This window comes from Acomys russatus, chromosome 19 (genome assembly GCF_903995435.1).
Source record: "Acomys russatus chromosome 19, mAcoRus1.1, whole genome shotgun sequence".
In the NCBI taxonomy this organism is placed as follows: domain Eukaryota; kingdom Metazoa; phylum Chordata; class Mammalia; order Rodentia; family Muridae; genus Acomys; species Acomys russatus.
The window spans coordinates 53649147-53710094 of NC_067155.1; the positions used below are offsets into that span (position 1 = coordinate 53649147).

At 48.2% G+C, this 60948-nt stretch overlaps 1 protein-coding gene across 2 annotated transcripts; it reads right to left on the bottom strand.

Moving 5' to 3' along the window:
• Window positions 1–16045: 16045 nt before the first annotated feature.
• Window positions 16046–55220, bottom strand: P2rx7 (purinergic receptor P2X 7). Of its 2 annotated transcripts, none has more exons than XM_051161545.1 (13): window positions 54883–55220; window positions 42068–42236; window positions 40679–40750; window positions 38852–38924; window positions 37631–37727; window positions 34316–34396; window positions 33520–33649; window positions 32010–32146; window positions 26996–27086; window positions 24676–24741; window positions 24313–24462; window positions 21630–21731; window positions 16046–17535 (listed from the first exon to the last, which is right to left on the bottom strand). In XM_051161545.1, exons 1-13 carry the CDS (start codon window positions 55005–55007, stop codon window positions 17038–17040), a joined length of 1791 nt encoding a protein of 596 aa, XP_051017502.1. In that variant the 5' UTR covers window positions 55008–55220; the 3' UTR covers window positions 16046–17037. The 2 variants fall into 2 exon arrangements, with proteins under 2 accessions (XP_051017502.1, XP_051017503.1); XM_051161546.1 differs by lacking the exon at window positions 54883–55220 and adding an exon at window positions 45448–45608.
• Window positions 55221–60948: the final 5728 nt, after the last annotated feature.

Sequence of the window (60948 nt, forward strand, 5' to 3'; positions counted from 1 at the left end):
TTGGTTTTTCGAGACAGAGTTTCTCTGTGTAGCTTTGGCTGTCCTGGACTCACTTTGTAGACCAGGCTGGCCTCGAACTCACAGCGATCCGCCTGCCTCTGCCTCCCAAGTGCTGAGATTAAAGGCATGCGCCACCACTACCCAGCCTGCACTTGACTTTTTATGTTGGATACTTAGGATCCAAACTCCGATCCTTCTGCTCATGGCAAGCACTTTACCAAATGAGATGCTCCTATTTGTTTAGTTTAAGACAAAAATCTCACTCAGTAGTCCACACTGTCTTAAAAATCACCATGCTGTTCCACGAAAGTCTTCACTTACCAGGAAACTGGGACAGAGGGGAGGATATCCTATTGGGACTCTTGATGAGAGAAGCATGGGAGAAGAGCAAAGTAGAAGGATCCAGAGGGTCCTAGAAACCTACAAGTAGAACATTATGATAGGCAGATTTGGGCCCAGGGGTCCCGCTCAAACTAAGGCACCAGCCAAGGACAATACAGGCGGTAAACTTTAAACCCCTACCCAGATCTAGCCAATGGTTAGAACATTCTCCACAGTTGAGTGGAGAGTGGGATATGACTTTCTCATGTACTCTGGTGCCTCACATTTGACCATGTCCCCTGGAGGGGGAGACCTGGTGGCACTCAGAGGAAGGACAGCAGGTTACCAAGAAGAGAATTGATACCCTATGAGCATATACAGGGGGAGGTACTCCCCCTCAGGAACAGTCATAGGGGAGGGGAATAAGGGGGAAATGGGAGGGAGGGAAGAATGGGAGGATACAAGGGATGGGATAACCATTGAGATATAACAAGAATAAATTAATAAAAAAAAAATTTTTTTTTTAAAGAAAGAAAAAAAATCACCATGCAAGGGCCTGGAGAGATGGCTCAGTGGTTAAGGAAACTGGCTGCTTTTCCAGAGGTCCTGAGTTCAATTCCCAGCAACCACATGGTGGCTCACAACCATCTATAAAGGGATCTGATGCCCTATTCTGGCATGTAGATGTACATGCAGACACAGCACTCCTACCTTAAAAAAGAAAGTACAAAAAACCAAATCAAACCAAAAAACCACCATGTAAGCCCAGCAGGGTGGCACATGCCTTTAATTGCAGTACTCAGGAAGCAGAAGCAAGCTGGTCTCTGGGAGTCTAAGGATGGCCTAAACTACATACAGAGTTCCAGGCCAGCCAGGGCTACATAGTGAGACCCTGTGTCCAAAAAAAAAAAATTTTTTTTTTCTTAATAAAACAAAAACTACTATGTGTCTCACGCTAACCTTGAATTCCCAACAGGCCTTCTATCTTAGCCTTTTGAGTGCTGGGATTTTAGGCACAAGCCCAGGTTTTCCCAACTCTTCCCCTCATAAGTGTAGTTGCTGAAAAGGCAGAGGATTCTCTGCACCTGAGTTTTGGTGTAAACTCTCTCATGTGTGGCGTGGACTGTACTGAGATACACAGAATGCGTGATGTTCAGCTATGGTGGTCCGTGGGAAGTGTTTGTGGACAGCGGCACTTTCCTTAGTTGGTTCCCTTTTCCTGGTTTTTCCATCCCATTCTTTCCATTCATTAGGAAGTGGGAAAGCTGTCGGCGACAGCGTACAGTAGTTTTCTCTGAGTCGGTGGAGGATTACCAGTCTTGCCCTCCTTCTCTCTGTGTCCTGCCTCTGGATTGGGATAGAGTACAGCTGGCCTCAGCCTTCCTCTTGGCCTGGCTGGCCATTTGACTTTAAAGATTTTGTCCTCAGGCTCCAGAGGCCAAGCAATCACAGGCCAACTTCAGCATGAGCTCTGGCACCTCTGACCTGCTGGCATCAGTGGTCCCAGCCCCACGTAAGCAGCCAGGGTGTGAGAGTCAGTGATCCGAAAGAGGCATGCTGCCAACATGTCACTGTTTGCTTTTGTGTGCAGGTGAACATTCTAGCTGGGACCCTAGTTCTAGACCCTAGATGCTTCTTTTTTTCTTTTTTTCTTTTCTTTTTTTTTTTTTTTTTTTTTTTTGGTATTTCGAGACAGGGTTTCTCTGTGTAGCCTTGGCTGTCCTGGCCTCACTTTGTAGACCAGGCTGGCCTTGAACTCACAGCGATCCACCTGCCTCTGCCTCCCGAGTGCTGGGATTAAAGGCATGTGCCACCATGCCCGGTGAGTGCTCTGTTTTCATGCACACTGGAAGAGGTAATCAGATTCCATTACAGATGATTGTGAGCCACCATGTGGTTGCCAGGAATTGAACTCAGGACCTCTGGAAGAACAGACAATGCTCTTAACCACTGAACCATCTCTCCAGCCCCAAAATTCTGCTCTTATAGAGACATAACAGTTTGATAATGGTAAACAAAGGCTAGTATTTTCCTTCTGTCCATTCCTCAGAATGTAAGTATTAAATTAGTCTATCTATCCATTTTTGGGGACAAGGTGACCCTGCGTGTCCCAGGATGGCCTTGAACTTGTAATCCTCCTGTCTTAGCCTCTTCCTGAATGCTGAAATTCTGAGCGTGCAACCATGCTAAGCCTCATTCTCATGAAGCAGTCGGTCCCCGTTTTCCCTTCCCCTGGGTTCTGGCAAGCCCCATTCTGCTTTCTCTGTATTTCCGTGGGTTTACCTAGTCTGGATATTTCCTATAAGTGGGTTCATGATGTGTGTCCTTGCTTGTTTCTCTTTTCATTCAACATTGTGTTTGGAGAGTTAGCCACAGTTCAGTATGAGTCAATATTCTGCCCTTTTCATGTCTGAATAAATTCCACTAGGTGGTTACATCACGTGTTGTTTATCAATTGATTCACTGATAGACACTGGCTTGCTTCCCTTTTGCCTAAGCTGGTGTGAACACAGCACACAGGATCCCTTGACTCCATTTCCTGTTCATTCCATATCTGCCTAGGCATAACTTTACTGGATTATATGGTAATTAAGTGTTTGAAATGTTCAGAAACCTTTTATTTTCCCTCTTTGCTTTTCAGGCCTATGATATGCACAGTTGTGGCTCTCTGAGCCAGGCATTGACAGTCCTTTGCGTGGCCCCAAGCAATAACCAAGGTTTGGTGACAATGAGCCATTGATAGGCTCTGAGCCCTTGACCTTTCCCAGGATCCACTTTCTGCTCTATCTGGGCAGAGCTGCCAGAGACAAACAAAAACATCTCCTTTAGGAAGAGCCTACAAGCCTCACTATGTCAGCTTAGTGGAGACGTGCATGCATGCATTCAGCAAATATTCAGCTGTGGCCTGTGCTAGCTGCTGCTGGAACTTGGTTTCTTTGTGAACCAAGGAGACAGAAATCATTTTCTTAGTGAGCGTTTATCCTAGTTCTAAGAGACAGACAGTGGACAGTGCAGATAAGCCAGGGCAGTCGGGAGAGACGTGCAGGTTCATTACCATGGGTGTTTGTAGTCGTCTCAGTACTTTAAAAATCTCTTCCATGCCTATATCTGTATTTTTTCCCTAGACACACCTCCCCCAAGCCTTCTGTCTTAATAATCTTTTTTAAAAAAAAAAATAAGACCAGCCTATAGTTTTGTTTTCTCAAATTTTCATCTCACTAACTTCTACCTTAGAATTTCCCTTTTATTTCTGTTATTTTTCAGTGTGCCAAGTTCAATGGTTAGCTTGCTTTTTCTCATCTTTCTAGATTCCTGATGAATTATATAGATCTGTGGGTTTCTTTCTGCTTGAAGTACCACTTTAGTTCTGTCTACTTGTTTTAACTTGAAGTGTTTTCATTATCTTTAGATCTATATATTTTCAGGAATCATTTAACAATAATTTATCTGGGGGGCGGTCCCAAGTATTTTCAAAACGTGTTTTTTAAAAATTCATTTTTAGCTGGGCAGTGGTGGCTCACGCCTTTAATCCCAATGGGAGGCAGAAGCAGGCGGATCACTGTGAGTTCGAGGCCAACCTGGTCTACAGAGCAAGTCCAGGACAGCCAAGGCTACACAGAGAAACCCTGTCTCAAAAAAAAAAAACCCCAAAAAATTCATTTTTAGTTTCATCGAGATGTGCTTGAAGAGCCTGTTCTGCACAATATTGAACACTGGGATGTGCATGGCCTGGCGCCTGTCTGTCTGTTTCTTTCTTTTTTTTTTTTTTAAGACTTATTTATTTATTATGTATACAGCATTCTGCACCAGATTTTGTTATAGATGGTTGTGAGCCACCATGTGGTTGCTGGGAATTGAACTCATGACCTTTGGAAGAGCAGTCAGTGCTCTTAACCTCTGAGCCATCTCTCCAGCCCCCACCTGTTTCTATAAATGTTCCATGTGCATCCTAGAAGAGAAAGGATGTTCAATTCTCTGTGTGTTTGAGATCTTGGAAGAAGCATGTTTGAGTCATCTATTCTGATAATTGTGTGTGGAGTGTGTGTGTGTGTGTGTGTGTGTGTGTGTGTGTGTGTGTGTGTGTGTGATGTTCTAGGTAAAAACAGCAGGAATGACGCCCTGAGGTAGGAAGAGCTTGGAATTCTCCACAGAGAGAGAATGAATGGAGCAGAATGGGCTAGGAAGGAAGTAGGGGAGCTCACTCCAAGGGCTCGTCAGCGGCCAGAGCAGGGGGGCCTTTGAAGCCATGGTGTGGACATTTGCTGGCACAGGCACGGTAGATCCTTGACAGTGCGCCTGGTGGTGTGCCAGGCACTCTGCATATGCTAATGTCAAGTGTAAACTGAACTCATTTTCTACAGTGGAGAGAGCATTTTTTAAATTAAGAGTACCCAAGAGATTGTATTCAGTCCAGGTCTTTCCTTTTGCATACAAGAAAACTAAGATGAATTCTAGACAGGTCTCTGTATCTCAGAGCAGAGCTCTGGGTAGCCCCTCTGCCTTGGAAGGAGCGTTGTGAGTTCCAGCCCAGCCTGGGTTACATGGTGTGGTGGTTTGAATAGGTTTGGCTCCCAGAGACTCATGCATTTGAATGCTTGGTCCACAGGGAGTGGACCCCACTGTCAGGAGGTGTGGCCTTGTTGGAGGAAGTTTGCCACTTTGAAGGCAGGCTTTGAAGTCTCATGTGCTCAAGCTAGGCCTAATGTGGCAGTCTCCCTCTGCTGCCTGCGGCTCAAGATGTAAAACTCTCAGCTCCATCTCCAGCGCATGTCTGCCTGCACGCCGCCATGTTTCCCACCATGATGATAATGGATTAAACTTCTGGAGCTATAAGCCAGCCCCAGTGAGATCTTTTCCTTTATAAGAGTTGCCATGGCCGGGCGTGGTGGCGCACGCCTTTAATCCCAGCACTCGGGAGGCAGAGGCAGGCGGATCGCTGTGAGTTCGAGGCCAGACTGGTCTACAAAGTGAGTCCAGGATGGCCAAGGCTACACAGAGAAACCCTGCCTCAAAAAACAAACAAAAAAACAAACAAACAAACAAAAAAGAGTTGCCATGGCCGTGGGGTCTGTCTCTAAGAAAAGAAAAGAAAAAAAGAAAAAGAAAAAAAGAGAGAGAGTCTGTTTTCATAATTTTATTTAGATGCTATTGAAAGGACTCTGTTTCATGAGTCCCACCACAAAACAAAACCCACTTTCCCATCCAGTTATTTATTTTGTAAGTATAGGTTTTTGCAGATCCAAGTTAGTTGAAGTCAGTTTCCCAAAGGACCCCCCCCCCTTCTTCTAAAATGTTCTGTTTGCTCTAATTTTGCCCCTTTCTGCTTCGCTTCCCTGTGTGGATCTGTTTCTGCAAGACAGCTGCACTCCCCAAGGCGCCACCTTCGTGTCCAGGACAGTCTATCCTAGCCCTTTTTTGATGGGGCCTCTGAGCCCCATTCAAATCTTCACATGGCAGGACACAGTAATAACCCTCTGCACTGACTCGTGTGGCAGCTCCCAACCTGCCAACCAAGCAAGACAGGCGCCATTAGGGGCAGCCTCTGGCGCTAATGTGCCTTCAGTGTAGCCAGAGAGATGGCTCAGCGGGTAAAGGCACGTGTCACCAAAGCTGGCCCCCGAGTTCTGCCCCTAGAGCCTTAGAGATAGAGAAGAGAGCTGACTCAATGTGTTCTCCTCTGACCTCCACGTGTATATCATGGTACATATGTGTCCAAGCACACACACACATGCACATACACATGCACATGCACAAGAGTAAATAAAACAACATTTAAAAGCAAACAAAATACCAAGGTGCTAGTGAGATGGCTCAGCAGTTAAAAGAACTCACTGCTCTTCCAGAGAGCCCAGGTTTGGTTCCAGCCACCACATGGAAGCTGACAACTGGCTGTAACTCCAGTTCCAGGAAATCCCCACGCTGTCTTCTGCGTGCCCATTCCACTGGCCCCGGGCATGCGCATGGTGCACAGACATACATGCAAGGCTAAATACACATGTACGTTTAAAAAATTAAATGAAAACAAAAGCAACAAGAAAAAATAAGGCTGGAGAGATGGCTAAATGGTTAGAACACTGCTTTTGCAGAGGACTGGTAGGATTCAGTTCCCAGAACCCACATAGTGGTTTACAACCATCTGTAACTCCAGTTCCAGGGGATCTGACCCCTCTTTCTGACATCTGATGGCACCAGGTGCACTTATATATATTCAGGCAAAACATTCATACATAAAAAAAAATAAACAAAAAGCTTAGTACTACAAAGGGACCATGGCCAGAGGCATATTTGTCTATCACTTAGATTTTTTTTTTTTTTGAGACAGGGTTTCTCTGTGTAGCCTTGACTGTCCTGGCTTTGTAGACCAAGCTGACCTCAAACTCACAGAGATCCGCCTGCCTCTGCCTCCCAGAGTGCTGAGATTACAGGTGTGTGCCACCACGCCCGGCTTCACTTCGGTCTTTTACATGGATTCGCTATGACTTTGAGATAAGCACACTCAAAATTTCTTCTACCGTCTTTTCCTTTTTAAATTATGACCGTAAACTGAGCATATTCAAGAATATACCCGTGCATTCAGCGTGCTCAGGACTGTACTCCTTAAGGGAGCATGCTTAGAAATAGGCCCAACCCTGTATGAATATGTTAGAGCTGTTGCTTGCTTTGTTCCACAAGGATGCCACTTTGGAAACAGCCCGTGGTCCCCTTGCCTGCTGTGGGCAATCACTTCTCCCATCATCTTTCATGTCTTATTTCGGCTTCGCACTCACCTAGATACGACTCCATTGTGTTTACTTACATAGTCGCTTTGCTTTTGCAGTGACACAGTAGCCAGTCCAGGTGAACCTGAGCAAGCAAAAACTCCTCCAAGTTAGGCTGGGCGTGGTGGCGCATGCCTTTAATCCCAGCACTTGGGGAGGCGGAGACAGGTGGATCTCTGAGTTTGAGGCCAGCCTGGTCTACAAAGTGAGTCTAGGACAGCCAAGGCTACACAGAGAAACTCTGTCTTGAAAAACCAAAAATTAAATAAATAAAAGAAATTTTAAAAACTGCTCCAGGTAATATGTAGGAGTCTAAGACTCCGAGGATGGGTCCAGGATACATCTGCCTGCCAGCCTGGCTCACATTCAGTACCTTATCTGAGGAGTTGCAGGATGAGGACCAAATGATGCCTCAGGCAAGGTCCAGCTCTCAATGCCATACCAATAACAAAGCCCAAAGTAAGATTTCTGTATTCCCCCACCCAGTGGTTTAGCCCATCTCTTTGAGTCTCTGCTCTGTCTTTCCTAAATTGTTCCATTCTTCCCTTTTCCTGGCTTCCTGACCAGGATGTAGTTTCCGGTAGACTATTTTCCAAAGGAAATATGTTAATGTGCAATATGTATAGCATTCAAACTGAGCCAAGCCCCGGCTTGAGACTTGAAGAAAGACAACAACATTCTGGAAAGAAAAAGAAAAAAGGAAAAGAAGAGGAAGGGAGTGGGAGGTGAGGAGGAGGCAGGGCAGGAGGAGGAAGCAGTAGTACTCTGTGAGTTTGAGGCCAGCCTGATCTACATAGTGAAATCTAGGCCAGCCTGGTCTACATAGTGAAGTCTAGGCCAGCCTGGTCTACATAGTGCTATCACATCTCAAAAAGAAAATCCCCTCATCACTTTGGTTGTTTTTACTTATTTTAATTTATTTTTTGAAGAACTTTATTCAGTATGTTTTCATCCTATCTTTCCCTTCCCTCAGCTCCTCCCAGATCCTGTTTGGTTTTACTCATTAGCTGTTATGGATATTATTACTTCACATAGTCACGAGTGACTGTCCTCAACCCTTAGGGTGTGTACCTAGAAGCAGAACTGATGACTCATATGGCAAGTCTATGCTCAGTTCTTTAAGGAACTATCAAACTCAAATATTAGACTTTGTATTTGGAATTATTTGTCATACCATAGGCCATGATGGCACATGTCTGTCATCCCAACATTCAGGAGCCTGAGTCACGAGGAGTCTGAGTTCAGGTCTAGCCTGTACTATATGACAAAACCTTGTCTCAAAAACCAAAGTGGAGAGAAGGGGAGTGCTGGAGAGATGGCTCAGCAGGTCTGGGCTTCTGCTGAGCAAGTGTGTGGACCTGAGCTCAAATCCCCAAAAGCCATGTAAAAAGCCAGATTTAGCTGTACTTGTGTCTATAAACCGAGTGCTATTGTTTTTCACAAGATCGCTAATGTTCAATTTTACCAGTAAAGACTCAGGAGCCAGATGCTGTGGTGAAAGCCTGCTAGCTCAGAGAAGCAGAGGAAGCGCCCAGCTGACCTTCCTCCTCAGCCAAAGTCCCAAAAGAAGGAAGCGTCCTTCCTCACACCACCTCAAAAACCCTCAAACTGAAGGTCCCTCCCTTCTGCTTCCTGTGTGTTTCTCTGTCTTCCTGACTTCCTCTTACTCTCTGTAGTTGTTTTCCTATGTTCACTTCCTGTCAACTGCTTGCTTGCTCTGCCTCTTGACCTATGGTTGACTTTATTTAAGTCGCAGCATCAACCCTTTGGCCTCCATGAGCACCTGAGTGTGTATGTGTGACACAGACGTGTACACCACACAGAAAGGCAAGAACTGAGGGCTAAGGATGTAGCTCAGCAACAGAACGCTTGCTCAGCACAATGTTGTTGACCTATGCCGAACAAATTCGTATAGGAAAATCTGCACGAGAGTCTTTGATTTCTGGATACAGGAATCCACCAAGCTTTTCTGAAATTTCTCAAGGATTGAACTTGTCCTTCCTCATGATACATTCATATGCCAACGACGAGCTAGGCTATTTGTGACCTACCTAAGTGTGTGTTCATTGTTGTGTTAGTCAGATTTCTCTACAGGAACAGAACTTATAGAATGCGCTCCCCTTTCTATAGATTTACATATAAAGGACTTAGTAGAATGCCTTACAGGCTGCGGTCCAGCTAACCCAACAGTGGCTGGCTGTGAATGGAAAGCCCAAGAATCCAGGAGGTGGGCTCTCACACCAGTGAAGAAGTGGGCTTGCTAGCAAGGTGAGAGCAAGCAGGCAAAGAGCAAAAGCTTCCGTCTTCCACGTCCTTAAATAGGCTTCCAGCAGAAGGTGTGGCCCACGTCAGAGATGGGTTTCCCAGCTCAAATGATCCAGATGAGAAATGGATCTTTCTACTTCAGATTAAGCTGAAGGTCCTTCCCAGGTGTGCCCTCCATTTTTTTGGGTTTTAAGTTAATTCCAGATGTAGTCAAGTTGACAACCAAGAAAAGCCATCACAGCCGGCCTGTAATCCCAGCACTCGGGAGGCAGAGGCAGGTGGATCTCTGCGAGTTCGAGGCCAGCCTAGTCTACAGTTAAAGATAGGGTTTATTTCTTTGTTTAGTTATTTATTTAGACACAATATCTCACTATATAGCCTGGACTGGCTTTGCTTTGATGACAGGTTTAGCAGCTATGGCCAACTTAAAGATTTATTAATTGATTGATTTCCCTTTGTTTGCTTGTTTTGGGGGCTTGGTGCTTTTGTTTGGTTGGATTTTGGTTTTTCAAGACAGGGTTTCTCAGTGTAGCCTTGGCTGTCCTGGACTCACTTTGTAGACCAGGCTGGTCTGGAACTCACAGTGATCCATCCACCCCTCTGAGTGCTGGAGTTGTTACAGATTCAAGAATAGCCACACAGTTACAGTAAATTGTATGGGTTTGGCCTAAGAAGCTAATAACTGACACAAGGAGACTGAAAGGTACTTTAAAGCTGCCGGCACTACACCGGGCAGAATCTAACCTGATACGCGTCTACTCATAAACTAACATAAACTACTCTAAACCTCATAACATTCATATATCCCAACCCTTGCCACTATGATTCTCGGAGACTTCTCTCTCCTTCCCTGTCTACTGTAAACCATTTTCTTTCTCCCTCTCAGCTGGCAAACGTGGCCCCGCCCCCTCTCCAGGAAGTCCCACCTTCCACTTCCTGTCCTTCTGCCCAGCTTATTGGCTAAACAGTGCTTTATTGACAGTTGTTACATCCACTCAAGACATTCCTCCACACCACACACTGACTATTCGAACACCAAATTCAGATTGATGGAATTTTATTTGAACACTGAACAAAAACTGACCAGTCATGGACGTAATCTGGGCTTGACAGCCTGATTTAAGATGCCAGTCTGTTTCTAAGGCAGGCTTTTTATAAGAAAAACTGTGGGGCTGGAGAGATAGCTCAGAGATTAAAAGCACTATCTGTTCTTCCAGAGGACCTGAGGTCAATTCCCAGCAACCACATGGTGGCTCATAACTATCTATAATGGAATACGATTACTTCTGGTGTTTTTGAAAAAAAGAGCACTTATACATAAAGAAATAAATCTTTTTTTTTTTCCCCCTTCGGTTTTTCGAGACAGCGTGTGTCTGTGTAGCCTTGGCTGTCCTAGGCTAGCTTTGTAGACCAGGCTGGCCTTGAACTCAGCAATCTGCCTGCCTCTGCCTCCCAAGTGCTGGGATTAAAGGCATGAGCCACCACACCCGGCTAAAAAATAAATCTTAAAGAGGGAGGGGGGATAGTTAGTTGCAGGACAGCCAGGACTATAACACAGAGAAATCCTGTCTCCAAAAAACAAATAAAAAAGGCATACATACATACATACATACATACATAAACCAGGTAACCAGGTGGGCCCCAAGGGGAGGGCAGCATCACATCATTTTGATAAGCTAAACACAAGAAGAGTTGATTTTGTTCTGAGCACAATGTATCCAGGTGGCTAGACAAAGCATTTTAAGCTGACTGGCTGCATTTGGGGTAGGAGAGCTCTTGGGGGCTTTCCAGTGCTCTGGGAGTAAGGAACAGAGCAGGATGCTGTGGTCTTAACTGTAATAGAACATACACATATCTTTACCCCAAATAGAACATGCATTTATCATCTACTGTTTTATTCTAAGCAGCAAGCATTGAACCTTGATTTCAGGCACATAGGGCCTGAGAACTTGAACTCAATTTCACCTTATAATTAAAATGGAAACTCAGAAGTAAAATGGCTTCTGATATGCTAAGAGCCATAGCTGGTGTTAACAGAGGAGCCACAGTTATGCTAGGAACTAACGTACGTATGTCTCCATGGAGGGGCTATAGAGTTTAAGCAGGTCAAGCAGATTACAACAGGATTATAGGCATGCGCCACCCTGCCCGGTGTTTTGTTTTTGAGCAAGGGTCTCACTGTGTAGCTTTGGCTGTCCTGGAACTCACTATGTCAGCTAGGCTGGCATCAAACTCAGATACCCACCTGCCCCTGCCCCCTGAGTGCTGGGATCAAAGGCGTGCGCCACCACGCCCAGCAAGACATTTCTTGAGTGTTTTCAGATTCTTCTCTTTCTATCAGTAGCATCCGGTGTCTTATTGAGTCAGCCCATGTGATCCCAGTGGACTCTAAATGATGTCTCCTCCCAGGGTTCCTGTTCTACCAGTGTCCCCAGGGCTGTTATTTGCAGTGCTGGGAACTGAACTCCGGGCATTCTACATGCTAATATTTTCCCGCCTCTTTTTTTCCGTTGAGTTACATCCCCAGCCCAAGGACTGTTCTTTTCCATTCTCCCATCTGTGTGTATGTGTGTGTGTTTATATTTTGCATGTTTCTAGGCATGTGTGTGCATGTTTGTGGGCATGTGTGTATAGGTTTAAGCCCATGGAGACCTAGGGTTGATATTGAGAATTATCCTTGATTGCTTTTTCATCTTAATTCATGGGAGCAGGGTCTCTCTGTCAAACCGAAGCCTCACTGATAGAGTCTGCTGGCCAGCTCGCTCTGTGAATCCAGTGCCTCTGCTCTCCAAGGCTGGAACTACTGACATCCTAGCCAGCACCCATCCTCTTCTCTTTTGAGACAAGTCTGCCTACATAGATCAGCCTAGCCTTAAAGTTGCGATCCTCTGCCTTAGCCTCCTGCGTGCTTGGACTTCAGGGGTGTGCTAGTGTATCTCCCCCCGCCCCCACCCACCCCCACCCTCATCCCAAGGATGTGCCTGAGTCACAGCTCTCCACATGACGCCTGACAGCCCAGGCGTGGCTCTCAGTAGCTTTGCAACTTGTTCGAGTACCTCAATCCCTTTCTCTTTTAAGATTTTTTTCTCTCCAGTCACCCCCAGTTGATCTTCGTTTGCTTTCGTTTCAGAGAACGAGCCAGGCCTCTGTGGGATCTCAGCCTGGCTCACACCATGGCACTGATGGGAACAAGTCTCCTTTTCTCTCTGGATGTGTCACTTCACTTCAGCCGGTGGGGCCTGCCCACACCTCACAGCCTATCAAACTCCCAAGACTATATGTGAATACATGTAAGTCTGCCTCTCTTTGCGCCATCTGTTTTGTGAAATGGGGTCCCGCGGTCTGTGAGGTAGGAAAACAACCACAACCGCACAACACCCAGCACTAAACAGCTAAGCTCTGCAACAGTTTGTTACCCACAGGTACAGCTCTAGAAAGGACGGCTCAAGGGAGGAGGTCGCTACACTCCGTCAGGGCCACATGGGCCCCTTACTCAAAGCACAGTGAATAAGAGCCTGCCTCTGCAGTGCCAGGAGGGTGAAGAGCTGTTGCAGGTTTATTCTGTTGCTGTGGTAAAACACCCTTGACCAAAAGCATCTTGAGGAGGAAAGTATTTATCTGGTTTACACTTCCAGGTTGTGACCCATCAAAAAGGGACGTCTCTGAAGGAACCTTAGCAGAAACCGTGGAGGAACACTGCTTACTAACTTACTCTCTGGCTCACACTTTCACAGGTTCATGCCCACTTAACTTTCTTGTATAGCCCAGGACCATCGCCTAGGGACTGTGCTGCCCGCAGTGGGCTGGGCCCTCCCCTCCCCACATCAGCTAGTATCCCCCCTCCCCCACAGATATGTCCACAAGCCGGTCTGATCCAGTCCAATCCTGGATTGAGGCTTTCCTCTCAGATGCCTACTCTAGTTGATGGCAACTAGAATAAGAGACGTAAATTTTGAAGGAGAATGATATTGGCTTCTTTGGACAATTTTGTCACTAAGGGAAGGTGTTTGGCCAGAAAACCTTTCTAAGGTTGGGGGCGGCTGAGGAGGACGAGTGGTTAGATAATTTTCAGGAACCCCAATTTCACCAGTATTAAGACATCACTTACACATCACGGCTAACCTTTGACATTGTGACACAATGTTGTTACCTGTAAAATTCACATTTGCAAACCATGCAATCAGATAACAGTAGATAAATAACACCTCCAGAACCTCAATGTTTTGTGTTGGAGCAAATTCAGAGCTATCCTGGGGCATGTTGAGGCCACGGGCTGGCCACTGTTGGGAGACTGTTTTAGATCTTCCATCACAGGGATGCGCTGGTGGGCTCTGTTGACCACTTTTCATTTCTCCACTTGATGCACATGTCTGTCCCTGGCCTGAAACTAATATCCCCACCAGCCTGGGGTGGGGAAATTTCTAAGATCAAAGCACACCAGAGCTGCCCCTCTTTTTCTCTCCATGTTGGCCTTTTGTGACTTTCTGAGAGGAGGGAGGTAAGTAGAGGAAAAAGTTTCGTAGTAGGGCAAGGCTGGAATAAAAATTAAAACCATATCTACCATCACTCATATTTTTTAAAAAGATGGATGGATGGATGGATGGATGGATGGATGGATGGATGGATGGATTTATTTAATGTATATGGGTGCTCCATCTGCACACACATATACCTGCAGGCCAGAAGAGGGCACCAGATCTCATTATAGATGGTTGTGAGCCATCATGTGGTTGCTGGGAATTGAACTCAGGACCTTTGGAAGAGCAGGAAGCGCTCCTAACCACTGAGCCATCTCTGCAGCCCCGTCACTCATTTTTTCTACATAATGATTTTTTTTTTCTTCCAGCACTAAGTCTCAAACCTGGGGCCTCAAACACTCCTCAAGTTCTTCCAATGAGCTCTGGCTTCAGCTGCAAAATGATCTCTTATTTTTATTTATTTGTGTGTGTATTGAGATAGAGAGGGTCTCACTCTGTCCCCCTGGCTGGCCTGGAACTTTCTATGTAGACCACGTTGGCCTCAAACTCAGAGACCTGCCTGCCTCTGTCTCTAAGTGCTAGGAGGTGTGTGCCACCGTGCCTGGCTCAGAGTGAGCCTGTACATATTAGACGCAGTCTTAGTGCGTTCCTGCCTGAAACCCTTCCTGGCTACCTGTCTGTTGAGTGTGGCATGCTCTTCATCAGGCTTGTGACAAGAACCTCAGTTCTTGTCTCTGCATATTTTAGCTAAGTTGTTCCTCCCTCAGGTAGACCTCTTCTGATCGCCCACATAAGTCAAATTCTCCAATTAAAGCACCTCAGAGCACTACTTGCCTTCAACATCACAGGCCGCAAGCTTTCATTGCTCAAATCATTGGCCTCCTAACTCTGGTCATGTACCTCCATGGGAGGAGTGACCTCACCATCCCTGGGAAAGTGGATGACTTCACTGAGGTAGGAAAAAAAAAAGCTGGGCATGGCGGCGCGTGCCTTTAATCCTAGCACTCAGGAGGAAGAGACAGGTGGATCGCTGTGAGTTTGAGGCCAGCCTGGTCTACAAAGTAAGTCCAGGACAGCCAAGGCTACACAGAGAAACCCTATCTCAAATAACCAAAAAACTAAAAAACTAAAAAACTAAAAATAAAGAAGAAAGAAAGAAGTCAAAGAGAATTTAATTCAATTTTTATTATTAAAACAGTTTTTGTGGTGTTGTTGTTTTTTTTTTTTTTAATAAAAAACTCTTACATTGCCAACCTGAAGTTAGGAGGAGTTTAGAGATGGTTTTCCTTAAAGAGAGAAATGAAATTCACCCTGAGTTCTGAGCAAGGAAGGCTGTGTGTGTGTGTGTGTGTGTGTGTGTGTGTGTGATATGTGGAGGGCAGAGAACAACTTTTGGCCGTTGCTTCTCCACTTCCACTGTGGGTTTCATGGTCATCACATTGCATGGCCTGCTCTTTACAATCTGAGCCATCGTGACAGACCACATCTAGTCATTACTAGGATGCCGTGATCCAAACTTAGGTCCTCATGCTTACAGAGAAAACACTCTTTCACCCGCTGAACCATCTCTCTAGATCCTCTTCCCTTCTCTTTTTTTTACTTATTTATATTTATTTATTTGGTTTTTTGAGACAGGGTCTCTCTGTGTAGTCTTGGCTGCCCTGGACTCACTTTGTAGACCAGGCTGGCCTCGAACTTACAGAGATCCACCTGCCTCTGCCTCCCTAGTGCTGGGATTAAAGGCGTGCGCCACCACACCCTGCCTTATGATGATTTTTCAAAAGACATGTTTTGAAGTTGGAGAGTTGGCTCAGTAGTTAGGAGCATCTGTTGCTCTTTTGGAGGACTTAAGTTCAGTTCCCAGCACCTATAAGCATCTGCAATTCCAGTTCTAGGGGATCTGACACCTTTTTCTGCCCCCCACAGGCACCAGGCATGCACATGGTACACAGACCCACATGCAGGCAAAACACCCAAATATAAAAATAAATCTTAAAGATTAAAAAAATAAAAAATAAAAAGAAAGAGAAAAGAAAAGACAAGACATGGTTGTTTGGTGTAGCCCAGGCTGGGATGAAGCACCTAACTTTAACCTTCCTGTCAGTCTCCAGAGCGCTGGGGTTACTCTGCACCTGGCAGTTTGGGCTGCTTTTAAAGTAGCATTCAGCACTCAGTGACTGTAAAGTCCAGAACATTAAAGGCACAGAGGTGATGTTTACTGCTTTGTGACAGTAGTAGTCCCTTGAAACCATAGGGTAGCAATGAGGGTCCGACTGTATCTTGTATGCAGTTAGATTTGATGGCTTCCAGGCTGCTTTAACACGACCTCTTACAGCTGCCCAATAAGCACTATGTTTTGTAGTGACTCTGGGCCTCAGTCAGCATCTCTTGTCCCAGTTATCTGCTGTTGTGTGCCAACCCCCCTCCCCCAAATGCAATGACTTAAGACAGCAAAGTGGTCCTCTGGGTTGAACAGTTCGTGCTCAGCCTGTCTCCTGCAGTTTCAGTCATGTGTTAGGAGGATCTGGAAATCACCCAAAGGCATCTCTTTCCCTGTGGCGACTGGACTTAGAGGTGATGGGCCGGCGGGGGTGGAGGGGTGAGGAAGTTGGGGGGGGTTATGGGTACTTCTCCCTGGGGCTGCTTAGGTGCCCTCCTATAGTCAGACTCTTAACTTGGGCTGGCTTCCTCTCAGCAGGAGTTCCGAGGACAGGAAGTGGAAGCTGTTGGCCTCTTAAAACGAGGTCCTGAAATAGATGCAACGTCACATCCACTACTGGATGAAGCCACCAGAGCCGCCTATAATGGGGAGGGGAAACAACAAGACCCCTGGGTCTTGAGATTCGGGTTGGGGGTAGTATCAAATGAGTTGCGGCCATATTTAATCCCTCAGAGTATTCTCAAATCCCAAAGGGTTTGTTTTTAGGGTTGGACCTTTGCATCCACAGAACCATGTAAGCATTTAACGAGAGAGACCACCGATGCCACCTCAGTCTGTTTCACCCTAGTTCAGAGAAAGTAGGTTGGGAGATGAGGGACCTATGTACGCATTAAAGGCTGTGGGTGGCACAGCAGCCTAGGCTCAGACTCCAGGCTCAGATGGGTAGCTGGTGTGTGTGCTTGTGGGTTGTTCTAATCAGGCCTTTGACAGTGAGGAAAGCAAAGTTCCCTTTGGCTCAGACTGTCTCTAGGCCTTTCCAAGAGAAACTGTATTATCAGTAGGGATACTGGAAGCCAGTGTACTGGCCCTCCGTCTTGGGGAACTCCTTCCGGATCCGCCAGCGGCAGCAGCTTGGCAGGATGGCGAAGTCAGCCATGTCCTGGGAGCCAAAGCGCCAGGTGGCATAGCACCTGTACGCACGGTGTCGCAGCCTGCGGTTGGTGGCCTCTTCCTCCAGCACCAGCAAGGGCTCCTGGTACAGCAGGAGCAGCTGCAGGGCTTGCCTCGACAGCACGAGCTTCCAGAAGAGCTCCGAGGTGGTGATGCACCGTCCCGGCTTCCTCCGGCAGCACAGCTCCTCTAGGGCCCTGCGGTTCTCTGGTAGCTGCGACGGGAGGCACTTTCCACACTGGCACCAGCCCGGGCTGTGCCCGGACCTGGGGGGCACCTCTTTGCACAGCAGCTGTATTTCCTCAGGTTGTCCAGACACGGGGGGTGAGTCGTGGAGAGATAGGGACAGCCTAGACAGCTCCGTGAAGTCCATCTGGGGCCTCTGAAAAAGTTAAGTTCCCAGACCCATCAGCACCAGCAACGCCTCCATCAACCTATGTAGTCATGCTCAGTGTTAGAGCCACTGGAGCAGCTATCATTTATCAAACATCTGTATCAGGGCTGGGCTGCTGTTGAGCCTGGTAAGAACCTCTTGTAGTACAGATGCGTGTCTCCACTTTATACAGCTGGGAAATGAAGCTCAGAAAAGGCAGCTATCAACTAGGACCTGTGACCTCTCGCCCTGCCCGCCTGCCTTTTGAGGTGTCTCTCCTCCTGGGTGATTCTCCTGTCACATCAAGATAGCAGACTGCCTTCTTCACGGGACTGGCCCCCTTCTGAAAGGATCTAACTAGTCAGTATGTTTCTCTGGTGACTGTTGTCTTCCATAGGAGAGCAGTAACTCTGTTGTTTATTTGCTGCATTCCCTTGGTGCCTCGGGCAGTAGATAGTAAACATTCGTTGACTCATTCCTGCTCTCCGTGCCTGCCAGATTCTCTCTACTGGCATAACCATTTGTTATCTTCCAGAGAAGCTGCCAGAATTGCCATGCCTAGTCTTTGTGACATATGCCTTTACACTGGATGAAGAGCTGAGTCGAGCACGAGTCGAATAGTTCGTGTGTGTGTGTGTGTGTGTGTGTGTGAATGGTAATAGCACCATCCATAATAGCCAAGAGGCCGAAGCATCCCCAGTTTCTACCAACTAATGGGTGATAAGCCAAACCTGATCCATCCAGACAGTCTAGCCAGGAATACTACTGAGCCACAAAACATACCGAAACAGTGGCACACACAGCAACATAGACACAACATAGCAACACTGAGAACACAATGCTAAGCGAAAGAAGCGATACAAAGTATCACATAGTATATGACACCCCCTCCCCGCCCCCACCCCCCACCCCCGCAGGATTTCTAGAGTAGACAGAGCAGAAGGGAGTAGGTGAGCAGTTAACAGGGGCAACTGGGAACAGGAAGTGACAGGTCCATGGATATGGTGTTTCTTTCTGAGAGGATATAAGAGCTCTGGAGTCCATGGCAGTGACTGAATAGCATTGTAACATATGGAACATCACTGAATTGTGTGCCACAAAGTGGTAAATGGTTACTGTCTCAAACCCTAAGAGCCTATTGTTTTCTTTTTATAAGACAGAGTTTCTTGTAGCCCAGGTTGACCCCAAACACTATGCAAGCCTGGCCTTGACCTCCTGATATTCCTGTCCGTACCTCACAAATGCTGAGATTGCAGAGATATACTACTACATTCAGCTACATAGTTTACTTTCTACCCATGTTCTTTTTTAAAATAATTTATTTATTTTTATTGTATGTGCCTTGGTGTATGTCTGTGTGAGGGTGTCAGGTCTTGGAGTTACAGACAGTTGTGAGCTGCCATGTGGGTGCTGGGAATTGAACCCAGGTCCTTTGGAAGAGCAGTCAGTGCTTTTAGCTGCTGAGCCATCTCTCCAGCCCTGTCTACCCATATTCTACAAGGACATTACAAGAAAGAAATTTTTTCATCAGTTGCTTCCCGAGATATAAAAATCCTAAATATTTAATCAGATCCATTAATAAATACAAAGAATAGCACAGCACATTAAGCTGGGAGGTTGCAGGATAAGGAGATGGCTCAGTCTGTAAAGTGTTTGCCGTGCAAGGACCTATGTCAGATCCCAAGCCTAGCTTGGTGCACCTCAAGTCCCAGTGCCAAGGGCACAGAGGCAGGAGGATCCCTGGAACTCACTGGCCAGCCAGTCTAGTGGACTTAGTGAGTTTTGGGTCCAGTGAGGGACTCTGTCTCAAAGCAATAGTGTGGAGAGCGATTGAGGAAGACACGTGGTGTCAAGTTCTGGTGTGCGCATACACTTGCACACACATGCATCCACAGGAACAGACACGCACACATACCTAACACGTATACCTAGCCTTGGTAAGTCAGTGAGTGATTCCCAGTGCCTAGGAGGGTGAGGATCATCAATTTGGGCCATCCCTGGCAGTTCTTCACCAAGACTTTGTCCCAAAATGACACGGGGCGGGGACGCCTCAGTCGTACTACATTTGCCTACGATATGCAAAGACTGAGGCTCAAACCCCAGTATCCCCCAACTTAGATCAATCATTGAAACTCATCACATAACAAGAAAATGAGGGCTGGAGAGATGGCTCAGAGGTTAAGAGTACTGTCTGTCCTTCCAGAGGTCTGGAGTTCAATTCCCAGCAACCACATGGTGGCTCACAACCATCTATAATGAGACCTGACGCCCTCTTCTGGTGTGTATATGTAATAAATAAAATATTAAAAAAAAGAAAAAAAATAAAGAAAATGAAAACCTCACAGATTATTTCAAAAGAAGTAGGGGAAAAATTTTAAATTCTGTATCCAGCTAGATGGATGGGGTGGCACACACCTTTGGTCCCAGCATTCAGTAGGCAGAGGCAGGCAGATCTCTGTGAGTTGGAGGACAGACTGGTTTACAGAATAAATTCCAGGACAGCCAGGGCTACTACACGAAGAAATCCTGTCTCGGAAAACCAAACCAAACCAAACCAAAACAGAACAAAACAAAAAATTCTGAATCCATTCATGATTAGAATTCCTCACAAACTAAGGACAAAAGGGAATTTTCTTGAATCTGATACCACATTCTTAAAAGCTCACCAGAAACCTAAGGCAGAGAATGAACTAGACCAGCTGTTGCTGAGACAGGAAATGAGGTAGAGGCCTGTGCTTTCCTCACAGCCAGCCTGCTGGGGTCTAGCTGGTGGCGGGACTGGTGGGAGGCCAGCCTGGTCTACAAAGTGAGTCCAGGACAGCTAAGATAACACAGAGAAACCGTGTCTCGAAAAACGAAAACAAAAACAAAAACAAAAAACAAAACAAAACAAAAAAAAACAAAGCAGAAATTAATGATGAACGACAGGAGTCAGACTTTGAGCAGAGTGTGCATGGAGTCTTTACAGCTCAATTTTCTTTTGCAACACGATCTCATTAGGTTTCCCAGCCTCACCTGAACACCTGGGTCCAAGAGATCCCTCTGCCTCCACCTGTCAAGCGCTAGAGTGACAGGTACAGCTGTGCCCAGTGTGTGCAGTTCAGCTTTTATAAAATCCTAGAATCAGTAAAAAGGTGGTGGTGCACACCTTTGATCCCAGCCCTGGGGATTCAGAAGCAAGTGGATCTCTGTGGGTTCTAGGCCAACCTGGACTACATAAGAGTTTCAGTCTATCCAAGGATACAAAGTTAGACCTTGTCTCAAAAGAAACAACAGAAACCATAGACCTAACCCTTAGATGCAGGACAGGGCAATTTTTAAGGGAAGATGACAATTTAGGAGAGGCATAAGAAGGATGCCTGAGACCAGGCATGGGGGCGCATGCCTTTAATCCGAGCACTCCACAGCCAGAGCTCTGTAGGCAGATCTATTTGAGTTCGAGGCCAGCCTGGTCTACAAAGCAAGTCCAGGACAGCCAAGGCTACACAGAGAAACCCTGTCTGGAAAAAGAAATCAGTCTGTTTTCTTCTCTGGAATAAATACTCTCTCATGAAACCCCAGCACTCTGGAGGCAGAGGCAGGTGGATCTTTAGGTTCAGGGCCAGCCTGGTCTACATAGTGAGTTCCAAGAAAGCCAGGGCTGTTAAACAGGGCAACTGTCTTAAAACACCAAGCCAAACCAAACAGACTCCTGCCCCACAAGAAAAACCCCTCTACTATGAGCTATTCTTGCCCAAAACACCTAATGTTAAAAGTCATTTTTATGAGAGAGAGAGAGAGAGAGAGAGAGGAGAGAGATAAGAGAGAGAGAGAGAGAGAGAGAGAGAGAGAGAGAGAGAGAAAGTACACACGTGCCACAGCAAATGTGGGGAGATCCGAGGCTAACTCGCGGGTATTGGTTCTTTCCCCTCCCCGTGTAGGTCCCAGGGATCTTGGACAGCAAGCACCTTTACCCTCTGAGCCGCCCTCCGAGCCCCCAAAAACTAATTTTTCAATCTAGTGCCAGTTCCATGAGCATGTTTACTTTGCTAAAATTCATCAACTGTGATTTATATAAATAAGCACAAGTGTTTACATTTAAGAGACACGATGCTTTCACTTACTGGAACTTCTTGGCCTTTGACAACTTGCAGACTTTTCCCCAGCAGCTGCTGCTCCACCATCCGAATGCAGGGCTCGTCCACAAAGGACACATACTTTAATGTCTAGGAAAAGAAGGTTAAAAAGTCTGTCTGTTTCTGTACAGACGTTTCGAGAATCGCCTCTTCAGACGTACGTGAACACACCTGCTAATCTAATCTACCACATGACAAAGCAAACTGAAGGCCTAAAGGGAAGTCAGACACAGAACCCCAAGCACCCTGACACGGAGAGCCATCCCAACCACAGTCCAGCGAGGCCGCAGCACAGCCCTGAGCTCTCCTCAGGTCAGCCAGTCTCCCTAGAGGGCTATGGTGGTGCCCTTAACTTGTTCATGCGTTTGTTAAATTTCGTTCATCTAAGTGGAGCCGTTTTAGTAAGTTACAAAGATAAACTAGCCTTCTTCCTCCTCCTCCTCCTCCTCCTCTTCCTCCTCCCTCTCCTTCCTTCCTTCCTACTTATCTTCTTTTCCTTTCTTTTTTTCTTTTTGATTGTTTTTGAGACAGGATCTCTCTGTGTAGCTTTGGCTATCCTGGAACTCACTCTGTAGACCGCGGGGGTCTTGAACTCAGAGGCTTTTTTTTTTTTTTTTTTTTTTTGAGGCAGGGTCTTAATTCTCCAGACTGGCCTAGCCTCCAGTGCGCCACCTTCTGCCTCAGTCTACCTACGGCGGGGATTGCAAGTCAATGCCAGCTTGGCAGGACTTCTCTTTGCATCAGGAGCACAAGGGCAGCGACTGTGCATTCGGCTGATGGAAAAGGACAGCGCGATGTGGCCAGGTCAGGGGAAAACAAAGTAACCCTCTTTGTTTTCAGGAATCAGTGGCTTCTCTGGAGGAATCATAGAAATAAGTAGAGTGGACCTGCCCCACAAAGTCCAAATGAAACCGGTACGACTTGCGGGCCAGCCAGCCTGAGGCGGAATCTCAGCTGTACCGTTTACTGTCTGTATGACTTTGCGCAAAGTAGTATTTAATTTCAATCACACCCCTCCCTTCATCTCCTTTTCTCACTCTGTATGTGTATGTGTGTGTGTGTGTGTGTGTGTGTGTGTGTGTGTGTGTGTGTGTGGTTTGTGTGGTTTGGTTGGTTTTGAGACAAGGTCTTACTCTGTAGCCTAGGCTAGCTTTGAACTCAAGACAGCCCACCTGCCTTGGCATCTCCAGTGCTGGGATTGCAGGCAGAAACCACCACATCCAACTCTCTTGGTATGTTTGTTGTTTGAAGTAAGGTCTCCAGGCTGACCTGGCTCTCCTCGTCTTCCCGCCTCAGCCTCCTGTGCAGTGGGATCACAGGCGTGCGCTATCATGCCTGGTTCCCGCCTACTTCGTTCTTTCCAGTGGGGCGAGTGCGCACACGCAGGACACACACACACACACACACACACACACACACACACGAACACACACTTTTTTTTTGGTTTTTCGAGACAGGGTTTCCTCTGTGTAGCCTTGGCCATCCTGGACTCACTTTGTAGACCAGCCTGGCCTCGAACTCACAGCGATCCGCCTGCCTCTGCCTCCCGAGTGCTGGGATTAAAGGCGTGCGCCACCACGCCCGGCTCACACACACACTTTTAAGTAACCATAGGCTTTCTTTTCTTGCTTGCTATTAACTACCCAAGTGGTGACTAGTGTTGTTTACTATGGATTTTTCTTTTTTTCTTTGGTTTTTCCAGACTGGGTTTCTCTGTGGATCCCTGACTGTCCTGGAACTCACTCTGTAGTCCAGGCTGGCCTTGAACTCAGAGAGATTCTCCTGCCTCTGCCTCTTGAGTGCTGGGATTAAAAGCATGCTCCACCACCACCTGGCTAATATGGACTTTTCATGGCATCTTTCACTATTTGCCCAATGGACACTTGGGTAGATGTGACTTTTTTGCAATACTGGGGATTGAACTCAGGCCCCACACATGCTGAACAAATGCTCTATTGCTGAACTATTTCCTGGTCCTCATTCAGCGTTAGTAATTTAGCAAACATTAGTGGATGTCCTGAACATATACGGTGTGTGCCTTGTGTGACAGTCTCCTTAGAAAAGTAGAGAGAAATGGGAAAAAGCCAGGATGTAAAACACTCCCATTTAGATACTATCAGTCACTGCCAAATGACTGGTTCTCTGAAGTCATTGTGCTATATGGGGATGGGAAGGGGCTGTGCCAATGTGATAAATGACAAACAAACAAACAAACAAAACCCAAAACACCCCCCCCCAAAAAAACCCAAAAGGAAAATTTTGTCTTCTTTGAATATCAAGGTTCTCTATTTTTTGGTGCCTTTTCTTTCTCAAAACCAAAGGAGTCATCAGAGAGACTTTGGGGTTGTCAAGGAACTTACCCACTTAAGGATGAAAACAAGATTATAGTCTATTTTTTTTGTTTGTTTGTTTGTTTTGTTTGTTTGTTTTTTCGAGACAGGGTTTCTCTGTGTAGTCTTGGATGTCCTGGACTCACTTTGTAGACCAGGCTGGCCTCGAACTCACAGCGATCCGCCTGCCTCTGCCTCCCGAGTGCTGGGATTAGAGACGTGTGCCACCACTGCCCGGCCTATGGTCTGTTTTTTTTTTTTTTTTTTCCACACAGGTTTTAGCTACCTAGAAGAATCTGTGTGTGTTTGGGTGTCTGACGGAAGCATCACGCTAAGCTTACCGGCTTGGGCTCCATGATGGATTCACACTTCTTCCTGTAGTAGTGCTCATTGATGGCACAGGGTTCACAGCACTTACAATAGGGGTAAACCCTGGACCGGCAGAAGGCACCTGAGTATGTGTTGATGAGCAAGTCAATGAATACAGTGGCCTGTGGAAAAGCAAACACCGCGCCAGTGAGACTTCTCTTGCCAAATCGTTTTCTTTGTTGTTCTTGTTGCTGTTGTGTTTTTGAGACTGGGCCTTGCCATATTAGACCAGGCTAGCCTCCGACTCACGGGGATCGGCCTGCCTTTGCCTCCCAAGTGAGATGCCATCACTGCCCCTGCCCTGAATCTAAGGGATGGGGAGGAGAACCTCTTACCAAGCCAAAGTAGGACAGCGTGGATCCGATGTATACCACCAGCTGGATGATGTCAAACTTCCCTCCCTGAAACAGCACAGGAAGCATTACTCGGCTGAACTTGGAGCGGTGCCCTTTCTCCCTAACTGCTGCATCTAGCACTTTCAGAGCCTAGTGATAGTCCTGAGACACACCCGAGTGCTCACTGCCACTGTCACAGAGACCACAAGACCTCACGTTCCCCCTTTCTGCCATCTAGGATGCTTTAGAGAGATGTGGTCAGGAAGGGCAGGACCACTGAGGGTGTTTTGCATATGAGATGAAGGTTTCAGACAAGCTGTCTCGCAGTGTGTGATTACTTGGGAAGCGGAGATGTATACACAGATCTGTCTTATTGGTCTTTTCAAGGTCCACTCTCGGCGGCTTTTCCATTCTCGCAGTTATACTTTGTGGGTTCCTTCCTTCTTTCCTTCCTTCCTATTTATTTACAGAGTCTTTATGCATGTATCTAGCCTTTCCTGGCCTGGAGTTTGGTATGTAGACCACGTTGCCCTCAAACTCACAAGATCCACATGCCTGTCCCTTCAGAGTGCTGGGATTAAAAGTCACCACACCCAGCTTTACGTTTCACCGACCCTTATGTTGCATCAGCCACGTGCAGCCAAGCAGGATGCCGTGGGCGCCTGTTGATTTCTGAGCGCCCAGCATCTTCTCCTTCCTTCACCCCGGTTTTCCTCTGGAGAACTACTTCTCTCTTTCTTCCATACATGCAGTCTGAGGTGAGGGTGGAAGTGCCTGGACCCGTCCTCTGACTCCTTGTCTAGGTCTGGGCTGGTCCAAGAGCAGCCATTGAACATATGGCACCGCCCTGGTCATAGAGATCAGTGTAGCAGTGACCCACACAGAGCCAAGGAGAACCAGTGCTTGCTGCCTAAAGTCTCTACTGAGACTTGCTCTGTCTTCACCGAAGTTTCTAACCTGGTAGGCATCGGAAGCTGACTGACACCATTGTGGAGAAGCGGCTAGTTTTGGGGACAGTACCAAACAGAACAGATGGAAGAAGAGAGGCAGGTTCCTGATTATCTTGTTTGAACAGCCTGAAATTTTGCCTTGATTTTGCAGTTAAGTGGTCCTTCCCCAAAAGCCTTTCCTCTAAGCCCATTTGAGTTGGAGTCTGTTATAAAATATTTTGCAGAGAATTTCATTCGTTAATTATTGTTCTTAAGTATCAAAGGCTATTTATTTTGATTTATTCTTCTCTGTGTATGAGTGTTTTGCCTGCATCTACATGCTGCATGGGTACCCAGTGCCCACAAAGGCCAGAGAGGACATTGGGTTACCTGAAACTAGAGTTCTAGACAGTTGTGAACTCCCTTGTGGATGCCGGGAGTCAAATCCAGTGTTTGTTCTTAACAGCTGAGCTATCTCTAAAGCCCCTTATTTATTTAACTGTACTATTTGGGTAGGATCTCACATATATTAGGGTGGCCTTGCATTTCCCAGATAGCTGAGAATGGCCTCCTCCTCCTCCTGTGACTCCAGATCTTCCTGCCTGTGACCCGCAAAGGCTGGGGTTTCAGGTGCGCACTAGTCTGTGTGGTGTTGGGGGTCAAACCTATGTCTTCTCATAGGCACGTCCTGCCAGCTGGCCTACACCGCCAGCGCGGCATCAGAGATTTGTTTATTATTGTGTGTGTGTGTGGAGTCTGTGATGTGTTCATGTGTATGAGTGCAGGTGTGCTTGTCCGTGCAAGCATATGTAGGCGAGGTTGACTTTGGGACGTCTTTCCTCAATTGATTATTTGTGTGATCATTTTTTTGAGACAGTCTCTCGGCAAACCTTGCTGGCCTTTGGGTCCTTGGGAACCTCCTCTCTTACCTCCAGCGATTGTTTTGTTCTGTTTTAACCTGGGTTCTGGGGGGCGGGGGGTGGTGTCCGAACTGAGGTCCTTTTGCTTGCCCAATAAGCACGTCACCTGCTGAGCCATCTCCCCAATTCCGTATTTAAATGTTTGAAAAGTTGAATATTAGGCATGGTGGTCCCGGCCTATAATTCTAGCACTTAGAAGGATGAGGCAGGAAGAGTGAGAATTCAAGGCCAGCTGGCTATGTAGCAAAAGCCTGTCCCAGGAAAATAAACTAAAGTTTGGATTTTTGAATTCTTTCCTCAGTCATATTCCATGTTTTCCAGATGCTTTGTTCATCAACAGAGCCCCAAATACATTTCTTCCCCCGGTCGCCCCACAAGTGAATAGCACAGAGCCCACGGCTGCTCATCCCCACCTCATGCATAATTAGACAGCCATAGGATGGAGGTGCTGGGACCAGGAGAGAGACTTACGGTGCCAAAAACCAGGATGTCAAAACGGATCCCAAAGGCCTTGATCAATGTCCGCTTCTCCACCTTGTTTTCCTTATAGTACTTGGCGTATCTATGGGGGCAAAGCAGCCACACTTACAACAATCTCTCTGAAAGTGCTGGTGTTTTATGGGGAGAAAGAGCAAGCCAGCAGGCCAGCCAGTCTTCCTTGTCTGCTCCTCAGGCCCTCCGGCAGAGCAGGGATCACAGTCCATCTCTCTAACTTCCCAACAAACAACTAGAACCAAAGAGTGTCCCCAAGTAACCTCGGCTGCTGATGTCGTCACAGACTTACAGGAAACTGGCTTTTAGCTTCCTGTTTTTGTGCGTGTGTGTTTTGTTTGTTTTGTTTTTTGTTTCAAGACAGGGTTTCTGTGTGTAGCCTTGGCTGTTCTAGAGTCGCTTTGTAGACCAGGCTGGGCTCGAACTCACAGTGATCCACCTGCCTCTGCCTCCAGAGTGCTGGGATTACAGGCGTGCGCCACCACCGCCCGGCTTTTAGCTTCCCATTAAAGCATCCAACATAGCTGGGTGTAGTGCACATGCTTGACCAAACCAGTGCGTCTCCTACAGCCCTGTGTGGGGTGGCCTGCTCCCGGCCTCCGGGATATGTAGGGCTAAGTTCATTCACACTGATTTCTCCAGGTCATTACTCAGTTACCTTCATGAACTAACCTGGCACAAATCACAACCACCCCAAACAGATGCAGGAGTTTTTTGTTTTGTTTTGTTTTTTAAAGTGATTTTACTTTTTACAAATAATCAGAAAGACTCAAACCACATATGTTTATCAGGGCATGGTGGCACATGCCTGCTGTCTTGGCACCTGGAAGGCTGAAGCAGGAGGATTGCCTTGAATTTAAGGACGGCCTGGGCTGCACAGTAAATTCAAGGCCAGCTTGGACTACATAGTCCGACCTTGCCTCAAAACAAAAGAAGACGAATAACGCAGCCCAATACAGCAACAAGGAAACCACAGACCCTGTAGACTACCATGCGCCTCTACATTTTGCAGGGTGTCCTTACATAGAAACACGCGTTTTTGTTCTGAGTCGCTCGCAACCTGTGTTGTGCAGGAAGAGAAGAGAAGACATGTGCTCTGTCAAAACATCTGGATTAGTCCAGACCCTTCTCGAAACCTGATCCTAAGGTCAGTCAGCCAGTCTCTAGTCAGAGGGGTTTCCACTGCCTTGAACCTGGTTGTTTCATCCCACACAGTTCTCTCCTTCCTGGTCTGTCCAACGGTAGGCTTCTGTTTTACAAGCCAGCGTGCATCAGCACTCCACACTTGCGCTTGGTTGGTTTGCTTGGGGAAATTAATCTTGTAAGTACTTAGGTTTCTGCTACCAGGCCTTTGTCACTGTAGATTGTAATGGTGGGCAAAGATCATGTGTGGAGACTACTCAAAAAAGGGAGTCCCTGGGGGGGGGGTGGGGGGCGCTAGAGGGATGGCTCTGTGGTTAAGAGCACTGACTGTTTTTCTAGAGGACCGGGGGTTTAATTCCCAGCATCCACATGGCAGCTCACAACTGTCTGTAACTCCAAGGTCTGATTACCCTCACACAGGCTTACATGCAGGCAAAACAGTGATGCACATTAAAAACAAAACAAAACAAAACAAAACAAAACAAAAACAAAAACAAAAAAACCCAACATTATTTAAAGGGGGACTGGGCCCAAATGCCAAAGAGGATGGTATCAGAAGGTCTGAGAAGTTCTAGGAGTCTCTCTCAGTACAGGCAGGTGATAAGTCATTGAGGGACACTGGACAATGGTGCTTTTCTGCACGTCACGGATTAAATAGTGTTCCCTGGTGAAGATAGGTCTAAGTACCCACCCCCAGCCCAGCACTGTAAACAGGACCTTATTTGGAAATGAGAGTTTTTGCAAATGTAAATAAGCATCTCAAGATGGGCTTCCCTTGCATCCAGGGTGGTCCTACATCCCATAATTAGCAGGCATCCTTCTAAAGTAAACAGAGAAACCATTTAGGGATGAAAGCAGAAGAGAAGACCCCTTCTTAGGCCTGCAGAGAGAGCACAGCCCTTCTGACAGGCGGTTTTCCAGTCTCTATGAGAGAATAAACTTCTATTGCCTTACGTCACTTGTGGTAACATGCTACAGCACCATGGAAACGCATACTTATCCAGACATGCTTTGGACCCGAGAAGTGCGTCTTATATCCCTGCATCACACACAGAAGCCAGCTGAATCAGGTGCTCACCAAAGGAGGACATTCTGTAGTCTGTGTGGGGTGTGTGTGTGTGTGTGTGTGTGTGTGAAGATTAGGGATCTGCATCGCGTACCTTCCTCAGTCACGCTCTTCCTTATTTTGTCAGACATGGTCTCTCCCTGAACCTGCTGCTCACTAGGTTGTCCGGACCGGCTAGTCAGCAAACCCCAGGGATCCCAGGCACACACCACTAGGCCTGGCTTTTACATGGGTACTGGGCATCCGAACTCATGCCCTCCTGCTTACACAGCAAGCGCTTTTCTGACCAAACCATCTCCCCGGCCCCCATAAATCTTTTTCTTTAGGACAAAGTTATATAATGTGAACTTTTCATCTTCCTGTAAAAAAGAAAGCTGTATTTCCCCAAATACCTCATAGAGCCTGTAATTTCCTTCTCTTCTGTGATGTTGCTTGAAAATAGCTTGCCCTCTTGCCTATCAGATCCCCACAATTTATTTTTGGCCAAAGATTTCGCCTGGTGCTCATTCGACAACAAATTTGCTAACACTTTATTCTAAGAGAACACTGACGTCATAACCCCTTCAGGTCTCTAGGGAGCTCAGATCCCCCCAGGACTCAATATGCTTAGGTTTAGCACAGAGACCAGGAGGATGCTGGCTAAGATCTGGCTGGTACGTTGCTTCGGCTGACTGCTAAATAAAAGTGCCCAGGACATTCAGGGGACCGGACATCCTGTCTTCTCCTTCTTGCTGATGGCCGCTTCCTGAGCCCAGGGAGAAGCTCCACTGGCCCAGAGAAGGCAAAAAGCCTCAGGCAGTGTGATGCTGAGCCAACGGCCTCCAACTCAGATCCACAGGGGCCAGGCATAACACGTGCACATAAGGACATAAAGAAGTGGCGAGGACAGTGACAACACGAAAGCCACGCGCTCTTCCTACAGCGGCCGATACTCAGCTCCGGCCAGTGTTGTCATATGGGACACGAGCCCAGCGTTATTAAAAGCTATAAGCTTTTTGTCAAATGCTTTAGTTTTTAGGGAAAAAATAGGATGCCCAGATCTTTGTGTAGGATATCTTAAGGTTTAAAACTTTATACGTGGGGCTGGAGAGATGGCTCAGTGGTTAAGAGCACTGTCTGCTCTTCAAAGGACCCAGGTTCAATTCCTAGCACCCACATGGCAGCTCACAACTGTCTGTAACTCCAGTTCCAGGTGTCCTGACACGCTCACACCAATGCACATAAAATACAACTAAATAATTTTTAAAAAAATTATACATGTGCAAAGAAATAAATGGAGTCTCCCAGGAATCTTGTTCCAATGCAGGTGTTTGCTAAGTCGGGGTGCAGGGGTGAGATGGGGACCCTGTGATGCTCTGCATGATAGCAAGCACCCAGGTGAGGCCCATGACCCAGATTCCCAGGATGGAGCTCTGAGGGTAGGCATCTGGATCAGTCGTGTTCGTATTCCAGTGAACAGCAGAGCCCATGGAGACTTGTTTAAATGCAGATAACAGGCTCACAGGCTCACAGGCCCACAGTCTCACCCCTGCACAATCTAACTCTGAAGAATCTCGGCTGGGCCCCAGCAATGTGCATTTTTGAGTCTTTATGCTGCATTTTGAGAGCAGTAGTCCAGGCTGTAGATAGGAAAGGAATTCCCGGATGTCACTTTCCCAGTGCCCAGCTAAGGTTCTCTTAACTATGAAAGGGGGCCATGCCAGAAGGCCTCCTACCTCCTGCCTGACCACATTTTCCCATCTCACTGTCTTGCTTAATTTTCTTCAGTGCACTTTACCATCATTAGAAGTCCTCTAGTCAGACTTGTCTGTATGTTCTATTGAGATATCATTTACACACCTTTTTTTTTTTTTTTTTTTTTTTGGTTTTTCAAGACAGGATTTTTCTGTGTAGCCCTAGCTATCCTGGATCACTTTGTAGAGCAGGCTGGCCTCGAACTCACAGAGATCCACCTGCCTCTGCCTCCCTAGTGCTGGGATTGAAGGTGTGCGCCACCACGCCCGGCCATTTACATATCTTACAATGCATACATCTTAAGCGTGTTGTCCAGTGGTTGGTTGGTTTGTTGTTTATTTTAGGCTTTTTGAGACATGGTTTCTCACATGGCCTACATGTGGAGGTCAGAGGACAGCTTGTGAGAGTCAGCTCTGTCCTTTCCCCATGTGTGTTCTAAGAATCAAACTCACGCCACTGTGCTTGGCAGCCAGAACCCGCTGGGCCATCTCCTTGGCCCTACAATACTATCTTCTTGTGGTTTTTTTGTTTTTTGTTTTTTGTTTTTTTGGTTTTTCGAGACAGGGTTTCTCTGTGTAGCCTTGGCCATGCTGGACTCACTTTGTAGACCAGGCTGGCCTCGAACTCACAGCGATCCGCCTGCCTCTGCCTCCCGAGTGCTGGGATTAAAGGCGTGCGCCACCACGCCCGGCTCTTCTTGTGGTTTTAATTTGCATTTTCCCTAATGACTAGGCGTGTTGATGAGCTATAATGTTTTCTTTTTTTAATATTTATTTATTATTATGCATACAGTGCTGAAAAGGGCATCAGATCACATTACAGATGGTTGTGAGCCACCATGTGGTTGCTGGGAATTGAACTCATGACCTCTGAAAGAGCAGTCAGTGCTCTTAACCGCTGAGCCATCTCTCCATCCCCGAGCTATAATGTTTTCTCTACTTACACTTTTGTCTGTTGTGCCCTCATCCGAACACAGGAGCAACCATGAAGTAACAACTCTGTCTTTTCTGTGTGCCGACACCTGCCCACCGGCACATTCTACGCCGTTACCTGAAGTTGTAGCCAGGGATCAAGGACTCGTTGGTATACTTGTCGTCCAGGCGTCTGAAGCTGTATCTGGGGTAACAGCGGTGGGACCAGCTGTCCAGGTTGCAGTCCCAGTAGATCTCAATGCCCATGATCCCTCCCTTGAGGGGGACAGTCCACAAGAGAAGTCACCAAGTCTGTTGGGTGGGACCCTGCTACCTCACATGGTCCCCTAAGATGTAACCTCAACAAACCATCCCTGCACTCAGATGGCTTCCTGACTCCTCCCCATTACAGATGAACTGGTCAGCCCGGGATCCCGCGCCTGTTCTGCTTTCTGTCTGACCTCCCTCAGGAAAAGCTTTGGCAGCTGTGAGCAAATGAAGGATCCTGAGATGGACAGGCTGCCTGGTCCTACGTGCCCTTCCTAGAAGTGTCCCTTCTCCTAAAGATAAGTGTTCAGAGAGAGAGAGAGAGAGAGAGAGAGAGAGAAGTCAGACAAATGTGGTGGCATACTTGTGGAATCTCAACACTTGGGAGGTTAAGGAGGCTAGAGAGTTCCGGGCCAGCCTGGGCTACCTAATGAGACCCACTCTCAAAAAACCAAAAAGTCAGCTGGGCAGCGGTGACACACACACCTTTAATCCCAGCACTCAACAGACAAAAGCAGGCGGATCTCTGAGTTCAAGGCCAGCCTGGTCTACAGAGTGAGTTCCAGGACAGCCAGAGCGACATAGAGAAACCCTGTATCAAAAAACCAAAAACAAACAAAAACAAAAAACAAAACCCAAAACAAACAACAATAACAACAACCAGAAGTCAGTGTGACCACTGAAACAAGATGCCTGGTTGCTGGTTTTAAAGAGGGAGGGAGGGCAGCCAGCCAGCGGTGGCGCATGCCTTTAATCCCAGCACTTGGGAGGCAGAGGCAGGTGGATCACTGTGAGTTTGAGGCCAGCCTGGTCTACAAAGCAAGTCCAGGACAACCAAGGCTACACAGAGAGGCCCTGTCTCAAAAACCAAAAAAAAAAAAAAAAAAAAAAGATGGAGGGAGGGCCAACCAGGCTGGCTGGGGAAGGTAGAAATGCAAACATGCATATTCCCCTGGAGCCTCCAGAGGGAGCACATCGCTACTGACACTGGGAGGTCAGCTCCGATTCTGGATTCCCACTCCAGGCACAGAAGAACGTTCGTTATTTTAAGCCGGCATGTTGCAGTTGTTTCTGCAGTCACAGGAGAAATGCATCAAGTAGCTCACTCAGGATTGTGGGATACCCTGAAGGAACTCAGGAAGCCTTGGGCACTGGGCATGGCTTACCAAATATAAATGTGAGCCATGACTTTAGGACCCAGAATGTCAGCCGCTACCATCAGACACTGTCATTTGTCACTTGACATTTGACAGTGCCCCCCCCCATCAGCCGTTACCGTCAGACACTGTCATTTGTCACTTGACATTTGACAATGCCCTCCCAGCCCCAACACACACACACACACACACACCACTGTACAAAGACTCCAAGACTCCACCCACCTGAACTGCCACCTCTGAAAAGTTCTCTCCTGCTTCCTGGAAGATGTCTCCTAGTCGGAAAATGGGACACTGAGGGCTCCGAGTCTTGTGAAAGGTACAAGAGGTGTTCAGATCTGGCAATATGTTTCTCCTGTGCAGAATGGCAAACAAACAGCTGTTTTGACGACCATCTCTCTAGAGGGAGAGCAAATGGCTGGTGAGAGGTGCTTGCGGATTGCCGTGGTATAAACCCCTCTACCACAGCCAGTATTCAAGCACCCAATGGGGTGTTGCTGAACTCAATATCAATCTACCGCATTGATATGAGCTCTGTGGCAGCTGCCTTGACTCCTGGGGACCTTTGTAGAATGTCCTCTTACGTTGTTGCTAAGAACAACCTTTGGGACCAGTAGCGTATTGCAGGACAGGTGGGCAATCACTTCCAAAGACCGTGGCTTCCATCTCAACGGCCCTAGCGGTCCAGATGCTCGCCCAGGGGAAGCAGACACCAGAGCCTGAGGATGCTCAAACCAGTCCTTGGGGGTGAGAGGAGCGTGGCGAGCAACTTAGTCGTCCCATCCCAGCCACATGGGTAAGGCTGGAAAAGGGTTCGGCTGTTATCAGGCCCTGAGTAGCTCTGACTGAGAGCTCTGCAAAGACCGTGAGCCAGAACCACCCAGCAAAGACATTTCCAGATTCCTGATCCACAGATGAGAGAGAGAGAAAACTTTTGTAACCGTAGGCTCCCTGGGTTTAGGCTCATTTGTCCTAGGGCCAAGACAACTGACTCATACAGCCAGGCACTGGGGATGCTTACGTGGTGTAGTTGTGGCCGGGGAAGTCGATATTGTTCTTGATGAGTACGGTGAAGTTTTCGGCGCTCCTCAAGAGTGCAGGCCTGGGAGAGAAGGAGGAGGGTCTGTGACCTCAGGGACAGAGTCCGTGGACCAGAGGGCTACGGTTTTATGCTTTGAATGAAGAGAAACGAGTACAGCAACTTAGTGTGCAAAACTTTCCAAAGTTCTCCATAAGGCCTTGTAGCTTACCACCTCTGGAGACCTCCCGCCTCCACGACAGTTATGGTTTCACATCCAACATGAGACAAACACATGTTTGGCTCTGTGCCGTGACATGTTACATCTGACAACTAGCTCTCCAAGGGAGAAACAGGAAGGCACCGCAAATCTAGCACTTGCTGATTACCATGGTGTAAATTAAGTACTCCTACCATGGCTGGGGTCAAGCCCCCAGCCACCGTAGGTAAACTTGAAACTGGCTTTGAGCCAGTGCCGGTCAGCGCTTGAGCACCCCTGTTTGTAGCTTCCTGAATAAGTTTGCAGTCCCCGCAAGGCTGAATTAATATTTTATTTTGGTATGCCCAGCCTTTATCACAACGCAGTGTTGTCTGTGTCATTCATTCACTCATCAGAGGCCCTGAGCAGCATTTAGTTCTCCACCAATTTAGAGGGATCAAAAGTCCAGGCTACAGGAAGGCCACCCAGCCACCAGCCAGCCAGCCTTTCGTTAGCAAATAATTATGGTACTGGACACAGAGCAGGATACCGGGACACAGTGATGAACAAGACTACCAGCAGTTGACAATCTATAAAAGATGGAGAAAACTGGCTGAAGGCTAAAAAACAAAACAAGTGGTGGTGCACACCTTTATTTAATCCCAGCACTCAGGAAGAAGAGGCAGGTGAATCTCCTAGTTCAAGACCAGCCTAGTCTACAGAGCTAGTTTCAGGACACCCAGGGCTACATAGAGAAACATTGTCTCAAACCAAACCAAACCAAAACAACAACAAAAACCTAAGCAAAACTCCTGGCATTGTTTCTTGACACCTCAGCAGCAGGAGCAGGTAAGGGTAGGAGGGGCACCAGGAACTGTCTCTCTCTCATTCCCGGACATCTGAGACCTAGCTTTAGCTCTATTGGGACATAGCTATGGAAAATACTGTCCAGCATCCACGGTGCCCTTTTGACGTATAGTTCAATTTTCTCCCTTTTGGGCTTTCCAGCCCATACAGGCTGCAGAGGGCTAGGTAGGGACAACCCTACTTCCTGTTCCTCCTCATTGTCCCCATGAACACTCGACCTAAGGCCGACAGCATAGTGCCAGCTGCTCCCCTTGACCACAGTGACTGGTTCACAGAGGTCATAAGACATAGGAATGCCATTGAGAACATTCCAGAGCTTTAGTGGAAACAAAAGGCTAAAGTAATTCTTGAACTCTGTGAACTACAATGTGAGAAAAGTCAAAACTGAAGCGCGAATAAGTAGGAGGAAGGCTGGAGGGGAGAAGAGGGAAATTTACTCTGGACGTCTCATTTAGTAAAGTAAAATTTTAAATAGATAAAACAAAAAAAAAAAAATGATAGCTCCTTTTTCCGTTTGTGGTACTTGTATAAAATAGCCTTATTTACAAAACATTCCTGCCTTGTTCTGGACTGTGGCCTTAAAACTTTGATTTTAAACGTAATGCTTTGGGTAGACAAAGTGCTTCCGTTAGAAGTCATGGGCTATCAAAAGAAAATCTCAGTGCCAGGGGTGGGACACTTCCCATGTGAAACTGCTGGGGTGGGGAGGGGCGGCCGTGGTGGTACACTCGGGAGGCAGAGGCAGGTGGATTGCCATGAGTTTGAGGTCAGCCTGGTCTACAAAGTGAGTCCAGGGCAGGCAGGGCTATTATACAGAGAAACCCTGTCTTGAAAAACCAAAAGGAAGGAAGGAAGGAAGGAAGGAAGGAAGAAAAGAAAGGAGGAAAGAAACTGCTCAGGGGAGCCCCCAGGGATTCTCAAAATAAGCTATTGCACGGTTCTCGGCCGTTCACCATAAGTAGCTAACAAGACCGTATAACTGAAATCATAACACACTTTGGACATGGAGGAATCAAGCTGGACCTGGCCTGGAGATTTTCTCCTTGCCTGCTAGTGCCTGAAAGGGCCATAGAGGCCACTGAGGGAGAAAAGTCAGCAACGGTATTACCCAGCAGTGAACTCTGCATGTTACACTACCGACCTGCCCGGCAAGATTTGCACATATGGTGGCATGTAGGTGATGGGGCAACCAAGTGATTTCTGATTGGACTTGAGGCCTGCTGCACAGGAGGGACTTCATGTATGGACATGACATGTCTGGCACCTCAAACCTGGTCAAAAGCCATGGCTTAGGTCATAGGCTCTGGTAGAACTTCCTGTTGATTTTCTTTTCTTTTTTTTTTTTTTTTTTGAGACAGGGTTTCTTTATGTTATCTTGGCTGTCGCTTTGTAGACCAGGCTGGCCTTGAACTCACAGAGATCCGCCTGCCTCTGCCTCCCGAGTGCTGGGATTAAAGGTGTGTGCCACCACGCCTGGCTTCCTCCTGCTGATTTTCTAAATGCACAGGTTGTCAAACTGCCTTCTATGTATTTGTTTATATCCTATGAGTGCTCCTGTCATTCTTGGTCAGAGCAGCTTCTCTTTGCAGTAGATGGGGCAGCACTATACTTCTAAAAGGTGTGTGTGTGTGTGTGTGTGTGTGTGTGTGTGTGTGTGTGTGTGTGTCACATTGTGCATGTGTATACAGGTACACAGGCCTCAGAGTGCCTACGTGTGGAGGCCAGAGGTTGCTATCAGGTGTCTTCCTCAGTGACCCCACCACCACCTTATTTTTTGAGGCAGGGTCTCTCGCTGAGCCTAGAGCTCACCTATTTGGCTCGACTCACTGGCCAGCAGCGCAGGGATCCTCCTCACTGGCTCTTCAGCTGGGACTGCAGCCCCCTACTGCAACACCTGGCCGTTTATGTCCAGTGCTTGGGATTCAAACTCAGGTCACCAGGCTTGCTGGGCAGGCACTTTCCCCACTGAGCCACCTCCTCAGCTCTGCTTCTTCTTCGTCTTTGTCATCCCACGTGAGCGCCGATGGGTCAGAACACACCCTGCTCTGCTCTTGGGGAACGTTCCAGAGCAGCCATGATGGGCAGGGGCACCTAACGGTGTTCCTCATTCAGCACTGTTGTCAACTACCAGCACGCTAACAGCTGGCGTAGCCTTCCCAGAGATGGCAGAGAGGTCTCCCAGCCAGGGCTACGATGACCAGAGAAGCCCAGGAAAGGTTGGCACTGCCAAGGCCACTGTTTATGCAACTCACCTGGGAGCGACTTTCCCCTCCTCAGCAGGACACCAGGCAGAGACTTCACAGGTCCTCCTGGTCTCATCGTACTGTATACACTTGCCAGTCCGGATTCCTACAAGTTCCAAGGGGTTGAAGAAGCACAGATGTGAATGTACATCTGGCATTCTACACTCTGAAGCCCGAGCAGCCCCCTCTTCGTGAACCCCACCCTCATCGCATATGCACCCAAAGCCAAGCAGAACCCTTGACAATACATCCTTAGAAAGGCCCAGAGACAGCACAGAGAGGTGCTGGAGTCTGCCCGCCCTTTGGATGTTTTGCAGAGAGAGAGAGAGAGAGAGAGAGAGAGAGAGAGATCCCTAAGAAAAGAGTTCTGTATTCAATGTATGTTCTACATGGACTAAAGTATGGCTTCTTACACGGCATGTGAACACCCGCAGGGCACACATCTTGTCTGGGGATATGTAAAGTCACATGATGTAAAGTCACCTGGGAACAGCCCCTTCTGAAGCATCAGGAAGAGAGAACTGATAGAGGGCAAGAGGGCAAGCCGCATTACAACACTCTCTGTGGCAACTCACACACACGTTATGGAATGCAACTCAACACTCGGGTGACTTTCTGTGAGTGTGTGCATCGTAACCGCTGGTGGCTCTTCCTCCCTCGTTTTGAGACAGGGTCTCTTTATTTAAGCTCTGGCTGGGCTGGAAGGCTGGCCTCGAACTCACAGAGATTCACCTGCCTCCGCCTCTGTCTCAGGAGTGTTGGGATTAAAGACCTGAACCGACACTGACCAGTGCCTTCTGCCTTTCTAAGTTAAGATGCGAGGCAATGTCTTGTTTGCAAGGCTAGGGCTGTAGATCAGTGGTAGACCGCTTACCCAGCCACCATGAAGCCCTGGGCGCAATGTCTAGAATGGAGAAAGAAAAGAAGAGAAAGTGGGAGGGAGGGAGGAAGGGAGGGCAGACGGGAGGGAGGAAGGAAAAGTAAAAAATGAGAAAGTTAAACCCTCCAGGTTCTTGGGGGTTCAAGTTCATGTTCCGCCACCTTTGGAGAAGTGTTCCAATAATAAGAGCCTGGACAAATGAGGGGACAGACACAGCCTCACCTGAGATTTGGTGGCCCAAAAGGCAGCTGAAAGCCAGAGACTAACGACTGAAAACTGGACATCATGAATGTTACAAAGACGCCAGACCACCCCCCCTCAGCGGTGCAGAGAAAGACATAGAAAAGCACCTTTGCTTTGTGGATCCATCCATCCCTTTTTACAACTCTTGTCAGAATGGCAGAGTGCACTTCGGGTGGGAAACTGCAGGAAGAAGGGCAGGAGAACAGAGAGTGAACATTGCATCGGGAGCCACAAAGATACCACAACCCCCTGCTCACCACCGTTCACAGCAGCTTCCCCTTCTTTTTTGAGACAGGGTCTCCAACTAAGACTGTAGCTTATCTATTCGGCTGGGCTGGCTGTCTATCAAGCCCAATTTGCACAGCTATAGCCTGCTTCTTCTGTGGATGCTGGGGATGAACTCAGATCCTCATGCTTGATGGCAAGCACTTCAATGACTGGTCCATCTTCCCAGCCCCATATGTGGAGTCTTGTTCAGCCAGGTCCTGACACATGCTAGCTACGTCACGGACTCCCTTCAAAGCACGATCCGGTGTGAAAGGAGCCAGACACAAGAAGCCCATCCGTGTGGTTCTATAGATAGGGACACATCCTGGATGGGCAAATCCACAGAGACAGAGACAACTGGTGGTTGTCAATGGCTGTGGGGATGTGGAAGAGATTGACTGCTAATGAGGACAGTTTGTTTTTGGAAGTCAAAGCTTCCTGGGGAGGGGTGTGATAGTAATTTTCTAGAATTAGGTAATGGTGTTTTGCATGATGTTGAGAAAAAAAAAAAATCACTGAATCACTTTGTAGACCAGGCTGGCCTGGAACTCATAGAGATCTACCTGCCTCTGCCTCCCAACTGCTGGGATTAATGGCATGAGCCACCACCACCATGCTTTTACAAAATTTTTTTTAATTTTATTTATTATTATGTATACAGTGTTCTGCCTGCACATACACCTGCAGGCCAGAAAAGAGCATCAGATCACCTTATAGAAGGTTGTGAGCCACCATGTGGTTGCTGGGAATTGAACTCATGACCTCTGGAGGAGGAGACAGTGTTCTTAACCGCTGAGCCATCTCTCCAGCCCCCAGTTCTGTTTTTTTGTTTTTTGTTTTTAATGTCTCTAAAAGAAACCCTAAACACAACAGTTTTGTGATTGTTGCATGGGATGGAGAGGTTCTCAGTCATTCTCCCGGCTGATAAAGTATTTCCCTCCCTTTGGAGCTGGGCCTATGTGTGACCACTAACTACCAGGAGGCGGCAGAATTAACACAGTGCGGGCTCCAGGCTTAAGCCTCTTTTCCTTCTCAGCTCTGGGGTTCCTGGGCTGCAGTTTGGTTCCTTGGCTACTATTCTGGAGGAAACATGTGGGAAGACCGGGGGGGGGGGGGGTAGAGAAAGTCCCTGGAAGTGATGAGGTGAGCCTCCAAACGATGCTAACAGCAGCTCTGTGAGAAGCTGCAGTGAGCAGTGTGTGTTTCAGGTGTACATTTGGGCTTGGCCGCATTTGCTGAGAGAGAGGGGGCAGGAGTCTAGGCTGAAGGACCTGGACCGCAGTGTAGACTAAGATCCCCTCCCCAGAGTCATGCAATGGTGGTACCCCACGGAGGCCTTGGGTTTCTTCTGCTCTGGGCAGTCCTTTGGGTTCCAAGAGCAGCACCTTTCCTAAGGGCTTGCAGCGCACCATAACATGTTTTAAAGTGCTCTCTTGTGTACAATAGGGCCTAGGAGTATTCCTCCTGAATTTGTGAGGCCCCGGTGAAATGGGGCCGCATGCCAGGAGTCATATTGTTGTGAGCTGCAGAGAGGCTTTGAAGGAAGGAACCTGCGCACACAGGCCCCTAGTGCTAAAGCCGGCGACTAAGGTGGGCTAAGCGAAGACCTCCTGATTCCCAAAATGTATCTCACCCCTGTGACTTCTCTGCGTGGGTCTCTCGCTTACCTCAGGACACAGCTTCTGCTCTTGGTTTTCTGACTTGAGAAAATTCGTCATTACAAAGAACGAGTTCCCCTGCTGTGAAAAACGGAGGAGCAAAGGTGAGGCCTTTCTGAGCAGAGCTCCTTAAGTGGCATTAATATGTTTTGCTAAGTGCGGGGGGCGAGCCTTTGTACTCTAGAACTCTGCCGTGGGCAGCATGGACTTTGCCAAGGGCTTAATATCAAAGCTGCAGGAACTGTCCCACGGGGTAAGGGGAGCGGAGGAGCCTTTAAATGTAAGGAACAGTCATTTTCCGAGCCAGCCTCAAAAGCAGCTGTGTCATTTTTCTGACACAGTAAAATCCCATTAAATCAGGACTCCGGAGAGCTGGGGAAGTGGAGGTGGGGTGTGGGCTGCACCCTGGGCAGGCTGTTCAGATTTCTCAGGTCTTAATGCAAGGCGGAGGACTTCCCACTGCCTAGGCAATCGGTGGCTTTTATGGTTTCTAGCTGGAAACAAATAGTAGCTTGGGCCTGATGGTTTTGCCAAGCGCTCTGGGCTCCCCTAGGGCTGCAAATGGGCTCTTTTGTTCCTCCCGCCCTCATCTGTTCCTAACTCTTGGCCCCTCTTTACTTCTCCTTTTTTGGTAACTGCTTTCATTCCCCCTGCTTTGCAGACTCAGCTAGCCACACACTCTCTGCGACCTACACCTTTCCTTTCATTGTCACCACATTCTTTCTTTAGAACCATCCTGGCGACCTTCTCAAAGATAACAAGCTACCTAAACCGCATAGACAAGCTCCCTGCCCTTTCTGAATGCAGGCTGAGCTTGCCGCGCAAGCGCAGTGCCCTGCACCTTAAGCCCTGTGCACGAATCAGCTCCAGTTTGGAACGCGCCGGGATGCGCTGCTATTTTGAGCGGCCCGGTAGGATAAAGCAAAGACCATCTTCTTTGAGCTTCTGGATGTGACCCAGTTTTGCAATTTTTAGGTTTTCTCAGTTGGGATTTTCACAGGTTTTAAATAGGGCCAACGTTTTTCTTTTCTTTTGAGACAAGGTCTTAATGCATTCCAGGCCGGCCTCTATGCAGCTGAGGGTGACCTTGAACTCCTGATTCTCCAGCCTAGACCTCCTGGGGCTACAGGGTTTCATGCACGCTAGCCAAGCTTCCTTCCTTAGTCCCAAGCAAACTCTTTTTTTTTTTTGAGACAGGGTTTCTCTGTGTAGCCTTGGCTGTCCTAGACTTGCTTTGTAGACCAGGCTGGCCTCGAACTCACAGCGATCTGCCTGCCTCTGCCTCCCGAGCTAAGTTTAAAAAAAAAAAAAAAAAAAAAATGACGCTTTAGACCCCCAAGGATGGGGACAAGGGAAGTGACCATGGAGGAGTCCTGGAGTCAGCTGCCTGGTACTCACCTGCATAGGGAAGGTGTAGTCTGCAGGGTCAAAGATTCTTCGTACTGACTTCATCACCCCACCCTCCATGACATTCTCTGTCACCTCTGCAATCCCTTTGACCTTTGTGTGCACGGAGCTGATAACGGGCTCTTTCCGCTGATACAGCTTGTCGCTCACTAAAGCAAAGCTGAGAACGGATGAAAAAAACATCAGCGGTTTTCTCACAGCGGGTTTGGGCTGCAGGCTTGTGGGGGGAGGGGTATCTTGGGAGCTGCTTCTGCCCAGCAGCCTACTTCCTTGTGACTGCCTCTTCTGCAAACTGGGGCCGCGCAGTGGTACCTGCCCCTCCCCTTTGTTATTTATTATCTACTGTAGGTATTGTCAACTCACAGTCCTGCTCTGGGGGGGTTGAATGAAGGGCTCTGTCCCAGGGCGCAGTAGCCCAATCGGCTCTGTCTGTTCTTGTTTCAGGTCATTAGATATTTGTTTTGTTTTGGTTTTTTGAGACAGGGTCTCTCTATTTAGTCCTGGTATAGACTAGGGTGGCCTTTGAACTCACAGAGATCCTCCTGCCTCTGCCTCTCGAATGTGATCATTAAAGATCTATGCCACAGGCTGGGCGCACGCCTTTAATCCCAGCACTCGGGAGGCAGAGGCAGGCGGATCGCTGTGAGTTCGAGGCCAGCCTGGTCTACAAAGCGAGTCCAGGACGGCCAAGGCTACACAGAGAAATCCTGTTTCAAAAAACCAAAACATAAAAATTAAAATTAAAAAACATTAAAAAAATATCTATATCACCACATCTAGCAGGTCATTTCATTTATAAGAAATGCACAGACTAGAGACAGAAAATGGATAATTGCCAGCAGAGAAGAAATGGGGGATGGCAGGTAATGAATATATCAGTTAATGAATATATTACTTTTTAAAAAAGATTTATTTATTTATTATGTATACAGTATTCTGCCTGCAGGTCAGAAGAGGGCACCAGATCTCATAATAGATGGTTGTGAGCCACCATGTGGTTGCTGGGAATTGAACTCAGGACCTTTGGAAGAGCAGTCAGCGCTTTTAACCTCTGAGCCATCTCTCCAGCCCCTATTACTTCTTATTAAGATAAAATATAGTGGTAGGTAAATGTATTATTATATAATATTGTGCACGTGTTAAATGCCACCTGTATGTTTGAGAGAAAGAGCGGAGCTGAGGGAGCATTAACACTGGGGGGCGGGGGTGCTCAGAGCCAGGAGAACACACTGTCTTCTGAGCTGACACCGAATGACCTTGGCCGCCGCAAATGGCCTATCTAAGGTTCACAAAGTTCTTTGAAGAAACAGACCTATAAGGTAGGAAAAGATAAGGAAATTTGAGCTCACAGTCCTCCTTATGTAAACTAGGATCCCCCCTGCTTAGGGGGCATTGGGAGGAGAAAAACATAAAAAGTCCCCCAGGTCAATGCTCTGGCTCACCTCCCAAGACCTTTGATTTGGGGGGCGGGTGGGTGCAGTCCAGCGCAAGCTGAATTAAAGATTCCTCTTGTGTTTATAGCGGTTTTATAGAGTCTTCTGGTTCTTTTTTGGGAAATCTCAAAATCTGGGCGCAGCATGTTCACCTTAAAATAATCCTTTATTCCTCCCCCTTTTAAGTGGTCAGTTTTATGTTATATGAATTTCACCTTAATAGGTAAGACAAATGCATTTTTATAGACGTATGTCCATAGAAATGCTAAAACAAAGGATTGAACATCAAACTCAGGATGATATTTATAAGGGGAAAAAAGAGAATAGGGGGCTGGAGAGACGGCTCAGTGGTTAAGAGCACCGCCTGCTCTTCCAGAGGTCCTGAGTTCAATTCTCAGCAACCACATGGTGGCTCACAATCATCTACAATGAGATCTGGTGCCCTCTTCTGCAGATAAAGCACTCATATGTAATAAATAAAATAAATAAATCTTTAAAAAAAAGAGAGAATGGGTGAAGGATGCGTTTACAGGGAGCAAAGCTGGACTGGTATGCTTTTTTGAGGGTGGATTTTGTTGGTTTGTTTGTGTGTAGCCTTGGCTTTGTAGACCAGGCTGGCCTTGAACTCACAGCAATCTGTCTGCCTCTGACTCCCTAACGCAAAGCTGTGCACCACCACACCCGGATCCTTTGTTTCTTACATTGCACAGAGGCACATAGATGTTACATTATTCACAGCACATTTCAGACAACAGTGGTTAAAGAAGAAAGGCGTCAGTCTGGTGAGACGGATCAGTGAGTAAAGGCACTTGCTGATAAGACTGACAACCTGTGGTTCTCCAGAACCAATGATGATGGCAGGAGAGAACCGGCCTCTGAAAGTTGGTCCCTGACCTCCACACGCACACCAAGGCACACGTGAAGGCACATGCACACGGAATATAAACGGTTTTTAAAAAGAAAGACGTTGGAGCTAGAGTTTGAGATTTGGGTCGCACCCTGCATGTCTGGTACAGAGTTTAACAGGACACATGTATCCAAATACATGTGTGAGTGTTCAGTCTCACCTCAGCCTCAAAACACATACAAAATGCTTGCAATGTTCTTTCAACTTATATCCATTGCAGCCTCTTCCCAGAATAACATGTGCAGTGCCATTTGGGAAGCTCAGTCTGATGCATCATTTCCATTCTAGAATATACAACACATGGCCATCTTTAATAGAATCCAGCCCTGTCAAACCAGCAAAGGCTTTGCAAACATAAAGGACCTTTTTTTTTTTTTTTTTTTTTTTTTTTTTTTTTTGGTTTTCAAGACAGGGTTTCTCTGTGTAGCCTTGGCCATCCTGGACTCACTTTGTAGACCAGGCTGGCCTCGAACTCACAGCGATCTGCCTGCCTCTGCCTCCCGAGTGCTGGGATTAAAGGCGTGCGCCACCACGCCCGGCTAAAGGACCTTGATATTAGAGTGAACATGAAAAGTCTATTAACACGTCCCAGAGACGCATCGAAGGAGAAAAGAGGCAAAGGGAGTTTGCAGTATCAATTCAGCCACCAGCCAACTCTTGACCTTGTGGGGTGACTCAAGAGAAGGAGCCTCTTCTCCCGGCTATGGGTTCAGTCCTTGAATGAGGTCATAACTCTCTCATCTGTAGTCACAGTGACTGTAGCTCTAAGAAACTGATGTTCAGTGCTTTTGGGTGCATGCAAAGCCACCAGCCCCTGGAGTGTAAGGTGGCGGGCATCTAGCTGAGCCTGGTGGAGTGGGTAAGATTGAGAGGTGAGGAGAGACCTGACACAGGAGAAGCCAGGCTCACCCAGAGACCCATGCAGACCAGTCTGGCCAAAGAGGAGGTAGAATGGAGGAGCAAGAATCTAGGGGAGGTGGAGAAAGAGATTGGTGGCCTGGAGCCCTGAGACTGGCTCTGGCTTGACTCACCAGATGTAGATGCAGATGGCCACTAGGAAGGTGTTCTTCAGAGTCCCAAGCCATTTGCTATGGATTTGAAGGACTTTCACAGATTTGTAGTTGCATAAACACCCTACTGGCAGCATGGTGAGGTTCTCAGAGCGAGCGCCCCAAGAAACACAGCCTGCCTTTCTCTTATAAGGACTGCCACAGTTCTGAGCAAAGGTAACTCTAAAGTGAAAGCGCACAGCAAGACTTGCCTTCACACCTATTTAACCACAGACAGCTGGGCCCTAGCTCCAGGCTCTGCTGCCTGTACACCCTCACTCATGTTGCTGGGAGCACCTTCTCCGCCAGGTCAAAGGGCATGCACATTAGGGCTCGATTCCTTGTGTCAAACTTCAGAAAGCCGAAATGTTGCCTGCAGTGAACACGCAGCAAAGCCCGAGCGTTACCACCTTTCCCTCGAGGTGGCACGAGCGTGGCTGAGATGGTGAAGGGGCTAGGCGGCAGCACCTCGGGTATCAAATCAGTACGGAGATGGGGACAGATGTGGCAGTTGTGAGAAGGCCTCTGAAGGAGAAGGGCACAGGATGGAAACTGGAACTGGTGATGACAGAAGGGGTCTAGGCAACACGCTCCCCCCACCCACTGTGGTCACTGACTGGTGGAAGCAAAGATGACAATGACAATGGCGACGGTGGTGATTTTTCACTTACGCCACCAGTCTCCCTCTTTCCCCCATCTCTTTTCATCTGTAATTAAGTATAATTTCTCATCTTAGAAATAAACCCTCCCTGCACCCCACATTTCTCTACCACCATGCAGGGCCTGGCTGCTCCCGGGGAGCCCAGTCTTTTGAGAGGGTGAGTCAGCACATCCTCATTCGCTCCTCCACCCACTCCAGTCTGGCTCCCACCCCCGCCTCTTCTCCAGCACCTCCCGTGCCAACTCACTCCCTTCCAAGTCTAGCAGGCACCATGATCGACTCTGGTGACCCAGGACCGCTTCCTCCTCCTCCTTTCAGCCTCCAGGAGCCTACGTTGCTCCATAGCTCCTTGGATCTCTGTGGCATCTCTGTTCCCAGAATCCTCTGGGAGCTTCTGCATCTCCCTGCCCCTAGAATGTGAGTGCCGCTCAGAACTCTCTGGCCCGAGCTTCTTGCTTTCATCCACCCACCTTGCTGGTCAGTTGAAGATGTCCTTGGATTCAAGTACCATCTACAGGCTGCTTGCTGGTACATCGCCTACCTTAGAGCTCTGAAAGCAAATGTCTGCACAGTCAATATGCACGGCTATGGGCCTCATGTGCCCTTCGAACCCAAAGCCTGTAACCCCCAATTACCTTTCCTCCTGAACTTACCAACCCCAGGGAAGGTAGTCCACCAACCTCATACGTTGCCCAAGTCAGGAATGTGGCACACTCTTGACCTTTCTCTCTTTTCCCTTATCAATCCTCTTCCTTGCCCATCCACTCTACTGCAAATCCTATTGCTTGAGCTGGGCAGGGCGGTGCACGTCAGGAATCCTTCCTCTTGGGTGGCGGAGGCAGGGGGTCAGCCGTTCAAGGCCAGGTGCAGCTACATATGGAGTTACTTAAAGCCTTGTCTCAGAAAACCAAAACCAGAGGATTCTACTACTTTATCTTCCTGATAGCACTCAACTCCCCCTGCCCTCCGTCACTGTTCACCTCCTCCAGTCCAGATCGCCATCCCGTCACTCCCGGATGACGCAACACTGTTCAGTCTCCCACCAGGGGCCTCGTCCCGTCCCCTCCACTCTTCAATCTGAGCATGAACTTGGTGTGAGATGTTGAAGTTCAGTCCTGGCTCTGCCTCTGGCTGCCTAGGTGACTTTGGTCACGGAAGAGATATGTAAAGGTTGTTAGACAATTCATATGATCCGTCACATGGCCAGAGACCAGGTTCAGAGGGACACTGCACAGGAAGCAGACTGCTCCAGGTCTCTGTGGGCCACTGCTCAGTATGAACTCACAAACCAACAGTCCATGTCAGTAACGTGAGAACCAGGCACCAGGACCTCAGTCGCAGCCACCCTCTAAACGCACTGGGTCCCCCACTAGTCACCCATCCTGTGTCGGGATCCTGAGGATTGCCCCATCCTGATCTCTGGAACCCGGCAGCGCGGTCGGTGCCTTATCAGGGAAAAGAGTCTGGACAGAAGACGGAGGACTTTGAGATGTAAGAGTCCCTCGGGTGACCTGGGTGAATTCCAAATGCCCACGTGTCCCAGTAAGAGGCAGAGGGTTGCATGACACTCGCACAGAAGAAGAAGCGAGCAGCAGATAGAGAACGGGAGAGGTTGTCTTCCTCTCCATGGTTTCCAGGACCCTCAAAGGAAAGCTCAGTTCTGCCCACAGACTGGGCCCTGCTGGTTTCTGCAGTCCCCTGAGTCTCCCCTCTGAGACACTGTCACAACAGCCAGACCCTGTGAACCCATGGCCCAGTGCTGTGTTAACAGCCAGGGAGGCTGCGCTGAGGTGGACTCCAGAAGCCAGTGGGTAGCCAGCAGTCTACACAGAAGTCTCTGCTGAGGCACAGTGGAGCAGACGAGCTGGCTGCCTCCGCAGCTTTCATAAAGTTGCAGAGAAAGAGATTGAGCTAACTTTTTTATTTTTATTTTTTTATGATTATGTGTTTCAGAGGCCAGCCTGGTCTATAGAGTAAGTTCCAGGACAGCCAGGGCTACACAGAGAAATCCTGTCTCAAAAAAACCCAAAAACCAAACCAGAAAACAAACAAACAAACCAAAAACAAACAAACAAACAAAACCAAAAAACTCAAATAAGCCAACCAAACCAAAACAAAAACAAAAACATTTTAGCCGGTTGCTCCGCATCCCTGCCAGTACTGAGCAAGCTTGCCTCTCTTTGATCTTTCGTGGGAAAGACAGATGTCCTCATCCGCAGAACACCTGAGCCATCTCTTCTCCATAGCAGCTCCACCTCAGCTTGGTCCCCATCTCGCCACTCCGTTCTAGGCCAAGTTGCTGTCTTCTGTGACCTGAGTGACTGAAACCGTCTCTCAGTGGCCCTTGTACCTCATCCTTGTTCTGTCACATGCCCCCATTCCCTCTGCACAGTAGCTGCTGCGCAGCAGCTACACCAATCAGATGGTTGCACCCCCAAGTGATAGACAGGCACTTCAGAGCATCACATCCCAGCTCTTATCTGCCCTGGCTCCTGCTCCTCCCTCCCTCCTCTCTGCTGCTCCTGTTCAAGCCCTGGATCTTTGCAGTTACTATTCCTTTGGTCGGTGCCATGTGTCATGGAGCTGGACTCTTCTCCCACAGGTCTCCTCCTAAGGGCCTAAGTGGGCCTTTTCTTTCTTTCTTTTTTTCTTTCTTTCCTTTCTTTTTTTTTTACGGTGCTCCAGCCCTCTCGTTCTGTGGTCTCCATATCCCACAGTGCCCCAGCCCTCTCATTGGGCCTTTTCTTAAATCCTCCAGCAGCCCAAACTCTACCTAGGATCCAGGGCCAAGGTGATGAATTGCATATTTCATTACCCCTAGGGCCACAGAGACTGTGCCCAGGTTGGGTTTGGTGTCTGGCATTTTCTCCACCTAAGTGGTAGCTTTGCAGAAGAGGCCCAGCCTTACAGGTGCGAGGCCGCCTTTTGGGGAACAGCCAGCCAATCTAGGACTGCATTTTTTAAACCATACATAAGTACAGGCATGCCCTCTTCCCAGCAAAAGACAGCCTGGAGCTTCAAAGCACAATACTGCGCCTGCTGTTTTTGGCTACTGATATATTTCTAAGCTCAGTCTCCAGGAAGAGGAAAACATCTTTTCAATAGGAAGCAAATCTCTTTTTTTCTGGTTTTTTTTTTTTTTTTCTTCCCCCAGACAGGGTTTTTCTGTGTAGCCTTGACTGTCCTGAACTTGCTTTCTAGACCAGGTTGGCCTTGAACTCACAGCGATTCATCTGCCTCTGAGTCCCGAGCACTGGGATTAAAAGGTGTCGCTCACCATGCCTGACGGAAGCAAATATCTTTTACCACTAGTGTGCCTTCTCACTGGATGTGGTGGCACACGCTTTTAATCCCAGCATTTGGGAAGCAGAGGTAGGTGGATCAGTGTGAGTTTGAGGCCACCGTGGTCTACAAAGTGAGTACAGGACAGCCAAGATAACACAGAGAAACCCTGACTCAAAAAAACAAAAAACAAAAAACAAAAAACCAGATTGGCTTCTCAGCTTCTTGGAATAAAATTCAAGATGGCGACATTGCAGGTGGCTTGGTTCAGACAAATTGGTGTTGGTGGAGCTAGTTTTCCTCCAGTTTTCCAAACGAACACCTTGGTTCCTGGTCACAGCAAACCAGATAGGGATCAATGGTTCCTATGTGCGACTGAGAAAGGGGCTAGCCTTGGTAACAGCCAGAAGCAGTCTCCATAGCTGTTCCAGGGCTGAGACCATACAATCAAACCAGGATGACAAACAGGGCTCAGACTCCTCTGAGATATCTATTTTTTATATTATTATTATTATTATTATTATTATTATTATTATTATTATTATTACTATTATTATTATTTTGGTTTTTCAAGACAGGGTCTCTTTGTGTAGCCTTGGCTGTCCTGGACTCACTTGGTAGACCAGGCTGGCTTTGAATTCATAGTGATCCACCTGCCTCTGCCTCCCGAGTGCTGGGATTAAAGGCGTGTGTCACCATGCTATTTATTATTTTTATGTATGTGTGTGTGTGCCTGTGTGAGTTTATGCACCTCAAGTGTGTGCAGAAGACTGCCAAGGCCACAAGAGTTTCAGATCCCTTGGAGCTAGAGGTACAGGCTATGGTGAAGCATTATGCCTATGCCAGGCACCTAGGGTGGAGCCTTTACACTATCGAGGTCTCTCTCTTGCACAATCCATGACTGAATTTGAGGGTATGCAGTACATGCAAGACTTGATTCTAAGGGCTGCAGAGATGGCTCAGAGGTTAAGAACACTGACTGCTCCTCTGAAGGTCCTGAGTTCAATTCACCATCTATAATGTGATCTGATGCCCTCTTCTGGCCTGTAGGTATACCTGCAGGCAGAACACTGTAAACATAATAAATAAATAAATGTTAAAAAAAAAAAGAGAGAGAGAGAGAGAGAGAGAGAGAGACTTAAACCAGGCAGCGGTGGCGCACGCCTTTAATCTCAGCACAGGGGAGGCAGAGGCAGGTAGATCTCTGTGAGTTCCAGGCCAGCCTGGTCTACAAAGCTAGTCCAGGACAGTCAAGGCTACCATGTCTCAAAAAAATTAAAGAAGTAAAAAAAAAATAAAAATAAAAAAAAAGACTTGATTCCAGGAACTGGTTATTATTTTTAAAGATGTATTTGTTTGGCCGAGTATGGTGGCACATGCCTCTAATCCCAGCACTTTGGGAGGCAGAGGCAGGCAGATCACTGTGAGTTTGAGGCCGGCCTGGTCTACAAAGTGAGTCCAGGACAGCCAAGGCTACACAGAGAAATCCTGTCTCCAAAAACAAAAAACAAACAAACAAAACAAAAAAACACACTGGCCATCTCTCCAGCCCCAATCTCTGGCCTTATAATTTTTTTCTCCCCCCGCCCCCCTTTGGCTTTGCAAGATAGGGTCTCACTTTGTAGCCCTAGCTGTCCAGGAACTAGATTTGTAGACCAGGTTGGCCTGAAACTCACAGAGATCTGCTTGCTTGCCTCTGCCTCCCGAGTGCTGGGATTAGTGGTCTGTGCCACCACGCCCCATCTTTTTTTTTCTTTCATTTATTTTGGTAACAGCTTTCCGCTCCCCCCTCCCCCCTTTGAGATAGTCCAGACTGGCTTCAAGTTCTATTCTGTAGCTGAAGTTGACTTTGTTACTTTCTTTTTTTTGTTGTTGTTTTTTGTTTTTGGTTTTTTGAGACAGGGTTTCTCTGTGTATCCCTGGCTGTCCTAGACTCACTTTGTAGGCCAGGCTGGCCTCGAACTCACAGCAATCCACCTGCCTCTGCCTCCCAAGTGCTGGGATTACAGGCCTGCGCCACCACACCTGGCAACTTCGTTACTTTCTTGAACCCTTACATTGTCCAGAAAGCAGAGCCAAAAACCGTCCTATCTTCCAGTGGCGCCACCAGAGCTAGTTTTTCCCCAGCTCCGGGATAGGCTGCTGTTTTTTCCCACTTTCGCTCGAGGTAAAGATTGTAGGAGCCTGACCTGGTGGGAGATTTTCGCCCAGATGAGCAGGCAGGGCAGTAAGGAGCTCATTGTGAGAAGCAGGGAGGGATGAAGGTTGACAACGGGATTCCCAGGCTGGGAGACCCCTCGTGTTCATGCCGGGGACCTACAGGCGGAGCCTTTACACTGCTGAAGCTACACTCTTCTGCAGAGTCCATAACCGAGCTTGAGGGTACTCAGTACACCTAAGACTTGATCCCACCACGTAAAAGGAACCAGTTGTTGTAGAGCCGGGCGTGGTGGCGCACACCTTTAATCCCAGCACTCGGGAGGCAGAGGCAGGCGGATCGCTGTGAGTTCGAGGCCAGCCTGGTCTACAAAGGGAGTCCAGGATGGCCAAGGCTACACAGAGAAACCCTGTCTCGAAAAAACCAAAAAAAAAAAAAAAAAAAAAAAAAAAGGAACCAGTTGTTTTTGAAGCTTTGTTTAACAGTTTATTTACTAATAATAGTAACTAAAGGCAAATGAGGGCTCGCCAAATGCCATACAGTCCTCTAACAGCTTTGTTATTAGCTCATTTTATAGATAAGAAAAACCAAGATGCAAAGAGGTGAAGGAGATCAGGGAAATGACTTAGTTGGTAAGATGCTCATCACAGGAGCATGCAGGCAGGCTTGGTGGCATGTACCTATAACCACCGTGCTGGCAAGTCAGAGAAAAGGGAATCCTGGAGCTCATTAGCCACCAGCCTAGCCAAACGAGTGAGCCTCAGGTTCAGGGAGAGACCCTGTCTCAAAAACAGTAAGATGGAGAGCAATCAAAGAACATGTCTAAACATCAGCTTGTGACATCTCCAGGCATGTGTGTGTGTACATACACATACAGATGCACAGCTTCACACACACACACATACACACACACACACACACAGAGAGAGAGAGAAAGAGAGAGAGAGGTTTGGTTTGTTTGTTTGTTTGTTTTGGTTTTTTTGAGACAGGGTTTCTCTGTGTAGCCTTGGCCATCCTGGACTCACTTTGTAGACCAGGCTGGCCTCGAACTCACAGCGATCCGCCTGCCTCTGCCTCCCGAGTGCTGGGATTAAAGGCGTGCGCCACCACGCCCAGCAAGAGAGAGAGGTTTTTTAATCCACATTTCCACATCTCAAACCCAAGAACGGTTGTATGGTTGTGGTTACTCAGAGACTCAAAAAACCAGAACCATCCTGTTCACAGAGATGGTTTTCAGAAATAGCTACCAGCTATGGGTCGCTCACATCAGCATCATGGTAAGAGATGTCCTTCTTCTTCCACAGTCATCCAAAGATTGTGTGAACAGACACAGAAGATGAGACTCGGGCACATTAAGTGACTTGGCCAAGAAGGTGTATCCAGGATTATAAAACAGGCCATTGAGAAATGGCTCCGAGGGTCAAGTGTTCACTGTGCAGGCAGGAAGACCCAGGTTCAACCTGCAGCACCCACGCAAAACCTAAGCATAGCAGCAGGTGCCTGAAACCCCAGCACCCAGAGACCAAAGGATCCTGGAGAGTGATGGCTTCTGGCTGCACTGGAAGAGCTACTGAGGAAGTTGACCTCTGACCTCCACATGCACACACACAGGCCACTCTCAACCTTAGTAAACCACAGCTACACCACAGGGTGTGCCAGAAGCTCCGTCCTCACCATCATCAGGGACACACAAGCCAAAGCCACAAGGAGTGACCACTTCACACCCACTAGGTTAGTTATGATCAGAAAGCCACACTGCCGAGTGCTGGTGAGGCTGCCGGAGAGCCCGGCGCCCTCGCGTTCTGTCCGATGCTGTGAAAAGGTGAAGCTGTTGCTAGTGCCTCTGAGGGTGACATGCAGTGGCCACGTGACTTAGCAAGTCCTCACCTACGTGAACCCAGGAGAGATTAGGACATATGTCCAGATGACAAAGAGAGAAACAACCCAACGCCCATCATCTGGTGAATGGATAAGCAGTCTATATACAGTGGGCGTCTACTTATATACAATTGACTGTTATCCGGCCATAAAAAGTCTACAGCATCAATACACTCTCTCTATAACGTGAGTGAACATTGAAAACACGCTAAGAGAAAGCCAGTTGCAAAGGACCGAGCACTATGTGATTCTATTTATATGAAATGTGTGGGGCTGGAAAGATGGCTCAGTGGTTAAGAGCGCTGCCCGCTCTTCAAAGGTCCTGAGTTCAATTCCCAGCAACCACATGGTGGCTTACAACCATCTACAGTGAGGTCTGGCGCCCTCTTCTGGTGGGCAGGCATGCATGAAGGTGAAGCACTGTATACTTAAACAAATCTTAAAAAAAAAAAAGAAAGAAATAGGTGAACCCACAGAAATGGACAATGGATTAGTGGGTACCTGAGTTAAGGGACAGTGGAAAATGAGGATGTTGAATAGGATGGCTAGAGGGCAGAGAGATTCAAAAGGATGGTCTTTTTGCTTGTTTTTGGTTTTTTTGTTTGTTGGTTGGTTGGTTTTGTTTTTGTTTGTTTGTTTGTTGTGGTGGTGGTTTTTCGAGACAGGGTTTCTCTGTGTAGCTTTGGCTGTCCTGGACTCACTTTGTAGATTAGGCTGGCCTTGAACTCACAGCAATCCTCCTGCCTCTGCCTCCCAAGTGCTGGGATTAAAGGTGTGTGCCACCATGCCTGGCTTGTTTTTGTTTTTCAAAATAGGGTTTCTCTGTGTAGTCCTGGAATCCTCAAACTTGCTTTGTAGACCTGGCTGGACTGCCTCTGGAGTGCTGGGACTAAAGGCATGTGCCACCATATCCAGCTGAAAAGATTCTAAACTTGATTTTGAACACACTGAAAAGCCACAGGCAGGAGCACTGTAAATTAGTGAAACTCCAGGGTACACATTGTACCTTCATAAGCCGTTTTACAGCAGCCCCCCTCGGTGCTCTAAAATGACATTTCCAAACCTGGTCCTGTCCCTCCTAAGCACAAGGGCGACTCAGATATACCAGGGGAAATCCCCACTTCCTTTGTGGGAATCCAGGGTGTTGGCCTATGTCTTCCCTGTTCCTCAGGAATGCCCTGCCCTGCCCTGCTCATCTTGGCAGGCCTCCGCAGTAGTTGAAAAGGCTGAGGGAAGGCACACAGCCCGCCACCCTCTCTCTGTGGCTTCCTCCAGCTGCAGCCAAGGGCAGCTTCCTCCTTCTGTTTCCTTCCAGCCGCTATGAGAACACGGCTGAGATTTGAGAACCGCATGGAATCCAGCAAGTGCACCAGCAGCTGCAGCGCTGCGGGTCACTGGTGCTGTCCAGTGCTGTCCATCTTGCACCCGCCGCACTTACCTAACGTAAGAAAAGATGATCAAGTGCAAGACCCACTTAATGGTGCCGTAAGTCCCGCTCTGGATCCGGATGACTTTGTTTGTCTCATACTGCAAGACATCATTCCAGCTGCAGCAAGCCGCCATGGCGACAGGCTCACTCGCTTGTTCAGGCTGGACCTGGGTTAGACCCCTCCCAGGCTAGACCACCAGCAAAGCCCCCGCCCCGCTTAGGAGCAGCCAAAGGAAACGTACAGATTCTTAGCAGGAACGTTTTAACTTCCAGCTCCTCCAGTGACTGCAGTGGGGGCGGATCCTGGCAACTGCCCCGAATGTGAGTGGAATAAACAAGAACCAAGTCCTACAGGCCTGGCCGGCAAATGACCCCGCCCTGCCGTCCTCCCCCCGCCCCTGCCCCCCCCCCCCTCGCCGACGCCCGCACAAAGATGGCGTTCAGAAGATGGGCATTTTTCAAATTCCCCCTCCCCCTCCCACCCCCACCCCTTTCTTTTGCTCTTTTGAACTCGTTTCATTTGGGAGAAAGGGGCTGCCCTTCAAATGTCCTGAGACCCAGTTTGACTCAGAGACGAGCCTATAGATACATCGGGGCCCTCTCAGATGCATGTTTTCTTTTCCTTTGTTGTTTCTTTGTTTTGAGACCAAAGCAGCCAGGCCGACCTCAGATTCGTTACTTACGAAGGCTGGCCTTGAACTTCTGATCCTTCTGCCTCCGCCTCCAGAGTGCTGGGATTACGAGTGTGCCCCACCACACCTCACAGAGATTACCTGTTTGTTTTCTACAACCCTCTGTTCAGTCATGTACTGAACTCCAAGGCGGCTAGCTTGGGGTGAATTGATTAGTGGCCGTTTCCCTTCCCTGCTCCTGCCAGTGCTCTGGTCTGCAGATGATGGTGGGCCGGACCACATTCATTATAGGATGAGGGGGTCAGAGAGATGGCTCAGTGGTTAAGGCACTGGCTGCTCTTCCAGAGGTCCTGAGTTCAATTCCCAGCAACCGCATGGTGGTTTTCTTTATTTGTTTCATTTGAGACAGGATCTCATGTTTGGTGTTTTTTTTTGTTTGTTTGTTTTTGTTTTTGTTTTTTGAGACAAGGTTTCTCTGTGTAGCCTTGGCTGTCCTGGACTCACTCTGTAGACCAGGCTGGCCTCGAACTCACAGAGATCTGCCTGCCTCTGCCTCCCGAGTGCAGGGATTAAAGGCGTGCGCCACCACGCCCGGCTGACAGGATCTCATGTAACTCAGGCTTCCCTTTAGCTTACTGTGAGGCTGAGATTGGCCCCGAACTCATCTTCCCACACCTGGTCTGGAAGCCTGCTCACACAGGCTGAAGGAAAGGAGGCCACATACAATGGGGTCCACTTGGGTTGCACAGTGGACCCAGAGCCCTGGGTAATAAAGACATGGTCTGAGGCTCTGTGCTCACAAGGACATGGCGGCTGCTTCTCTGCATGGGGACTTGGGATTGTCCAGGCACATGTAGAATGTTTCATTCAGAGAATCTGACTTCAGCTTGCATGCTGCTCCCCAAGAAAGAAAACAGTCACTTGGGAGCTTTCACTTGCTGCCTAGAAAGTCTCTCCTCTCTGCCGCCAGCTCAACCCTCGGCTGTCTTTTCTGCCTGGTTATAGACCAGGCAGATTTGGATGTTTCCAGTCTGAGTTAACGTGGACTTTCTATTCGTACGATGTACATCAAGGCCACTGCCCCTGCTGACTCCTGTTCAAGAGACTAGAAAGCAGGGGAGTTGGATGCATCCCCCAGCCCTTCTGCTTGCTTAGGAGGCCCTGGAGTGGACAGGCGTCCCTGTCTTACCAACCCCGACCCCAGCTTTGTTTTTCGAGACAGAGTTTCTCTCTGTAGCCTTGGCTGTCCTGGACTCACTCTGTAGACCAGGCGGGCCTGGAACTCACAGAGATCCACCTGCCTCTGCCTCCCGAGTGCTGGGATTAAAGGCATGCGCCACCACACCAGGCTCACAGCATACCCTTTTGTCCACACGTCTTTAGTTGCAAATGTCCATTGCAATGAGCCATTGGGCTGTTTTGAAGCCTCTGTCTTCTGCTACCCTATCAGCTCTGCTACATTGCTACAGGACCCTCACCAGGACTCCTCTAGGATATCCTGTTGTTGCCCTGTGTCATGGAGAGCTTGCGGCTTCGGATTGGCAAGGCCAGCCTTTTCTTTTTCTTTTTTTCGTTTTTTGAGACAGGGTTTCTCTGTGTAGCCTTGGCTGTCCTAGACTCACTTTGTAGGCCAGGCTGTCCTCGAACTCACAGCGATCCACCAGCCTCTGCCTCCTGAGTACTGAAGGCCAGCCTTTTCACAGGCTCCAGTAGATCACAGATGGCGTAGATGTTGGGGTGGACCAACTCAAAGCCCTGAATCCGGGCCTGACGTGCAGCCAAGTTGATCAGCCTGCCAGCTTTCCCGCACCTGCACCTGTACCCCCAGTGCACACTCTCCAGGACTGCCCTGGCTAGCTCACCCAATGCCAAAGCCAGTGAGGGGCTGGGGCATCTCTCCTGCTCTCATGAGCTCCGGGCCAACCCTGGGTGGAGAGGGGAGAGAGGAGGAGGGATCTCTCCCTCAATCAAGCTCCTTGAATGTAGACTAGAGGCAGGGCCTGCCCTCCTGTGTTCACCCCCTCCCTCAGGGCCAGCTCACAGGCTCCCCTGGCATCAGCTCTACTGTGCTGCCCAGGTGGAGGGCGAGGCCATCTTAGTGTTGGGGCCTGCAAGGGGCGGGGCCAGCTCAGCCCAGTGCTATCTGTGTGGCCTTTAGTAATAACGTGAGCCTGGACCAGCAACACAAACCCCAGCTGCAGCAGCACCACAGACCGAGACCCGGCCCTTGGCAGCAGCCCAGGCCTGGACTCACCATGGCTTGTTCATATCTGTTCCTCACCACCATGGAGTTTCCAATTGCACCTGTCCCCCACAGTGTACGACCCCCTCGGCTTGGCTCTCTTTTTCATCTCTCCACTAATGTACTCCATCTTGCCCGTCTCTCCATCACACGTTCACCCATCATAGTAGCACCTGAGCAGGTGCTTGGGTGTCTTTCTTCTGGCCGCCCCTGGGTGGTACGGCTAGGATGGGTGCTTGAGTGTCTTTCTTTGGGCCAGCGTGGCTGGGGAGGAGTGCAGGATTTGAAAGGTGACTTTCTTGGAAAAGGGTGTGTGTGTGTGTGTGTCTGTGTCTTTGTGTGTGTGTAGGTGTATGGTTACTAGTTCCTGAAGGCCCAGTTTCTTTAGGGGAAACTGGAGGGTTGTTTTTTTGTTTTTGTTTTTGAAGGGTGACTTTTTTGGAAAAGTGTGTGTGTGTGTGTGTGTGTGTGTATGTGTGTGTGTGTGTGTGTGTGTGTGTGTGTGTGTGTGTGTGTGTAGGTGTCTGGTTACTAGTTCCTGAAGGCCCAGTTTCTTTAGGGGAAACTGAAGGGTTGGTTTTTTGTTTTTTGGCTTTTTTTTTTTTTTTTTTTTTTTGGTTTTTCGAGACAGGGTCTCTCTGTGTAGCCTTGGCCATCCTGGACTCACTTTGTAGACCAGGCTGGCCTCGAACTCACAGCGATCCGCCTGCCTCTGCCTCCCGAGTGCTGGGATTAAAGGCGTGCGCCACTACGCCCGGCTGCTTTTTTTTTTTTTTTTTTTTTTTTTTTTTTTAACAGATAAAGTTGACTGCAAAGACAACAGGAAACAGTATTTCTCTGTCGCTATGAGAAATGCGGCCAGACTCCCTGAGAACCTATAAGGGGAATGTGAAGCTAAAATCTCCTTATGCTGAGGCTGCTCTTTCAGTTCCATTCCTCTGAGCTATGCGGTTCCCTCTCTCTCTGGACACCCACTGGGTTTTCCTGTATCATGTGATTTCTCTGCTTCTCGGAAAGCATCACCTCATTGGGCTCTTATTCAAGAAAAAGTCCAGATCTACCAATTCCAGGATTCGAGGAGAGTAAATCTGGTTGGTTTGTCCATTTCTCCCTGACCCATCAGCTATGACTGTGGGCAAGACCGCAGGACAGATGTCATTTGGAGCTACCTTCCAAAGGGGGAAGAACGAGAGCTGGTGGCACGGGGTGAGGGGGTTGGGGGGTGGGGGAATCGGGGGATGGCAGGGTGGCGGGGGTGGGATGGGCGTGGGGAGTGCTTCTTAGAATAGACCCAAGGCCAAGGGACCCCAGTTTCTCTCATGGGTAGGACATCTCTGTAGCCTGTCTTGGCTACCTCCAGGGCAGTAAGCCCACATGCCCACCAGCAGGGACTTGGCCTCAACTGCTTCCGCTTTCCCTACCCCCAACCCCGGTCCCACTTCTCCATTATCCTTCCTGTTGTCAGTCCCCACGCAAACTACTGATTCTACACCGCTTGCTGGTGTGTGTTCATAGAGGGAGGCGCTGGACATTATGTGACTTACTGAGCCTGGAGCCCCAGCTAGCAGGCCCAGTGGCAGCGGAGGGGATCTGAAGTAGCCAGACACCACCAGACCATGAGAAGAGGCAAGTGGGAAGGGCACAAGAGCAGGAGGCACTGTACCCCCAGAAGCCATAGGAAGAAAGCTGCTCCAGTGAGCCAGTAGGGTCTCCAAGGGACTGGGCAACCAAGTAGTGTGGAGGTGGCTTAGAGATGGGAACTGTGGCCCTTGAACTGGTCAGGTCTGAGATATTTAGCCTTAGGAAATGGGGCGGAACCACCAGAAGTGAACTGGGTCAGCTTCACAAGATGGGCTTCTTCCTGTTTCGATCGCTTGCGTTCAGAATTGAGGATAAAATAAAGGTAACAGATCACTTTTTTTTTAATTTAGAGATTTTTAAAAATATTATTATGTATACAGTGCTCTGCCTACATATACAGAAGAGGGCATCAGATCACATTATAGATGGTTGTGATCCTCTATGTGGTTGCTGGGGATTGAACTCATGACCTCTGGAAGAGCAGTCAGTGCTCTTAACCACTGAGCCATTTCTCCAGCCCAACAGGTAACCTTTTTTTTGCAATAGCTCACCGGTGATGTCACCACTGGCCTTTTTTTTTTTTTTTACCCCTCGAGACTGGGTTTCTCCGAGTGAAGTTGGCTGTCCCAGGCTCACAGAGATCTGCCTGGGATTACAGGTATTTGCCACCTTTTTTTTTTTTTTTTCCCTTAAACTTACAGCCAGGGCGTTCTGCAGTGTAGTGGAGGGCCCAGCTCACAGCAGGCCACACTTTCTGCCATCCTTCCCCTAGTGACTTTGCCCTAGACGCTCTTTGGCACAGCACCTTTCCATGTTCAGGTCTTCCTTCCTCATGGGTCCTGCCAGCTTCTTCCTTAGTCCAATTAGCATAAAAGAAACCTCAGCCCAGACGTGGATGGGTTGGAAGACTCTAACTTACATAAGCCAAAAGGGGTTCTCTTTGTTGTTTGAGACAGGGTTTCTCTGTGTAGCCCTGGCTGTCCTGGAACTCCTTGTGTAGACCAAGCTGGGCTCGATCTCACAGTGATCCACATGCTTCTGCCTCCCGAGTGCTATTGGGATTAAAGGTGTGCGTCACCACCCATGGTTTCTCGTTTTATTTTATTTTTGAGACAGGGTCTGAAGTAACACAGCCCACCCTTCAACTCCCTATGAAACTGGGCAGGGCTTTGGGTTTCTGATCATCTTAGGTTCTACCTTCTAAGTGTCTGCCCTCTGCTGGAGAGGAGAAGGCATGTCTGCAGAGCCCAGGACTTCAGGCTTTCCCACCCTGCTTGTTGCTCCATCAAAACCTTTCTTCTCTCGCTGCCCATCTTTTTGTTTTTGTTTATTTTTCTGAGACAGGCTTTCTCTGTGTATACTTGCCTGTCCTAGACTCACTTTGTAGACCAGGCTGGCTTGAACTCACAGCGATCTGCCTGCCTCTGGTTCCCAAGTGCTGGGATTAATGGTGTGCACCACCACGCCCACCTGGCTTTTTCTTACTTATTGCTTACCCAGACCCAGTACCCCCCCCTCAGCATCTGCATGCCTGTCCTTTGCCTTCCCTCACAGCCCCACCTACCACTCAGTGACTCTGATTTAAGCACAAGTTGAATATCTGTACTTATTCCCCTGAAA

Coding starts and splice junctions, on each gene's coding strand:
- P2rx7 (XM_051161545.1), bottom strand. CDS start 55,007: ATGGCGGCTTGCTGCAGCTGGAATGATGTCTTGCAGTATGAGACAAAC. Junction 27,087..32,009: donor ATCCCTGGCTACAACTTCAG/GTAACGGCGTAG, acceptor TTGCCCCCATAG/ATACGCCAAGTACTATAAGG. Junction 21,732..24,312: donor CCATCATGGAGCCCAAGCCG/GTAAGCTTAGCG, acceptor TTCTTTTCCTAG/ACATTAAAGTATGTGTCCTT.